The following is a 72,089-nucleotide window of genomic DNA, read 5'->3' as shown; positions in this document are numbered from 1 at the left end:
CAGTGAGCCCAATGCAGGACTCGATCCCAGGACCCTGAGATCAGGACCTGAGCTGAAGGCAGTGGCTTAACCCACTGAGCCACCCAGGTGCCCCACAAAATTGATTTTCCAAAGGAATATCCCAGAACACTGAGGAAAATTTCAAAGAGATGGAAATGAGAAACGAATAAGTAAGATCTGAGGTCAGGTCCAAATCTACCTTGCAAGTGTCCTGAGGACAAAAGGAGAAAATAACAGAAGTTATAACTGAACTAGTGCAGCATTTACTTGAGCTGAAAAACAGTCATGCCTTCAGTTCATAAAGCCTTCAAGTCCCAGGGAGAATTAGCTGAACAGACTCAAACCAAAACAGACATAAACCTATTTGACTTTCAGGGACTAAGAAAAAATTGTCAGAGTTCCAAACAGAAACGGCCAGTTCCTTCTAGAAAATGAGACAGAGTATCATTGAATATTGATTTTAAGCTCTATCCCTCAGAGCTGAAATAACTCTCTTTCTTAGAACTCTTGCTTCCTATCACATTTGTAAGCAGATGTCAGATTGATTAACATTGTAAATTGGTTTAAGTTCTAACTCTACAAACAAAATGATAAAGAATTTGGAGACAATCTAGGGGCATGTAAAAATTTGGGAAGTGGGTAGACTACCTTAGGTAGAGATAAGACCCACAGACCATAGAAGAAATGACATGCCACTTTATTTTAAAAATTTGAAAAAGATTTGTATATCAAAAAATAGAGTAAAGCTGCATGTGGGCAACGGCTGTGAAAAGCATCTGTAACATCAGCTGTTCAAGGAGCTCATGTCTCTGATGTGCCTACAAATTGAGAAGACGACCAACAGTCCGATTGAAAAACAGACCAAATGAGAGGAAGGAGAAGTTCATGGAAAAGGAAACAGAAATCACCCTGGATTTCATAGTGAGCCAGGGAACACCATTAGTTCTGGACCATGTTGAGACACCTTTATTCACTCACTCTGTAGACAAAAACTAAAAATCATGAGGTAGACAAAAATTTGCATGAATTCATATATAAGAAACTCAGTCCCACTCTTTGATAAATTTTACAGTCTATCTTGTGTGATTGTTAAGTCAATTCAAAGCAATCTGTTTAGAGACTCTGACTGTTCCCTACTTGGTTACAAATTTTCAGGGAACCATCACTGTATTTATTGAGAATAAGTTCCTCATTCTTGAAAAATACATTGGAGTGATGAAAAATAACAAGAATAGCGGAATAACCACAAATTCAAGGTTCTAGTTTTTCCCCCGCCCTTAGTTGGAAAGGAAACTTTTCACGCTTTTATCTGGCTTTCTTAGTTTCCGTAAAGTCTGACCTCCTGAATCAGTTTGGATGGTTGTCTCATCCTAACTCAAACTGTCTTAAAGAGTTAAAAAACAAAAACAAAACAAAACAAACAAACAAAAAAAACCTTCAATCTCATGAAGAAGCTCATGGCAGGGTTTGCAGAGAATGTGTTTTATTCACACTGTCTCCATGATTCTCTCCATTTTTCCCTACTCTGCCCTTTCCCTCTGGCCAGTTTGTCTTCCACTCACTCCTGACTGTGTGATGGCTGCCCGCAGTGGGGGTGCTGCTTTCCTTGTTCACATTCAGAGACAACCCAGATATTTCTGTAAAGCCCTTCCCGTTAGTGTGCGTGGGACAACCTAGGTTACTGTCTCTCGTAGAACAGTAACAAGGCACTGACTGTCATGCAGCTGGCTGTGTGAATGGCCCAGGAGGAACATGACTGGCTTCCATGACAGAACCCTTCCCTGTAGTGTGGATGGGGCCAGATTCCTGTGAGTCACCTGGACTGCAGTGGAGGACGCACACAGTGCACTGGGGTTCAGGGAGGGGGAGGGAGGAAGGTTGCTGGCAGTCAACTATCCAGGCCCAGTACTACCACACTCTGAAGATAGTCCTACCTAGAAATGGTCCCTGCCATTGTACAGACTCAGTATGTCTCACAGTGAGCTCTTCTAGTAGTTTTTTAGTGCCACTGTAGCAAATGACAAATTCTCAGTGGCTTGAAACAACACAAATTGATTATCTTGCAGTTCTGGAGGTCATAAGTTCAAAAATCAGTCTCAGTGTGATAAAATCAGGGAGTTAACAGCCTGTGTTCCTACTGGAGGCTCTAGAGGAGAATCCATTTTCTTGCCTTGTCCTGCTTCTAAAGCTGCCTGCATTCCCTGGCTTGTGGCCCTTCATTGCACCACCTTTTATCCCTCTGTTTCCAACTTCACATTGCCTTCTGAGTCTGATCCTCCTGTCTCCTTATGGATCCTCATGATTACATTGGGACCACTGAGGTAATCCAGGATAATCTCTCCCCCCACAAACACACCTTAATTTAATTATGCTTGCTAAATCCCATTTGCCAGGTAAGGTAAAGTACTCAGAGCTTCTTGGGCTCAGGGTATGGTCATCTTTGGGGCAGTCGCTATTCAGCTGCTCAGTTGCCTCCTGTACTCCCTTTTATGCCTCATACCTCATCTCACATGTGTCTGCTGTGTTCCTCTCTTCATCTGCATTGCAAATGAGAAATGCAGCAATTTAAACCATTGAATATTAGATTTTGGAGATAGTCGCGGGAATAAAAGCACATATAATTTTATTTGTGTCCTAAAAGTTTTGTTTGGAATTTTAAATTTTATCTAATTGTCCCTAGGTAAATTAAATATGATTCAATCAGTTGATCTGAAAAATCTTTTCAAAGAGTATACCGCTGTTGTAAGGGCCCTTCTAAACAGTATTTTGAGTGCTGTTTCCAAATGAAGTTTAGACTTTCACCCTTATCACTGTATTAAAGGTCATGTTTGAGGGTTTTGTGTGTGTGTGCTTTTTTCGAAAGTGAACTTGCTTCTCTATCTAAAACTAATACCTCTAACAGTATTTTTCACCAGGGAGGAGAGGAATTAGTGTATCTTCTAGACTAAGTTTTCTTTCCACGTGAAGAATCTGTTAGGACTAATATTCATGGGAGAAGGAAAAGACAGTAGCTCTTACACCCCGTATACTACGTTGACAACAACAGCATAAGCCTGACCAAAGCTGTACATCTCGGTGCATCATTTCAGCTGAAACGTGTTCAGTGAAGTATGATTTATTCCTTAGTAATTCATTTTTTGTGTGAGATAAAAGTACATCAACAGAAATTAGGGAAAGCAGAGTGGTAATTTTAAAATTTCATCAGTGACTGTTTTTTACCAGTTCTATAAGCACATTAATTGAACCCATAAAAGCTCATTTGGGAATGAAAAAGAAAGTTTGAGGTGGCATTGATTTTTTTTAATGATATTTGTGTTTATGTGTATGATTACGCTTAGTTACACTTTGATTGAGTCCGAATGGAATGTGCCCTTCAACAATAATCCATGGGCTCTGGGTTTCCTGAAGTTGCATGTCATGGGGTGAACAGTTAGAAAAAGTGAATCCCACAAATTGACAACCCTATGGGGGTTTATATATTACACAAACACATTTGTTTGTTGACTGCCACTCCAGTACTTTCTGTGTCCTAGAGCTCTACCCACGTGGTGCAGGCTGCCCCATCTGTGCTGGAGAAACATGACGGGGCATTCAGTGGCCTTAGGCATCCCCCCAGAGCTGCAGTTGCATCCTCTCCTTTCCCACCTAGTTTGTGGGCATCCCCCTTTAGCTTGACCCTGACAGTGGACAGGTCTCAGTATGAGCTGTCTGTGTGAAGAAACAAGATGCTGGGGTGCAGCGGTAGTTGTTGATGGGAAGTTTTAAGTGTCAGGTTGTATCTTGCAATTTCCTGAACCCTGGCAGTGCAGGCCTGGGCCAACCTGGTATGTCTGTTTCACCGACCAGATCTTCCTCGTGTGCCCAAGAAGTGAAACCATATTTGCATTTGCCACCAGAATCAACTAATACTAAATAATAGTTGAGAATTCCAGCTTGATTATAGTGAGTGGAAAATGGACCTCTCTCTGTGGTTAATTCTTACATATGATTTTACTGTTCATCTTCATAAAAGGAATAAGAAATGAGGAAACTTGGATTATCAGTTTGTTTTCACTCTCATCACTCACTGCAGTTATAATTGTCAAAATACCAAGATGTTTTTGGAAAGTAGTTTGTTTTTTTGTTTTTTTGTTTTTTTTTTTTTTTTTGTGGAGGGAGTAGGGACTAAGACTAAGGAAAGCATTGTTCTATCAAGAGAAGTCGTTTTCAATTTATGGTATGATGGGAAATCCATCTCGTATGTCCTATTTGGATAACAGAGCTCACTTTTAATTTTTTAAACTTCCTTTGATTTTTTAATTGAAGTATAGCTGACCCACAATGTTGCATTAGTTTCAGATATAAAACATAAGATTTGACAAGTCTGTATGTTATGCTGCACTCGCCGTACTGTACCACCAACCATATTCCCTATGCTGTGCCTTTCATCCTGCAACTTATTAATTTTGTAACTGGAAGCCTGTTACCTCCCACTGTACTTCACGAATTTTGCCTGTCCACCCACTGCCTCCTCTTTGGAAACGATCAATTTGTTCTCTGTATTTATGGGTCTCTTTCTGTTTTTCTGTGTGTTCAGAGAACTTTTTAAGACAACTTGGTGCCTTTAAACATATTCCTTGATTTACATTATTTTGGATACATATTTGCCATGTTACCCAATTAGTTATGTAATGACTTCAAAATTTGGGGGCTTAAAACAACCCTTTTGTCATATTACATATGTTTTGGGGGTCAGAAATTAGGGTAGGATCTCATGGGGCAATTTTTATGCTTAATACGGCATTAACTGAGGTCAGTGGGTGGTGGCCTTCAGCAGGCGGGTGCTTGGTCTAGAGGATTCAGGATGACTTTATGCACATGCCTGTTACTTTCATGGGTACAGTTGGGAGATGAGGCTCAGCTGGCCCTCCACTTCCGTGCAGTCTTTGTAACAAGGTTGTTGGACTTCTTTCCTGTCCACTCAGAGCTCCAATAGCAAATGTTCCAAGAGAGGGGTTCCTTTTGGACTTGGGCCTGAAACTGACACAAGTTTCTCCACTCTCTTCCACTGTTTAACACAGTCATAGAGCCCATGTGATCAAAGGGAATGGGGAGTCATAGGATTTGTGATCATTTTTAACATGCTACATATGTTCATATGTGCATTTTTTCCCGTTTCTCTGACCTGTGGGAAAATGGAAGTTATTGATCAAAGAGTCACAGGTTATCAAGCTGTACGAGAGACATTAGACTTAATCCAACCTCCATACTTTATAGATTAAAGAATATATATGTAGGTGCACATGTACATCTCCATATCAGTTATTATATATACACTTGTATATCACTAAAAATGGTGTCCGTGGATCAGCCAATTCTTCTATTTTCATAGCAATGAAAAGGACTCGTCATTCCCCGGCAAATCTGAAGAAAGAAGCGAGAGCAAGAGTAAGGGAGAAAGAGAGTGAGAGGAGCATCTGATGGGATAGGATTTCTTACAAAAGGACTCTTGAAAAGACCAGAGAAAACAGACCAACAGAAAAGGGCAGACTTTGACCAAGCGGTGCTCAACGACATGAATATCCACATGGAACATAAGAAGTTTTAACACTATTCCATACTGATGTAGCCTACATACTAAAGAGGACATCAGAAGTTTTCTGGAAGATACAATAGAAAACCATTTTGAGGAACTGGGGGAGGTGGCAGAGATGAGTGGAACAGAACACCAAAAACAGGAAGCCCAAGAAAGCTTGGGTGCTGCTTCCAGTCGGCGACGAGAGAAGAAGTAGGCATGAACCAGTCAGCGGCAAAAGACTGGGAGCAGGGGACACCAGTCGAAAAGGATGACTGCCAGGAGCAATTCCACAGTCTCACTTTTATTGGATAGAAAACAATAGCCAATAGAAGGATTGAGGAAGGTCAAATGTTAATCCCGTCTGGCTGAGAAGCAAGAAGGAGGATAAAGTTTATAGTTAAACAAGCACATTGAAAGAACTCTTCTAACTAACAACGGGCACTTCTGGGAAGTGAAAGGCTCGATGACGGATAAGGGAGGCAGGTGGTCTTCATTCCACCCTGAGTTGACCGGGCATTCCCGGGTGCTCCGCTTTCCTGAAGCAGGCGGCATTCCGCCCTGGGCCTTCCAGGCAGCGCAGCTTCTGTGAAGGGGCGGCATTCCGCCATGAGCAAGCGAGGTATCCCCCACTGCCCAGCTTCTGTGAAGGGGCGGCGTTCCTCCCTGAGTGAGCTGAGCATCCTCAGCTACCCAGCTTCACAGTCATATATCATCCTTTTCCCCAAAGACCTGTTGCCAGGATATGTATTTCTAGAGGTCATATGTAAATGTGCTTGGTAACTAGTAAAATTCTCCGGGGGTTACAGTTTAAGTAACAAATTGTTCCGAGGGGCAGCAGCAGTTGGGAAGTTGGACTCTACTCATTCCAAGGTTCCAAACAAAAAATCTAGCCCAACAAATGACAAGACTAAAACTATGAAAGGCTCTGTGGAGATACCAGATAAGGAACTGTATACAACTCTAGATAGGAGAACTGGAATCAAGAAATATAGACAGGTAACTTCAAAACAATTAAAATCCTAGAGTAGAAATATCCCAAGGAGAAAACCATCGGCCAAGAAACATGAAAAGATTCCTGAAATCCTCAGTGATCACAAAACAGCAAAGGAAAACACAATGTGTTAGTGTTAACCCAAGGAGGCGGACCCCAAAGAGTGTTGCTTAATCCAATGGATTGAATTGTGAAAAACGGATTTAATCATGGAATGGGGCACCTGGGTGGCTGCTTTCTGCTGGGGTCCTGATTCCAGTGTCTTGGTCTCCAGACCTCCCTGGGGCTCTGTGCTCAGCAGGAAGCCTGCTTCTCCATCTCCCACTTCCATGGCTTCTACTCCTTCTCAAATTGGGCTCACTGTCTCTGTCTTTCTGTCCAATTTGTCAATCAGTCAAGCAATTCCTTCAACTCAAGAAGTAAAAATCAAATGTTGACGCATGGGGCCCTAAAGAACGACAAGAATATGCAGGGTTGTTTGATGATTTTTTTTTAAGATTTTCTTTCTTCCTTTGACAGACAGAGAGAAGGAGGGAGAGAGACAGGTAGAGAGAGAGGGGTAAACAGGCTCCCTGCTAAGGAAAGAGCCAGATGCAGGGCAGGGTGTGCAGGCTGCTGTCCAGCGTGAAGCCCTGCAGCAGCTCCAGCAGTCCCAAGCGGATCTCTCTGCAGGTCTTGCCTGCTCCTCCCCCGCCGGGGGCACCTGGCTGCCCTCACCTCCTCCCTGGACCGACCTGTGGCCCCGCCCCCCCCAAGGAGCACGCTCAGAGGGAGCTGGAGGCGCTCAAGGAGGCTTGCCCCAAGGCTCCCTGGGCTCAGCTGCTCCCTGCTGCTCCCTGCCACAGCCGCACTTAGGGCAGCGGTGGCGAAGGCGGCATCTGCTGAGGGAGCCCGGCCCTGGGAGGGCGGGCAGCACCTCGGGTACCTGGCGCTCGCCCTTGGGCCTGTCACTTCTCTCCCCACCCCTCCCACTCTCAACCATTGTTCCCTTCTGTGAAGGGTTTTCATACTTAGTTGTAGGGCAAGAGCACAATTGAGTGTGAGGGTGGAAGGGCAGGACCAAAAGAGAGACCCAGTGGACTCTGCCCTGAGCCCAGAGCTTGCCTCAGGGCTCAATCTCAAGAGCCTGAGATCACCACCTGAGCCATAACCAAGACTTGGGCCCTTCCCAGAAGTTGCCGCCCAGTTGCCCCTCAGCTGTTGTTGACCAATTTCTGCAGAGGAGTGCCTGCGTGGCTCTGCTAGTCCAGCAACTGCCTTGGGCTCATGTCATGACCCCGGTCTTGCAGGATCTCCTCCTGCCTCCGGCTCCCAGCTCCTTGGGGAGTTGGCTTCTCCCACTGACCTTCTCCTCTCTCATGCTCTCTCTCACTCATTCTCTCACAAAGAAAGAAAAGCTTTTCCAAAAATGTCTTTAGCCTTGTTTTATGGGCTTCAATATGGTTGATCTCAATGAGTTTTCTCATCGGATGCAGACAACTTGAGGATATCCATGTCTTTCTAAAAGGGTCCTTTTGTGTTCTGAAATGTCTTCTTTCTCTGTTCATTTATCAGTTGTCTCTTCTCAAGACCTAGGAAAAGCAGCCTTTGAGGATTCGTTTGGGTAAGGTCTAGTCCTTTTCATTCTTTTTTCTTTCCACAAAATCTATAGTAGCCTCTTCATCCTTCTAAGTAGAGTTTATTTTTCAGTGACCTATTGAGGTCTTTTCTTTCAATAGAATTTGAGTCGTTCACTCTGAAGGTCATTGTTGAAATGTTGAATTTGAAGTCTACTACCTCGCTAGGCGTATTTTCTTTTTCCTGTCTATTCCTTCTTCCCTTTCCCTTTAGAACTGCCTTCCTTTCGATGACCTGAGTCCTTTGGAGGATAATCTCTGCCTTCTTTGATTGGCTGTCACAGGGGCAGTCAGAGATTAGTAGGTATTTCTGACCCTTTTCTGACCCTACTGTTCTCCCCTTCTTTAGGGAAGCTCTAGAGTCAGCTTTCTTGGAGGGATCATTTCATCCCACTCCTAACTCATGCTCCTTACCGGGTCTCTACTGAATATTGTGACTTAGCCAGAAGAACACTTCCCTCTGGCTGGTTGGAACTCCAATGACCTCTAGCCTTGTAGGAGTCTTGGCAACCATCTGGGTTCCATTGCCTTGACTCTTCGTTAGTATCTGAAGTATTTTCTTAGACACACACTGCTTCCTATGGAGCAAGGACTGAAGAGGACACCAGTGTGTATTTCCAAGAGTTTGATTTATACTTCACTTATTTCTCTCTTGAACCCATGGCCTTTTCATCACTCCAGCCTTCCTGAATCCCAATCTCTCTTTTCTCACAGCAGGGAGACTTCCATCTTGTCCTTGGAATCTCCTCCCTAGGCGCACCATCCAGAACTATTCCAGGTGAAAATTCGAGTGAATCCTGGGGCCCAGTTTTTGTTTGTTTGTTTGTTTGCTTGCTTGCTTTCCTTTTCACACGGTTTTCAAATGTCCATTCGTTTTCAATGTTTTAAAGAGTTATTTATATAGATATAGACATATCTATATAGAGAGATAGATTATTTTTTCTCTTTTCCAATTCCTCATGGGCTTCTGATTGGTTACCTCTAACAGGGTTGTATTAGTTTTCTAGGGGTGCTATTACAAGATACCACAAGCTTAGAGGCTGAAACAACAAAGTGGACAGTATCACAGTTCTAGAGGCTACAGTGCTCATGACCATGCTCATTTTGGAGGTATTATGGGAGGATCTGTTCCAGGCCCCTTTCCCAGCTTAATGGATTTGGACTTTGGACTTCTTCACATGGCTCTCTCCCGCAGTGCATATCTGTGTGTCCACAGTCTCCCTTAGAAGGACACAAGTCCTCCTGAATTAGGGGCCCAGGCTATTCAAATATGATCTCATCCATGCTAGTTACATCTCCAGGGACCCTATTTCCAAATAAGGTCACAAACCCAGGTGCTGGAGTTTAGGACTGGGACAGTATATATGCATACACACACAAACACACACACACGTGTGTGTGTATGTATATATATATATATATGTATATATATATTTATATTTATATATACATATACTTTTTGATTTTTTTTTTGCCTAATAAAACATTTTTGTTCAGAATCTCAGTCTTCCTTCCTTTCAATAGAATATGATTCGCATGCTTTTGGTGCCTCCTGAACAATTCGAACACCTCTACCTCCTCAATTTCCATGAAAGTTATTCTTACCTCAGGTCGTCTGCCATTTATTTTTAAAAACAGTTGGCATCTTTTTGCAGTTTACAGTGTTTTTGGTCTGAGTATATGTTTATAGACTAATGAAGGTGACTTTCGTCCTCCTCTTTCCTTCTGAATTTGTTCCTTTTTGGGAAAGTAAATTTTCTACTCTTTAAAAACAAGGACCTAGAAAAGCAAAACGGTTCTTTTTTGTGAATCTGCATTCCATTTTCTCATTTTGCATGTGCTTTATGTGACCACAGACTTGGGGGTTGACAGCATTTATCAGCATTTAAAAGAAAAAAAATTAAATTTAATTGAAATTAATTTAAATTAAAATATTTAATTAATTTTAAAATTGAAAAAAATTAAAATTTAAAATTAAAATGTAAATTAAATTCATTGGAAGGGGACGTGAAACATGAGAGACTAAGGACTCTGAAAATCAATCTGAGGGATTTGTAGGGGTGAGGGGTGGGAGGTTGGGGGAACCAGGTGGTGGGTATTAGAGAGGGCACAGATTGCTAGGAGCACTGGGTGAGGTGTAAAAACAAGGAATACTGTTATGCTGAAAATAAAAATTAAAAAAAAAACATAAAAATTAAAAAAAACTTAAATAAATACTTTTAAAGAAAAAAAAATTATTTTAAAAAGGGATCTATGACTTTCTCTTTTTTTCTTGTTACTGTCAATGACATGAAGACAAAGTCAGCCTAACCTAGCCCTGTCAGCTATTAGCATGATCACTTATTTCTTTTTTTTTTAAGATTTTATTTATTTATTTGACAGAGAGAAATCACAAGTAGATGGAGAGGCAGGCAGAGAGAGAGAGAGAGAGGGAAGCAGGCTCCCTGCTGAGCAGAGAGCCCGATGCGGGACACGATCCCAGGACCCTGAGATCATGACCTGAGCCGAAGGCAGCGGCTTAACCCACTGAGCCACCCAGGCGCCCCATGATCACTTATTTCAATGTGGAGTTAATTTAAAATGAACACTCTGGGAGAAATAAACTATATAAATCAAATATATAAGCATTATTCTAAAGTTTTGGACTTTGCTTCAAGAGAGTTGGCATATCTTTAGTTTCACTGTGCGAGCAATAACCAGTCACTGGGGTATCTAATAGGATATGTAAACTGGAAGCAAACTGAAATGAATGCTAATATATACATCCATATACATGTATGCATTGTTTATATGGTATAATCATATATTAAATCCCATGGCTTTGGAAGAAAGTTCTGAACAGCTCTAATATAAAATGATAGAGAATATTGCAAAATAGAATATGTAGAATTTCAAATTGGAATTCAAAGTTTTGTGACAATTGTCAATATTTGCCAAACTTTTCAGTAGGTTCTTTGATGCCTGATTCTTTATTTGGGTATCAGAAAATCTTTTTCCCATATGGAAGCTTTACACATATTCCTAAGCCATATGGAATAGACACTTTGACTTATATGCAAAAGATTTGTGGTCTTTGCAGAGTCATTACAATTTTTCTTGTGGTACCAATGAAGCCATAAATAAATATATTTATATTTATTTATAAATAAGTATATTTATACATATACTTTATACTTTATTTATACTTATAAATAAGTATATTTATAAATATACACATATTACATAAATTGTCTCTTATGTTTTTGAGTATCTTACTTGCTCTTACTCATCAGAGGTAAATCACTGCATAGGCTCATACTTAAAGGAAGTGTGCACAGTGGGTTTCATCAAATATAATATTTTTCTTCTCTTTGTACCCTCATCCAATTCCAGTAAGTACTTTACTTACATTAATTCCCGTCAACCTAACCTGTATTGGCTATTCTTGTAAAAAAGAAATGTTAAAGAGTCTCGAAAACATGGTATTTTTTCCTTCTAAAATTTTGTCTTTTTTTTAATGTAAGCTAAAAAGAAAAGATAATCATTCTGTTAGAAACTTAGCCAACTGCATCTTCAGGTCTTCCTCTGTTATAATATATATTTTTAGTATGTCCTTCATACTAAATCTCTACTAGTGTTCATTTCACAGGCTTTTGTGCTCAGAAAGGAAAATAAAGGAGACCTTGAGATTATAATAGCATTGACTAGTATTAAATGTGAGAATTTGATACCCAAAAAGGATAGCATTTGTTCAAGTTTACTTTGGTTTTAAAAATTAATATTTGTTTATTTGAGTAATAAATTCATAAACCTAATTCATTCTTATATTTTTAAGTTCGACAGGAAAAATTTATTACTCCATTTTTAACTCAAAAATATTAACAATCACTTCTAAGGAGACTGAGATTACTTTATAAACACATTAAAAAGTTAGCTTAGGGCACCTGAGTGGCTCAGTCAGTTAAGCATCTGACTCTGGTTTTGGCTCAGGTGGTGATCTCAGGGCTGTGAGAAAGCCCCAAGGTGGGCACTTCACCCAGCATGTCTGCCTGTACCTCTCCCTTTGCCTCTGCCCCTCCCCCTTGCTCTCAGGAACATGCACGCACACACACCATCTCTTTCCCTCTCAAATAAATATATAAATATAAAATCTTATTAAAAATTTTTAAAAGTTAATTTAGATTTCTTTCAATATTTTAATTGCATCTATATATATTTGGATAATTAAATGTCCAATTTACATATTTTCATATATTTAACTCTTCTATACATAATAAATTAAATTTATAGACATGATGGACATCAGGTTCTCTTAAATATTCCAATATTATGTATAATCTTTGACCTTTGACTTTAAAACCACAAGACTAAAATGATTATACAGGCTACACATTTTGAATTAGAATCCTTATCTAATGTTATTTTTAATGAGTGATGGTTGACATGAAGACTAATAACCAATAACCTTCCAGATTCATGGTAAGAATGTGCTTTGAAGATAGGTCGGGCCATGTGATTTGTTTTGGCCAATAAAATAAGAGCAGAAGCAACATGTGTTGCTTTGATGCCAGAAAACTTCAAGAGGCAGTGCTATATTGGCTTCCCCCAGAAACATTGATCAGCATTGCTCCAGATTGTGGTGACTCTGTCAGTGTCAGTCCCTGGTATTTTCCTGTCCTTCCTTTTGTAACAACACAGGTGGAAAATGAGGGCATCATGCCAAGTGAAATTAGTCAGAAAAGAAAAATATCATGTGTTCTTCTTATATTTGGAATCTGAAAAAGGCTTTCTACTTAGAGAGTAGAATGGTGGTTGCAAAGAGTTAGGTGCTGAGGAATATGGAGAGATGTTGGTCAAAGGGTACAAACTTCCAGGTAAAAGAGGAATAGGTTCTGAGGATATAGCCACCCAGGCACCCCTAGAATGATTACTGTTTTAAAGACTGATAATACCAAGAGAAAATGTGGATCTACAGGAAATCTCAAACATTATTGATGGGAATATAAAATTATGTCATTACTTTTGAAAAAAAAAATTATACTTTAAGTTATATGTAACACCTACACATGACCAAGTATTTCCAAAAAAAAAAACTGTATTTCCACCTAACATCTTCTATTTGAATTTTTAAAGAACTTTATTCAGAATAGCCCAAACTAAAAACAACCCAAGTTTTCATTAAATAGTTAATGGATTAACACATTGTGGCATATTCACACAACAAAATACTACTCAATAGCAAAAGAATATGAACATAAGGGAATAATCTCTTATATATACAACATTGCAAATTAATTTTAAAGCATTATGCTAAGTAAAAGAAGCCAGGTACAAACACCAGATGTTGTATGATTCCAAAAACTACAGTGTAATGTGTAAAGAAAAGCAATTATCTAAGGTCACTGAAGACTGAGCAAAGCAGACATATGTTACAGGTAAGTCAACACTTGCTAGAAGAGAAAAATCCTAGGTAAGCTTCCTAGTTTCACCACTCAGAGCCTGAGGACAGACAACACCAACATTAGTGCAATGTTGTGCAACTACAATATGGATGTGATAAAACTTTTTAATAGACTGATGAACCAAGAAGAGCAGAGTCTGGGACAACTACACAGCTGAAAAATTAAGAGGGGGCAGAGTAGAGTGAGGGGAGGATTTCTAAAAAGAGAGATAAGGTAGAAACATCACATTATGCCTAAATATTTGGCGAACTTGCCATGCACCACATGGAAAAAAATGTAGTTTGAGTTCTGTCAAACTGCACACTCAACAACAACAACAACAACATTCTTTGAAAGTATATAACCTAATCCAGAATCTCTACAATGTATAATTCATACCCAGAACACAAATCCAAATTACACAAATTCCAATGAAATGGAAAAATGTCACACTCAAAGAAAAAAACAAAACAATCAGCAAAGACAAAAGTAGAGATGGATCAAGATGTTGGCATCAGAACAGATTTTAAACAAGCTAGTATAATTATCTTCATGGATATGGAAATACATTGACCTTGATAAAGTACCTTGATACATTGATAAAGTAAATGAACTTTAAGACAGATAAATAATAAATTAGATAAGAGAGAATTAAAGACATTAGTTTCTTTCTTTTAAGATTTTATTTGTTTATTTGACAGACAGAGATCACAAGTAGACAGAGAGGCAGGCAAAGAGAGAGAGGGAGGGAAGCAGGCTCCCTGCTGAGCAGAGAGCCCGATGCGGGACTCGATCCCAGGACCCTGAGATCATGACCTGAGCCGAAGGCAGCGGCTTAACCCACTGAGCCACCCAGGCGCCCCCATTAGTTTCTTTTTTTTTTAAGATTTTATTTATTTATTTGACGGACGGAGATCACAAGCAGGCAGAGAGGCAGGCAGAGAGAGAGTAGGAAGCAGGCTCCCTGCTGAGCAGAGAGCCCTATGTGGGGCTCGATCCCAGGACTATGAGGTCATGACCTGAGCTGAAGGCAGTAGCTTAACCCACTGAGCCACCCAGGCGCCCCAGATAAGAGAGAATTAAATGCAAAAAATGAACAGACTCAGAAAAAGTGCAACAATTGAAGATGGCCTAACATATATGCAGTGATTGTACCAGGAGAGGAAAAAAAAATAAAGGGACAGAATAAATGGATGAAGAAATGTGGCCTGTTTCTCAAATTTGGTGAAAAACATAAATGTACAAATTGAAGCTCATTGGAACATAAGCATAGTAAATGTAAGGAAAATAACATCTACACACATACAGTCAAATGTAGGCTTCATTTGAAAGTTTTGAAAGCAGCCAGAGAAAAACAACATATTAAACAACATACAGAAGAACAAAATTTAGTTGAGATCAGTCAAGGTAACTCTTCAATCTCCACGATGTAACACAGAGATGTCAGAAATAGTAGAAATCTTGTAGATATTTACTGAAGAGATAAGATATTTATTGAGATGTCCAAATGAGGCTATTAATTACTTCAGTTGGTGTAGGTAGTGGGAAAAGCACTATATTTGGGGGTAGAAGAGCTCAGTTAAGGTTCACATTGACCATCAAGTAGCTGAGATTCTGAACAAGTTCCTTAGACTCTCTAACTCTCTAAGTCTAATCTGCTTATCTTTAAAATTGAAATAATTGCTCCACAAGGTCCTTGTGAAGATGACCTAAGACAATCCAAATGAAGAGGTGCCTGGGTGACTCACTCTGTTAAAGTGGCTGCATTCATCTCAGGTGGGATTTCAGGGTCCTGGGACCAAGCCCAGAATTTGGATCCCTGCTCAGTGGGGAGTTGACTTGTCCTTCTCCCTCTGCCCCTACCCCTGCTCCACCCCACTTGTGTGCCCACACTCTCTCCCTCTCTATCCCTCTCAAATAAACAAATGAAATCTTGAAAAAAAAGATGATCCATGTGAAAATGTCTGTTTTTAACATATACAAATTATAATATAATATTTAGTTGAATCCAAATGATGTCTCATGTTTGAGTATTTCTTACAAAGATACACTGTTTAATTTCTGCAGAAAGGCCATAATTTTGGTACCATTTTTCTGTATCAGTTGTTTATGGACTAAAAATAATTGTCCAGTATAAAGGCAAATTACCTGTTGACATCTGCAAAATGACTTAAATCTTTAAAATCTTGTCCATATGTCCTCTCACTTCCCAGCATGGTGACAGAATTTTTAATTAATGCTTCTACTTATTGATTTTCTACAACTGACCATGCTCCGAAATTTTCTCACATGCACTTTTAAAAATAATTCTTATATTAAGATTTCTAATAAATTGAAATTAATTTTCCTTAAAATTATTTGAGAATTTTATTTTTTTATTTGCCATTTATTCCATCTCACTAAACATCACTATCTAATATCTACCTCTAAATAGCTACTAGCATTTTTAACATCTATACCACAATAAACTTTGATAGTTTAATAGTTGTCAAAGTATACTGCAATGTTTAGCTATACTGCTATTGCATATTGGTAAAGCATACCAAATATACACAAATGTACATTTTTTATCCAGTAAGATTCAATTTATCTGAGGTAGACTGTTTTATATAGGAATATCTCAAACAAATAGGAATATGTTTTCTTCTTTTATAGATTAATACTTCCAAAAAGAGATAGCTTATTTGACAAAGTTTCTGAAACAAACTATGACCTCCTACAAAACTGAAGTGGTTGAAAAGACAAAACATTACTAAATCACCAACAATACTATGTTTTTATTCACTGGAATCTGGAGATTAAGGAAAAAATACAGTCTACTCAAAGCCATGTTAGGCTGGAATTATTATCCTAATACTGTGAAGAAAATTTTCATTAAGTCATGGATTTTTATGTGTGAAGTACAAGCGGAGAAGTATCTTTAGGAAATGGGAGAAAACTGCAACTACTTTTCAAATGTAACCTTGACATTTTGAAAAATGCAGTCATGGATCTGTCTCCATGGGGACAAATATTTTACCCTTCATTTCTGCACCAAAATTCAGCACATCATAGCCAGATCTGATCTAATCTCCATGGTCTGTCTTAGGGGGGTTATATGCTTATAAAGATATGTCCCAATGAACAGCAAAGATTAACCGAATGTTTCTGTTCCCCACCCTTTCAATTGATACTGACAGTCATCCTTTTTTTTAGCCTCAGGTTTTTCAAGATAAAAATCAGTTTTTATGCAGTAAAATAGATGATTCCAGTCAAAAGAAAAAGTTTGTGAGAACTTCAAAACAACCACAGTCCTTGGGACTAAGAATTAGACCCTATGGCCCCATTCTCCCAGTAGGACACACTTACAGAAATCAACATTGCTTACAAACATCCAGAGTTTGCCTTCATTTAACCCCTTATTAATGATAAATGGAAGGAAGGTTTAGAGTCACTAAAATCCACTGCCACGTAGGTCATTATGTTCTTTTTTTCTCCTCTTTGCATTGAGATAATCTATACAAAAGTGCTTTACCTGGTACCTGAAATAAATCAGCTATCCAGTAATGTGTTCATAGTGGTCTTTTAATTGTTTTGTTTCATCCATTTTTCCCTTTACACCTTGAAAAGATACTAATTAAGAAATTTTCATCAATACAGTCAAACAGCAGACATCCTGTTTATTATCTGCAGACCTTTCTAAATCTCTAGAACAAAAACAAAACTTTTTAATGAATCTCATCATTGGCAAGTTCTTACTGGTAATTTCATACGTGTGACTCATTAAAATTTCGCCTCTGTGTATGCTGAGGAATAGGAGAACTTCAATTTTTGTCACTTTGCCAATGTGCTCGACTTAAGCATGATCTCTTCTTATATTTCAATGTTGCTGTCTATCATGGGGTCTGAGGACCTGGCCTTTGAAAGCACTATAGAACTTGCTTCCAATGCAAACACAGTAATTTCACTTCAACACCATATCACAATATATCTAAACAGCAAAATCACATAGTTAACCCAATATAACTAAATAACTTGTTCATTTCAGGGTTTTATTTTTTCTTAATTGCTTTATATTTGTACTGTTCACATGGAATTTTGCTTTTACGTACCTCCATTTCCATAGTAGGCATATCAAACGTTATGAACACAGTTCACTTACAAAGGCAAAAACTTTATAAAAATTTATTTCACGCATTACTCTTCTTAATCTAATTGATTTTCCTCATGGAAAATTTTAACACATAAAATTACGTAGTGCCTTTATTTGTTTACTTACCTGCAATCTCTCTTCTACACTAGAATATCAAGTTTAAGAGGGCAGGAACTGTATTTCTTCGCTGCTATATCCTCATTGAATACAGTACCTAGCACACATCAGATATACAATAAAGATTTGTTAGATGAATGAGCAAATAAAAGCACAGTAAAGGTCTGTCTGTACTTGTTCAATCTTATGGAGGGTCAAAACCTTACACCATTAGGTGGGACAATATGGCTCCAATGGAATGGAATTGAGTATTTTGCTCTTCTTAGGTCACTTAGGCTCTTTCAAAGGACCAGAAGGCTAGGTGTGGTTAAATCCCCTAAATAAGAAATATATTAAGAACTGACATTATTATTTGTAATCCCAAGGACTCCAAATTCTGTTTTTTTTTCTTCCATTTGTATCTTCCTTTCCCCAAATTATTTTATAGAGAACTGTCTGATCTATTGATCAGAGATTAACACTCTAGGTCAGAAATGGCCTAATAGAATCTGTATTCTTAATATTTCTAATAATGTTCTAAAAATAAAACCAAAACCAATGTACTCATAAACATCATTTGAGAATCATAAATTTATGACATTTCTCTGTTTACATAATATGTGCACATACATGTATACTATATACCCATATTCTTATAAAAACAAGAATATAAAATGCATACACAAATTGAGAAATAAGCCAGGAAAATAGTTTATAAAGAAGGAATGGTTCATATCAATTAAAATTGTACAGGTTTTCATAAATTTCTAGTTGGCCTATTAGCAAATTGGAGGTTTATTGGAATGGCCAATTATCTCCTTAGGAAGTATGTATCTTCTAGCCTCCAAAGGTGACAGACAGGGCCAAAACAGGAAATATTATTATTTGAATGGTATTAACAAGTTCTGAGTTCCAAGGTTGGAAATTAAAGTAGAGAGCTCCAAATGTGGAATTCCTGAAAAGTCAGAGAAATAAGTTCAACAAAAGAGCAACTGGCAAGGGATGGGATGTCTTAAAATTTGTTCATTGCATATATGATGTCTTTAAATATGCAGTTTTTGTTGTGCTAAAAAAAGTTCCCTTTTATGCCTAGTGTTTTAAAATTTTGTAATCATTGAAAATACTGTACTTTATAAAATGTTGTTATGGGGCCTATGGGTGCCTTGGTAGGTTAAGTATCTACCTGCCTTTGGCTCAGGTCATGATATGGAAGTCTTGGGATGGATCCCCATGTAGGGCTGCCTGCTCAAGGAGTCTGCTTCTCCTTCTCCTCTGCCCCTCTCCTCACTTGTGCTTTCTTTCTCTCTCTCAAATAAAATCTTTTTAAATATGTTATGACATCTACCAAGGTACATATTTTTTTAGCACAGTGACACATTGCCTGATACTCAAATGATAAATCATCCTTGAATATTTGGATTAGATTATTTCTTTAATGTAATGGAATGTAATGTGTTACCATATTTTACATAGTAAACATACTATTGAATTTATATTATTTTACTGACTTTTTCCTTTATTACAAGTTTTTGGATTACCTTTACAATGTTGGACTGATTTCATTGTATAGGTTATCTCAAATCATTTTTCGGATCAGGTGGGGTAAAATAATCACCCATTTATGGCACAAGAAGGGTAAACAGAAGAACAACTTGACTCTCATGCCTCCATCAATGAGAAAATAGTTATATTTCTATATATACATAAATATACATATTTATGTCATTATGTACATATTTGTACCCATATGAGATGTTACAATCAGTGTATTGAGCAGTGATTCTTTTTTTTAAAGGTTTTATTTATTTATTTGACAGAGATCACAAGTAGGCAGAGAGGCAGGCAGAGAGAGGGGGGGAAGCAGGCTCCCCGCTGAGCAGAGAGCCCGATGCGGGGCTCGATCCCAGGACCCTGAGATCATTACCTGAGCTGAAGGCAAAGGCTTAACCCACTGTGCCACCCAGGCACCCTGAGTTTAGTATAATTTCTAGTTCAAATTTAATTTCTAACTCTATCTTTATTAAAATATCAATCAGGGTAACACAAGAAGTAAAAATAGTACAGTTTTCCTGGCTATATTTTAACCTCTCTATACATATATATTTCTGCTGTTAAAGGCTCTATACTCTATTGCTTCAGTATATAGACAAAGAGAGAGACCCAGCCCTAGAAATAGTAGTTGTAACATCAGAATCATACAGTAGCAAAGCTTTTCAGAAAAGCGTAGAGAAATAATCCTAACTGAGAATAACTTCTACCCTTCTATTGGCAGAAGGTCTCAACTATTACCCTAGAATATTATGCAGTAGAACACCTGGTACACAAGGTTAAATAACATTACTGATTATATATATAATCAGTATATATATATATATATATATATATATATATATATATATATATGACTCCAATCAGGAAAATACTTCTCAGTCTATCTGTACATTTTAACACATATTCAATCCCCAATTTGGGGATGAGATAAATGACTGACCCATCTGACTCAAAAGTAGTATCCATTTCTATCACAGTAATTATAAACTATGTGAGTATAGGGGAGGCTATCCATTTAAATTACTTCATATTCTTTGTTCTAACTGAATTCTGTCCCCTATACTCTACAAAAAATATGTTAGAATCATAATCTCCAGCACCTCAGAAAGTGATTCTGTTTTGGAAATGGGATCTTTATAGAGTTAAGTTAAACCGAGGCCATTTGGGTGGCCCCTAATCCAAAAGAACTGTTATCCTGATAAAAAATGGGACATTTAGATAGAGAGACAGAGACACGTAGAGGGAAGATGATATGAAGAGACATAGGGAGAAGACAGCAACTGACAAGCCAAGAAGAGAGGCCTAGAACAGCCTCTTACTCCATAACCCTCAGAAGGAATCAATCCTGCCAACAACTTCATTTTAGACTACCAGCTTGAACTCTGAAATAGTATGTTTCTTTGGTCTAAGACATGAAACTTGTAGCACTTTGTTATGGCATCCCTAGCAAGGAATTCACCATTGTATTGATACCAAATGAGATTATTAGACAGTACAGGAAATCCAAAGTGAATTCATCCAGTCTTTCCTATACCCTTTTGATACCAGGAAAACTTACACTCATGACCCTTGATATGACAATGTGATGGCTTTCAGTGCGGTGGTAGGATCTATGAAATTTTGTCATGTGGATGCTCCCTGTCACAAATGTACCTTGCCTATAGAATTCTTAATTACCTAAATACTTCTCAATAAAACAGTCTGTGCCAAGGTGTAGGTGTCCTAGATCAAAGTGTCCGTGTATTCCTTTCAAAGTCAGTATTTCTATTGACTATTTCTATTGCCAAGTCTGAATAGTAAATCCAGAAAGCAAATTACTGAGTATAGGCAGCCCCCAAAGTTATGCAGATATCTGTGATGGGTGGTGATGGGAATTGGGCAGCAACAGTAAGTGGTTGCAGAGAGACTGATCCATCTTGTCTCCCTGGGTGAATTTTGATTATAAAATACATCTTTGTGTTAACATATGAAAAGCATATGCAAGATTAGATATCCTGCACTCAATAAAACAGTAGAGAAGCACAAAGATAAAATTAAATCTCTTACAAAGAACATCAAAATGCGAATTGAGAGGCTTCATATTAGAGTTTATGTGACTTGGGACTGCCAATGTAAGGGTCATCCAGGGCCAGGCCTACAAGTAATGAAAAACATTCCATCGTAGTCCATCATCAAGAAGAGTAGCACTGCTACCCCTGAAAGTAATAATACATTATATGCAAACTAAACAGTATTTAAATAAAAGAAAAAGAGAAAACTTCTATTCGTGGAAGATGTTAGTTGAAAAATGCTTTCAAAGAAGGAAGGAAGGGAGGGAGGAAGGAAGGTAGGGAGGGAGGAAGGAAGGGAGGGAAAAGGGGAGGAAGGAAAAGTAAAGGAAAGAAAAGAAAAAAGAAAGAGAAGCACTGAAAGATGCTATTAAATCATATTCAGGCTTAGGGCTCTAAGTGATCTTTTTTGCAGGTAATGCCAGCCAGAAGACTCTTGTATGTAAAAGTATTGGGAAAGGCATCTATGACTCCTGATCATATTAACTCATCAGTTTCTTTAAATGTTATGACATTTCAAGTCTGAAGATTCCATAAAAGCCTAAGAAACTGCACCAACCATTCTAGATCACCAGAACCCACTGAATAAGACACAGAGAAGTTCGAGTCTTGAGGCTGTTAAAGAACTCCCTCACGCCCTCTGAAAGTTTTTTGTCTGAGATAGCACACTTGACTTGCAGAATCTCATGACTCATATTTTTGTTAAATTTTTATCCAATAGTTCAAGTTATTTGTGAACTACTTTGAAATGTCAGAATATAAATGTGCAGAAGACAGTGTGATGGAGGTTAATGGCCTAAACTTTCTTCCATTTCTGCAGTTTTCTACATAATATCAGAAGCGATTATGAGATGTAAAAGGACCGTAGCAATCATAAGACTATAGAACCAGATGTTTACTTGAGGTTGAATAGCAGATAAAAGATTTTAAACAGGACCAAGGTTGTTTGGGAGTGAGAATAAACAGCAGGTACAGTGAAACGGAGGCAAGTCCAGGGATTGGCTAAAATCAACCAGGAATATCCATCCCTTACTTTTCTACTTCACTGATTGCTAAAATAGATGGGGTCCACTTAGACAAATTAAAGAACAGACATTTAAATGGGATAAGATTCTATTATATGCAGCTTTTCTTACATTCCAGCTACTGTGTTTGTATGAGAATATATTTAGATTTGATGCTTCTCTAAAGCGAAGTAGGTTCTGAGTACCTGGGTGACTCAGTGGGTTAAGCATGTACCTTTGGCTCAGGTCATGATCTCAGGGTCCTAGGATCAACTTCTGTATTGGGCTCCCTGCTCATCACACAGCCTTTTTCCTCCTTTCTCTCTTTCCTGCCTCTCTGCCTACTTGTGATCTCTCTCTGTCAAATAAATAAAACCTTTAAAAGAGAGAGATTAGTAGGTTCTGGTGGGGGAGGGTAGTTAAAAAATACACTCATCCATGCATATAACACCAGAATTAAGTACATCATAATTCTGTGAAAGACAGAGTACAGTATGGGATGTAGTCTTCCAGAGTTGAGATTACTGGTTCAATCTGGCTGTCCTAGTGAAATTGATGGACAGATGTTGGAAGAAGACAGATAGGAAAGATTTTTGTTTAATGTTCTTCAGAATCAGGATATGAATTCAGCATGCTTTCAGACACTTAATGTAGTGAAGGCTAAAGCTCAGGATGGGAGCAAGACTGTCTGGGTTTGAATCCTCACTGTGTAACTCATTACAGAAGCAATAATGTAAATTTTTAAAAAAGAATCATTGTATCCTGTTGAGTGACTATAACACTACATATTTATCTATTCCATATCTATTCCATGAGCAGAGTTGGTTCCAGCTTTTGCAGAGTATTGATAAGAACAGTAATATATACATGGACATATGGACACTTTTTGTTTTGTGTTTAGAAGAGCAATTCTCTTAACTACAGAGAACAGAGAATATAAAGGAGAGTAGTTAGCAGAGGGGAGGTTGGTGGGGAGATGGCTAAAAGAGGTGATGGGGATGAAAGAGCATACTTCTCATACTCATCACGATGGAACACTGAGTAACATATAGAATGTTCAATCACCATGTCATACACCAGAAAGGAATACAACACTATATGTTACCTGTACTGCAATTAAAATTTTTTAAAAAATTAAAAAGAAGAGGAATTCTGTGATAAGAGTGTATGTATAATTGATGGACATAACTGCAGTGCAGGATTGAAGAATTACTTCAGTAAACTATGACATTGGGTTGCAACATCCTAGCTCTGTTACTTCTTTACATAGTTTTTCTAATTCTCAATCCATAGCTATGGACTTCCCTATCATTCTTTCTTTCCTTAATAATTATCTCTTTCCAAACATGCAAATACTAATGACAAGATCATTGACTATGATCTTCTATTGCTCATCTAATCAAGTCCTACTTAAGTTTCAATTTTTTAAATGCCAGACTCTGATGCAGTTAATTATAAGAAGTCACTACTCCCAACTGTTCCTTGCATCCATTTTCCTGTGGCCACCTCATATGTGTCTCCTCATTTTATTATGGTTTGGTGTTGTTGCTATTGTTTTTACCTGGGTCCTGGCCAGCATCTGAGGATCTCAACTCCAGGACCATAACTAATATATTTTAATATTCCAGCACCAACTAGGCAGAATGTACAACACATGGAAGATATAAATACCCGTCACAAATACATAAATATTTAAGCGCATATCTCAATTTGTATTAACTGGGTTTGTTGTTTAAAAGATTTTATTTATATATTTGACACAGAGAGAGAGAGATTCTAAGTAGGCAGAGAAACAGGCAGGGGGGTGGGGGAAGCAGGTTCCTTACTGAGCAGAGAGCCTAATGCAGGGCTTGATCCCAGTACCCCAGGATCATAACCTGAGCCAGAATCAGAAGCTTTAACCCACTGAGCCACCCAGGAACCCCAGATAGGATTTGCTGTTTAAGCATGCAGTTTCCTCTTTTTGTCTACTATAATCAAACTAATCTTTTTGTGTTTGCCTCCTATACTTTCCTGCTATACACACGGCCCACAATTTTGTCATTTTTTTTTAAAAGATCTTATTCTGTTGACTAGTTACTGAAATACATGTATAGATGAGGAGGCATTGGTAGTAAGGGTATATATTTCTTTTAGAGAAACTTACAAGGGATAAAGCAGTTCTTCCAGCTTCATAGTGTATTACTTAAGCTAAGTTTTATTGCACCTAAGTTTTATTGCACACTCAAATGTTACTTTTTAGTTAGTTGGTTTATTACTATTGTGAAAGCCCTTTTTATTGTATATGATACCAAGACTTATGTATCTCTGATTTCAAAACAAGGAAGATATCAACATCAATTTCAATCAAATTCATCCATATATTTAATTTAGTTAAGACCTGTAGTAATTGCATGTTATCAGGGATAGATCTGAAATTGAAACTGACAGGAGTATAACATTCTCCCACCTTTTCAGAATCCCAAGTTGGAGCAAAAAACAAAGGCTCAAATTAACTAAACATGTATAGAGAAGTAACACAAAGTCTATAAAGAACTTATCAAACTCAGCACCCCAGAACCGAAAAATTAAGTCAAGAAATGGGAAGAGGACATGGACAGACATTTCTGCAAAGAAGACATCCAAATGGCCAACAGACACATGAAAACCTGCTCAATATCACTTGGCATCAGGGAAATACAAATCAAAACCACAATGAGATACCACCTCATACCAGTCGGAATGACTAAAATTAACAACTCCAGAAACAATAGGCATTGGCAAGGATGCAGAGTGTAAGAGGAACCCTCTTACACAGTTGGTGGGAATGCAAACTGGTGCAGCCACCCTGGAAAGCAATATAGAGGTTCTTCAAAAGGTTAAAATAGAGCTACCCTATAACCCAGCAATTGCACTACTAAGTATTTATCCAAAGGAAACAAGCATAGGGATACAAAGGGGCACATGCATCCCAAAATTTATAGCAGCAACACCCACAATAGCTGAACTACAGAAAGAGCCCAGATGTCCATCAGCAGATGAATTAATAAAGAAGATGTGGTATATACATGTACACACGCATCACAGAATATTACTCAGCCATCAAAAAGAATGAAATCCTGTCATTTGCAATGATGTGGATGGAACTAGATGGTATTATGCTAAGCGAAGTAAGTAAGACAGAACTGGTATTTACCAGTTTAGGGTAAAAGAATATCCTGGGGCACCTGGGTGGCTCAGTGGGTTAAAGCCTCTGCCTTTGGCTCAGGTCATGATCCCAGGGTCCTGGTATCGAGCCCCAGATGGGGCTCTCTGCTCAGCGGGGAGCCTGCTTCCTCCTCTCTCTCTCTCTCTGCCTGCTTGTGATCTCTGTCTGCCAAATAAATAAATAAAATCTTTAAAAAAAGAGAGAGAGAATATCCTAAGATCAAGCTTTCCGTAAAGAACTTAAATACATTAACTGAGAAATCATGTATTTAACATTTGTTATTTTTTCTAAGTGTGACAATATATTTAATTTTTGTCCCTAAAAGACACATTTATGAACTAATATCATTTTATATTAATTTGAAGTTTAGTGAAAACTTATTTTCTCTGCTTGATGGTTGTTTTTATTGCTTCAATTATTATTTTGACAAATATAAGTGCCAAAGATTTTGAGAAAAGCACTTTTGCACAATTTGTTAGGAAAAAAAATAGATCCACTAACACATAAAGCACATTCTAAACGTTGTGTTTTCAAGTATCTCCACAGATGTGTGCCTTGATTTTTGCTTTCCTATTCAGAATATTGATAATGATCTCTGCCTGCCATCCTCATGAAACTATTCTAAGACTCAGTTGAGAGGGGTAGAAAACAATTTGAAAAATCTAAGAGTTCTGAAGTTAAGAACTTTCATACTGAAGAGTACTCTATTTGTCTCTTGAGAGTTTTTTTTAAGATTTTATTTATTTATTTGACAGAAATCACAAGTAGACAGAGAGGCAGGCAGAGAGAGGTGGGGAGGCTGGCTCCCTGCCAAGCAGAGAGCCTGATGCCTTGCGATGCAGGGCTCGATCCCAAGACCCTGGGATCAAGACCTGAGCTGGAGACAGAGGCTTTAACCCACTGAGCCACCCAGGCACCCCAAGAGCTTACATAATTAAACCAAGTGCTTAGTTTTCTAAGTTATGGAAATACTCACTGGAGATTAAGCACAATGGGTAACTTCTAGTGCTGAGTTCCTACAGGGAGACTAGAATTAGAAGTGGCCATTTTGTAGGATACTCTAAATGCTTCCATTTCATTCTAACTGGTGTGTTAAAACAATTTGATAACCATATGTCATGTTTCACCTGGGTCTATTCTTGGATTTCATTGGTGTGGGGAAGTTTCTGTCTTGTCAGTCAGTAGCAAATTGTTTTTATAATTTGTGAAATGCCTCTCAATAAACCTTGGGAATACTTTAGGAAGCAAATATGTTTTTCCTTGATCAATTATAATCCACTTATTAAGTAATACCAGCTTTTAAAAGTGCACTTTGATTAAATCACATGTATCTCAAAACTTTAAATCCACAAAGAAAGTATTTAAGAACTACTGTTCTAAGAGTCAGAATGCTAATTCAGGCAATATTCATTAAAAACACATCAGGCATAAAAACATATATCTTTACATACCATGTGGATAGATAAATAGGTACCAATCATGCACATATGTGTCCATAGACAAATATGTACATGCATGAACACTTAGATGTCTGAGAAATAGTTTTAAATTTGCCCAGCTGAAATGTATTGTTAAAACTACATTGAGGGGCATCTGCTTGGCTCAGTAGGTTAAGACTCTGCCTTCAGCTCAGGTCATGATCCCAGGGTCCTGGAATCGAGCCCTGTATTGGGCTCTCTGCTCAGCGGGGAACTGCCTTCACGTCTCTCTCTGCCTACTTGTGATCTCTGTCTGTCAAATAAATAAATAAAATCTTAAAAAAAAAGCAACTGGGGGGACAAGATGGCGGGGTACTAGGAAGAGGCGTCTTTTCAGCTGGTACCCCCAAAGTGAGCTGATTACCTACCAAAGAACTCTGATCACCCATGAAATCAGCCTGAGATCAGAATTATACACGTCTGGATCTCTACAGGGGCAGAAGACGCCAATGAGCAGGTAAAGCGGCATGGGATCGGTGGACTGATATCGGAAGATAAACAAAAGGGGGAGGGAGCCACCAGTGGCGACCGGTGGGAAAGTAATACCCCAATACGAGCGAGAGTGCCCTCCTGCGTCTGGGGACCAGCATTAACTTGGAGACTGGTTGAAAGCACTCCAAAAGAGCAAAGGATCACGGGGGGAAATTGTGGGAATCGGGGCGGCTAGGGACAGGGGCTTAAGTCCCCGGTCCCAGACGGCCTCCCTGGTGCAGAGGCAGAGAGAGTGCGGCGGTGAAACCAGCTGCTGGTCTTTAAGCCACCAGCGCGCCCCAGAGCGCGTGGGTTCCGGCTCCTGTGAGGGGATGGGAGCTGCGCCGATCTGCAGAACGCGCGCTAGCCCTACCACAAAGCTATAGATGCCCGCACACGTCCCTCGAGCTCTCCTGGGTTACTAAGGGGCCGGGGGCGCTCGTTGACCCGCGCCATTGTTTCAAAGCCTAAGCCGCGGGCGCGCGAAACTCTTCCCCGGACAGAGGCCCGCAAAAGCCCAGCCTGCGGCTTACGGACCAGCGCCCCGTTCTCAGTGCCCCAGACGCGCGCCTGACACACAGCCACCACTGAAAGAGGTGCGCGCAAGCCGGGAACTCCCAGCCCAGGCCGGTGGCAAAATCTCAGTGTGCGATCGCTGCTTGGAACCTCTCTGGCGGTCGGGAGCTCCCAGACAGCAGCCACTGCCATGGCTTTGGGGATGAGCAAAAGATCCTGCGCCCCCAGGGTCTGCAACTTGGAACCTGCGCTGCCAGCGGCCAAGGGGGAATTTATTCAGCTTCTGCACCCAGACTGAGGCTTCTCTCTGAGAGGGAGATCAGGGTGCGGTTTGATTTCTTCTAATACTACAAAAACCATCAAAGGCGGTCAAGGTGAAAGGGAAAAAAGTGAACAAGCAAAAAAAACCGCCAGAAAACAAAAGCCTGAAAAAAACCGGTTTCCCCAGAGCCCACCCCCTTGAGGGGGGCGGGGGGAACTCAACTCAGGAAACATCATTGACTGACAACCCACGTGGCAGGCCCCTCCCCCAGAAAACAAACCAAGAAAGAAAAAAAAAAGGACTAAAAGAGAACCACCACTACTTCATAGGAAAACTTGTATTATTCAATCGTTTCCACTATTCCGGTTCATATATATATATATATATATATATATATATATATTTTTTTTTTTTTACACATAGGTAATTTTTTTAACCTATTTACCAGCACAGCGAGCTGCACAGTACATCAAATTCCATAATACCTTTATAACCTGAACTTTTTGATACATACACCTATGTTTTTCTTTTGCATTTTTATTTGTTGAATTCCTCTTTTTAAAATTTTAGTTTAGTTTAGTCTAGTATACTTCTTTTTATTTTTATCCTCTAATATTCATATAGAGTTAACTTCAAAGTAATCCCCTTTCCCCAATCAATACTACCCCTATAGGTAAACCAATTTTTAATCCCATTTATCTTAGGAAAGTTGAGTCCTTTAACAAAGATATCAAGATACATCCAGGAAGAATCAAAACAACCTTCCTCGCACACACTGAGAATTTATAAGAACTCTCCCATCTTCTTCCACCAGTGTTTCTCTGTTTTTTGATTTTGCCCTGATAGCATATAAATTTTACACTTGTGGTTTTTTTTGACGAGGTTCTTTCTTTATTTGCATATATATATTTTTTTTCTTCTTTCTCTTGCCATATAATTGTATCAGTCTTTCTATCTCTTTTTGTTGGTCTACTTCATAAATCTTACCTTGGGGCACATCTGGGCTGAAACTTCTCTTTCATCTTCCCTTTCTTTCCTATCTCTCTCTCTCTCTTTTATCTTTTTTTCTTCTTCTTTTTCTTCTTTTCCTTTTATTCTTTTTTTTTTCTTTTCTTTTGTCTCTCGTTTGGGTCGGGAATCCTAATTGCTCAGTAGTGTTCCAGGGTGCACCTTGACTGCACCAGAGTTGATACATCCAGCTACATCTGTTCAGTCTTCTCCCACCAAAATGACTAGGAGGAGGAATGCCCAACAGAAGAAAAATACAGAGGATGGACCTTCTGCAACAGAGCTAACGGCTATCAACATAGACAATATGTCGGAAAGAGAATTCAGGCTAACAATTAACTAGGCAATAGCTAGGTTGGAGAAAGCCATGGATGACCAAACAGAATTGATTAGGGCCGAACTGAAAGCGACCAGACAGGATGTTCACAATATTAGGGCGGAGCTTAAAGCTACCAGGGAGGAGGTCCACAATGCTCTCAATGAGTTCCAATCTAATCTAAACTCTCTCAAAGCTAGGGTAACTGAGACAGAAGATAGAATTAGTGATCTGGAAGACAAACAGATAGAGAGAAAGGATCAGGAGGAAGCCTGGAACAAACAGCTTAGATCCCATGAAAGCAGAATCAGGGAAATAAATGATGCCATGAAGCATTCCAAAGTCAGAATTATTGGAATTCCTGAAGGGGAGGAGAAAGAAAGAAATCTAGAAGATATCATGGAACAAGTCCTTTATGAAAATTTTCCGAATCAATAAAGAAACAAGAGCATTGGATGACACATTGGACCAGGCTGACCTCATAGATATATACAGAACATTCCACCCTAAAACAGCAGAATACTCATTCTTCTCAAGTGCACACAGAACCTTCTCCAGAATAGTCTACATACTCGGTCACAAATCAGGACTCAACTGATACCAAAAGACTGAGATGATTCCCTGCATATTCTCAGATCACAATGCTTTGAAACTGGAGCTCAATCACAAGGAAAAGTTCCGAAGGAACTCAAACACCTGGAAGCTAAAGACCACCTTGGTTAAGAATGCTTGTATAAACCAGGAGATCAAAGAAGAACTGAAACAATTCATGGAAACCAATGAGAGTGAAGACATTTCGGTCCAAAACCTATGGGATACAGCAAAGGCGGTCCTAAGGGGAAAATATATAGCCATCCAAGCCTTGCTCAATATCCAGAATACACCAGCTGAATCTACACCTTAAAGAACTGGAGGATCAACAACAAATCAAACCAACTCCACACCTAAGAAGGGAAATCATCAAGATTAGAGCTGAGATCAATGAGGGAGAAACAAGAGATACAGTAGAACGTATCAATGAAAATAGAAGCTGGTTTTTTGAAAGAATCAATAAGATCAATAAGCCACTGGCTACACTAATCCAAAAGAAAAGAGAGAAATCCCAAATTCATAAAATTATGAATGAAAAGGGAGAGATCACAACTAATGCCAAAGAAGGAGAAACAATCATCAGAAGTTATTACGAACAGTTATATGCCAATAAGCTTAGCAGCCTAGATGAAATGGATGGATCCATGGAAAATTATAAACTACCAAAATTGAACCAGGAAGAAATTGACAACCTGAATAGACCGATATCTATTAACGAGATTAAAGCAGTGATCAAAAACCTCCCAAAAAACAAGAGCCCAGGACCTGACGGATTCCCTGGGGAATTCTACCAAACCTTCAAAGAAGAAATAACACCTATTCTCCTGAAGCTGTTTCAAAAAATTGAAGCAGAAGGAAAACTTCCAGACTCTTTCTATGAAGCCAGCATTACCCTGATCCCCAAACCAGCAAGGACTCTACCAAAAAGGAGATTTTTAGACCAATATCACTGATGAATATGGATGCTAAGATTCTCAACAAGATCCTAGCCAACAGGATCCAACAGCACATTCAAAAGATTATCCACCATGATCAGGTGGGATTCATCCCTGGGGTACAGGGATGGTTCAACATTAGCAAATCAATCAATGTGATACAACAACTTAATATGAGAAGAGAGAAGAACCACATGGTCCTCTCAATTGATGCAGAAAAAGCATTTGACAAAATCCAACATCCGTTCCTGATTAAAACGCTTCAAAGTATAGGGACAGAGGGAACATTCCTGAACCTCCTCAAATCTATCTATGAAAGACCCACAGCAAATATCATTCTCAATGGGAAAAAGCTTGCAGCCTTCCCACTGAGATCAGGAACAAGACAAGGATGCCCACTTTCACCACTCTTGTTCAACATAGTGTTAGAAGTCCTAGCAACAGCAATCAGACAACAGAGAGAAATAAAAGGTATCCAAATTGGTAATGAAGAAGTCAATCTCTCTCTCTTCGCAGATGACATGATTTTTTATATGGAAAACCCAAAAGACTCCACCCCCAAACTACTAGAACTCATACAGCAATTCAGCAACGTGGCAGGATACAAAGTCAATGTGCAGAAATCAGTGGCTTTCCTACACACTAACAATGAAAATACAGAAAGGGAAATTAGAGAATCGATTCCATTTACTATAGCACCAAGAACCATAAGGTACCTGGGAATAAACCTAACTAAAGAGGTAAAGTATCTGTACTTGAGGAACTACAGAACACTCATGAAACTAATTGAAGAAGACACAAATAGATGGAAGACCATTCCATGCTCTTGGATTGGAAGAATAAACATTGTTAAAATGTCTATACTGCCTAGAGCAATCTATACTTTTAATGCCATTCCGATCAAAATTCCACCGGCATTCTTCAAAGAGCTGGTGCAAATAATCCTAAAATTTGTATGGAATCAGAAGAGACGCTGAATCGCTAAGGAAATGTTGAAAAACAAAAATAAAGCTGGCGGCATCAACTTACCTGATTTCAAGCTTTATTACAAAGCTGTGATCACAAAGACAGCATGGTACTAGCATAAAAACAGACACATAGACCAGTAGAACAGAGTAGAGAGCCCAGATATGGACCCTCAACTCTATGGTCAATTAATCTTTGACAAAACAAGAAAAAATATACAGTGGAAAAAGATAGTCTCTTCAAAAAATGGTGCTGGGAAAACTGGACAGCTATATGTAGAAGAATGAAACTCGACCATTCTCTTACATCGTAAACAAAGATCAACTCAAAATGGATAAAAGACCTCAACGTGAGACGGGAATCCATCAGAATCTTAGAGGAGAACATAGGCAGTAATCTCTTTGATATCAGCCACAGCAACTTCTTTCAAGATACGTCTCCAAAGGCAAAGGAAACAAAAGCGAAAATAAACTTCTGGGACTTCATCAAAATGAAAATCTTCTGCACAGTAAAGGAAACAGTCAAAAAAACAAAGAGGCAATCCACAGAATGGGAGAAGATATTTGCAAATGACAGTACAGAGAAAAGGTTGATATCCAGGATCTATAATTAACTTCTCAAACTCAACACACACGAAACAGGCTAACACATCAAAAAATGGGCAGAAGATATGAACAGACACTTCTCCAATCACGACATACAAATGGCTATCAGACACATGAAAAAATGCTCATCATCATTAGCCCTCAGGGAGATTCAAATCAAAACCACATTGAGATATCACCTTACACCAGTTAGAATGGCCAAAATTAACAAAACAGGAAACAACATGTGTTGGAGAGGATGTGGAGAAAGGGGAACCCTCTTTCTTACACTGTTGGTGGGAATGCAAGTTGGTGCAGCCTCTTTGGAGAACAGTGTGGAGATTCTTCAAGAAATTAAAAATAGAGTTTCCCTATGACCCTGCAATTGCACTCCTGGGTATTTACCCCAAAGATACAGATGTCGTGAGAAGAAGGGCCATCTGTACCCCAATGTTTATAGCAGCAATGGGCACGGTCGCCAAACTATGGAATGAACCAAGATGCCCTTCAACGGATGAATGGATAAGGAAGATGTGGTCCATATACACTATGGAGTATTATGCCTCCATCAGAAAGGATGAATACCCAACTTTTGTAGCAACATGGACGGGACTGGAAGAGATTATGCTGAGTGAAATCAGTCAAGCAGAGAGAGTCAATTATCATATGGTTTCACTTATTTGTGGAGCATAACAAAGCATGGAGGACAAGGGGCGTTAGAGAGGTGTAGGGAATTTGGGTAACATGGAAGGGGAGGTGAACCATGAGAGACTATGGACTCTGAAAAACAATCTGAGGGGTTTGAAGTCGTGGGGGGGTGGGAGGTTTGGGTACCAGGTGGTGGGTATTATAGAGTGTACAGCTTGTATGGAGCACTGGGTGTGATGAAAAAATAATGAATAATGTTTTTCTGAAAATAAATAAATTGAAAAAAAATATATGCTATATCTTTGTTTAAAAAAATTAAATGTAATAAAATAATAAATAAATAAATAAACAACTAAATAAAATATGGATCAAAAAGGGATGAAGCAAGCAAATGCAAGACAATGGTCAACAATTGAGGGGCTCAGTCATTTCATGAATTGTCAATGGTGTCTATACTGGGTCAGAAATCAGGACTCAACCTATACCAAAAGACTGAGATTATTCCCTGCATATTCTCAGATCACAATGCTTTGAAACTGGAGCTCAACCACAAGGGAAAGTTCCGAAGGAACTCAAACACCTGGAACCTAAAGACCACCTTGCTTAAGAATGCTTGGATCAACCAGAAGATCAAAGAAGTACTCAAACAATTTATGGAAACCAATGAGAATGAAGACACTTCAGTCCAAAACCTATGGGATACAGCAAATGGGGCTCTAAGGGGAAAATATATAGCCATCCAAGCCTCCCTCAAAAAAATTGAAAAATCCAGAACACACCATCTGTCTCTACACCTTAAAGAATTGGAGAATCAGGGTGCCTGGGTGGCTCAGTGGGTTAAGCTGCTGCCTTCAGCTCAGGTCATTATCTCAGGGTCCTGGGACCGAGTCGCGCATCGGGCTCTCTGCTCAGCAGGGAGCCTGCTTCCTCCTCTCTCTCTCTGCCTGCCTCTCTGCCTACTTGTGATCACTCTCTGTCAAATAAATAAATAAAATCTTTAAAAAAAAAGAACTGGAGAATCAACAACAAATCAAACCAACTCCACACATAAGAAGGGAAATCATCAAGATTAGAGTTGAGATCAATGAGGGAGAAACCAGAGATACAGTAGAATGTATCAATGAAACTAGAAGCTGGTTTTTTGAAAGAATCAATAAGATCGATAAGCCATTGACCACACTAATCCAAAAGAAAAGAGAGAAAGCCCAAATTCATAAAACTATGAATGAAAAGGGAGAGATCACAACTAACACCAAGGAAGTAGAAACAATCATCAGAAGTTATTATCAACAGTTATATGCCAATAAGCTTAGCAACCTAGATGAAATGGATGCATTCCTGGAAAATTATAAACTACCAAAATTGAACCAGGAAGAAATCGACAACCTGAATAGACTGATATCTAATAACGAGATTGAAGCAGTGATCAAAAACCTCCCAAAAAACAAGAGCCCAGGACCTGACGGATTCCCTGGGGAATTCTACCAAACCTTCAAAGAAGAAATATCACCTATTCTCCTGAAGCTGTTTCAAAAAATTGAAGCAGAAGGAAAACTTCCAGACTCTTTCTATGAAGCCAGCATTACCCTGATCCCCAAACCAGGCAAGGACCCTACCAAAAAGGAGAATTTCAGACCAATATCACTGATGAATATGGATGCTAAGATTCTCAACAAGATCCTAGCCAACAGGATCCAACAGCACATTCAAAAGATTATCCACCATGATCAGGTGGGATTCATCCCTGGGGTACAGGGATGGTTCAACATTCGCAAATCAATCAATGTGATACAACAACTTAATATGAGAAGAGAGAAGAACCACATGGTCCTCACAATTGATGCAGAAAAAGCTTTTGACAAAATCCAGCATCCGTTCCTGATTAAAACGCTTCAAATAGCTGGGTCATAGGGCAGTTCTATTTTCAACCTTTTGAGGAACCTCCATGCTGTTTTCCAGAGTGGTTGCACCAGCTTTCATCCCACCAACAGTGTAGGAGGGTTCCCCTTTCTCTGCATCCTCGCCAGCATCTGTCATTTCCTGACTTGTTGATTTTAGCCATTCTGACTGGTGTGAGTTGATATCTCATTGTGGTTTTGTTTTGTATTTCCCTGATGCCGAGTGATATGGAGCATTTTTCATGTGTCTGTTGGCCATCTGGATGGCTTCTTTGCAGAAACGTCTGTTCATGTCCTCTGCTCATTTCTTGATTGGATTATTTGTTCTTCAGGTGTTGAGTTTGTTAAGTTCTTTATAGATTTTGGACACTAGTCCTTTATCTGATATGTCATTTGCAAATATCTTCTCCCATTCTGTCAGTTGTCTTTTGATTTTGTTTACTGTTTCCTTTACTGTGCAAAAGCTTTTGATCTTGATGAAATCCCAATAGTTCATTTTTGCCCTTGCTTCCCTTGCCTTTTGCGATGTTCCTAGGAAGATGTTGCTGCAGCTGAGGTCGAAGAGGTTGCTGCCTGTGTTCTCCTCAAGGGTTTTGATGGATTCCTTTCTCACATTGAGGTCCTTCATCCATTTTGAGTCTATTTTTGTGTGTGGTGTAAGGAAATGGTCCAATTTCATTTTTCTGCACGTGAATGTTTATAGCAGCAATGTCCACAATAGCCAAACTATGGAAAGAACCTAGATGTCCATCAACAGAGGAATGGATAAAGAAGATGTGGTATATATACACAATGGAATACTATGCAGCCATCAAAAGAAACGAAATCTTGCCATTTGCGACAACATGGATGGAACTAGAGCATATCATGCTTAGCGAAATAAGTCAAGCGTAGAAAAACAACTATCATATGATCTCCCTGATATGAGGAAGTGGTGATGCAACATGGGGGCTTAAGTGGGTAGGAGAAGAATCCATGAAACAAGATGGGATAGGGAGGGAGACAAACCATAAGTGACTCTTAATCTCACGAAACAAACTGTGGATTGCTGGGGGGAGGGGGGTTGGGAGAAGGGGGTTAGGGTTATAGACATTGGGGAGGGTATGTGCTTTTGGGTAAATTGGAAGGGGAGGTGAACCATGAGAGACTATGGACTCTGAAAAACAATCTGAGGGGTTTGAAGTGGCGGGGGGGTGGGAGGTTGGGGTACCAGGTGGTGGGTATTATAGAGGGCACGGCTTGCATGGAGCACTGGGTGTGGTGAAAAAATAATGAATACTGTTTTTCTGAAAATAAAGAAATTGGAAAAAAAAAAAACGCTTCAAATAACTTTGAACCAAAAAATAACTTCTTCAATCTAAGAAAAAAATTCAAGAGTCTTATTTACCTTCTAGTAAAGCAGTCATTTAGCATGAACTGTTCAGTGATAAAATAAGATATTTTATAGAAAGTACAGATGGATGAATGATAAGTACTAGCATGAATGAAAAACATCTCAAGGCAAAAATGCAGAAGCCATACATAATAGAAAAAGATGTTTATGGAACACAATCAATGACCTTGTCTTGAATTCTGTGTCTGAAAGAGAAATGTTCTTAGTAGAGACTTCAACTAGAGACCCTATTTTGTCTGCCGTCACTGCTCAACTTTCCATGGATGAGGAGTCAGATTTAAATTTGAGTAAATCAGATTTCACCCCTTAGTTAATTCTGATCAATACAGTATCATAAATGCAAAGCTTTCAAGTTCTAAGAATACTCTTTGACTATTACTTTTTAATTTTAACTTATCCCAAGTTTATTATTTTCTGTGTCTCAATATGACCACACGCATGTAGATCAGAGTTGCCCTTTCCATGTATATGTATGGACATATGTATATGCTATCATACATAACACAGATCATTAATTTACTATACTGTGTAATGCACTACAATGGTTCTTGCTTTAAGGAATAGCAAAGTAACCCAGCATACCTCAAAAGAAGAAATTGAAAGAAAGAAAGAAAGAAAGCTAAACAGCAATCCCCACCTTGAAAAATAAAAAGATTAAGCAATGGACTGTGTATTTGGAAAAACAAAGGCCATTTAGGAGTATTTTTTACACCTCAAAATTACAGATAGAGCAAAAACACTCAGGATTAAATCCTAATGATAGCCATCCTCCATACCGTGTGTTATGCTCAAGTATCATACGTATGATTCTTTTGTTCCCAGCATAAAACTGCCTTTTGACTGAGCTGTCCAATCGGTGTGGGTATGAAATATGTATCCCAGATTTGATATACACCATCCTTAGTATAGCCATAAGAAGGGTCTTTTCAGGGGCGCCTGGGTGGCTCAGTGGGTTAAAGCCTCTGCCTTCGGTTCAGGTCATGATCCCGGGGTCCTGGAATCGAGCCCCGCGTTGGGATCTCTGATCCGCGGGGAGCCTGCTTCCCCTCCTTCTCTCTCTGACTGCCTCTCTGCCTACTTGTGATCTCTGTCTGTCGAAATAAATAAATAAATAAATCTTAAAAAAAAAAGAAGGGTCTTTTCACTTAGGCCCATATTTGATTGGGGAGTTATGGCTTGATACCAATCCCCTTTCCTTCCAAAGAGCTCCATGGGCATGTAGTACCAAGAAAGCATATTTGGAGTCAGTGTTAATGTTTATTCTTAGGCTTTGGCAATTGAAAGTGCTAGTGAACACTACACTATACCTAGCTTTTCTTATTTTTTTTTCTATGAAAACTACTGTCATCAGTAAACTGTCATTCACATTTTTAACAGAGGCATCTTAAATCTGGCCAAATAGAGTAAGCAATATCAATAACCTCTGAACACTTTTGCTCTACAGAGAAAGAAGTACAGTGGTCAGGTTCAGGCATACAGGTAACTAGGTTTAAAGTTTGACAAGTTTTAAGTATTATTTCTGGCATATCTGTTAGTGTAGACCAGTATTTAATTAGTCGTCCTCCATCATTCATTGGTGGCCTTTGAATTCTAAGACAAATCTGGACCTGATGTGAACTCATTAGTTAGGGGCTGTTCCATAGTAAGCTCTGAGGCTCTTTTTTATAGGAGGGCTGTCCTAGGTTTCGCTAAAGCATGTGTTTGCAATTGCACCTCAACAGAGGTGGCCTCTAGGATAAATATGACTAAGGGATGAAACCAATAGAAGACCTTTGAGTGGTCCAGTCTTAACAATATCCTGATTACAGAGGATCACTGGCAAGTGAGAAAACTTGTCGAGAGATAAGGGGAGTCCCCCATGCATCACCCGATCCAATCATAAAGAAAGTGAGGTCATCCGTTATCTCCACAAGTCCATAGTTAATCCTATGGAGTGTGATAGGCTGGCTTTTAGGCAATTTCATTATCCCAGCCACAAACTAGGTGTTAGTTAATGTAGTGAGTGTGAACCTTTAATAAATAAATGCAATAAATAAATAAATAAAACGGAGTAAGACTCCCCTACTCCAACTAAACATAAACAAGTAAAAAACATTCATAGTAGATAAACAAGCATAGCAAGTAAGCCTAGACCAATGTGTGTATAGTGATAAGACTAATGTGTGTGTAGTGAAAAAGATGAACGTAGAGCAGTAAGCTGCAAATATTTTGACCAGTGAAATGATATTGCAAAAATGTTGCAAAAACATGTTTTCGTGTTTGTGTGTGTTTTGATGTATAAGCATGAGAAAAACAAGTGATGTAATATGTTTATGAAGGAGACTTAGCACAGTACATAAAAAGAGGCATCGGGCTGGACTGAGTGAAGCGAGTTCCCTCTCGGGAGAACATCATCGCCGGTGTTACCGACGCCCCGACAGTCTCATTGCCAACCACTCACTGGTTCCCAGTCTCAACTTCTGCGGTGACCTCTCTGTCTAGATTGTGAGGAGACGTCTCCTTATCGTGACAACTTGAAGAGCTGCCAAACCGTGACGATTGTGGTGCAGACCTCGTCCCAATAAAGATAAAGTGAGTTACATCGCATCTGTCTCTCTCTCGCTCCCTCTCTTTCATTTATGTTGCGATCCCCTGGCGGGATGCAGGGGATTTACTAGCATCAGTTAAGTTATACAATTGTAGGGGAATCAATCCCATTTTCCAGTTGTTTAATCATGTGCCGTGGGGTCTTGCTAATATACCCACAAAATAGTAAGATCGACTAAAGAAGCTACTGTGTAACTTCTCTGAAGTTTACCTCAAATTGTTTAGCTTAGGTAAACACTTAAAGACAATCAAATCTAGAATTTAACATCCATAATGGTGTGTTACTAAAACAGAATTTTTCTCTCTAAAATAACCCTCATTTACAAAGATAGCCAAATCAGGACTAAATCACTTGTGAAACAAGTCCAGTTTTAGCAAACTTGGCCCACTATTTACATAAGCTCAGCAAGAACAGTTGAGTGTGATCGATCATATCGATCTTTTAGAATCTGCTTTGCTGGAACTTCTTATAAGGTATCTCTAGGTTGAACTTTTAGTAGCCTCTCTGGGCCAGAAGCCAAGCCCTGTACTTGCCATTAAGCATGCCTGCAATACCCTTGGGCAAATTCCTCTTCCTGAGGCTGCACCTACCAAGGAGTGACATTCTTTACTCACCTGGTGAGGCTGCTGGGAATTCTGTAAGCAAGGTATCAGGCCAACAGTCCCAAGGGGCTTTATGGCTCCAGGTTTCAGAAAGCCAGCCTTAGTTCCTTAAAGCTGTCTGGTCATATCTGAGTCTATGCATGTCTTTCTCAAATATGACATTCCAGTCAAAGCCTTGGTAAAATAACCAGTTTCCAATGCTGTCCTGTTACAAGGAGAACAGATTCTTATTGAACTTATGCAAATGACTGACTGCCATGGAAGAAAGAATACTTACTGAGACATTTTGGTTTCAGAGGGTTCAGATAGAGAGAAAAGTTGAATGATTTGATTTGTTTGCAAATATTTTACATCTCTGTAAGTTACAGATAACTTAAGAAAAAGTATCCCTATTCTGAAAGAGCAAACACTAGAGAACCAGTAATGTTTAAAGACAAAACATTAAGAGACACAACACTATAATCTTTTAGTTCATTTAGTCCCATGTTACTAAATCTGGTGAATGCAGCTTTAGTTATTAGTTTTGGAAATTCTTACCCATTTGAGTTTTAGGATTTTCAAGTGTATCAAATATCTGTATTTGTCCTGAAAGTCCTTTGTATGAATCTCTTTGAAGATAAAACTCATTTTACAAAAGAATTAAAACAATTATAAGTGACAAAAACTCGGAATGTATATGGTTAGAGCTGAAGAGACGGGAGTTTACAATTTAGCTGCAAGGAAATCAGGTTACTTCTGTGACACATAACATTTCCATAATTACAATATCAAACGATGATCTCTTACAACATTAAAACTTTAGGAAGTGCATAGAATCTCTAGAATAGTTATAGCATTTTCCCAAATGTAACCCAATGTTTTTCACTGGTTCAGTAGTACTTCATGAGCAACTTCGCATATCAAGGAAAAGCCGGAGTTGAAGAGATTTACAACTTAAATCTTGTCAACATTTGCTAAAATCTTATCAAGTTTTAAAGCACCTGCCTAAATATAATTAGGGATGTTAAACACGTGATAAAACAAAACACAGAAACTGGGTTTTATGGGCTGGCAAAGAGAAAACCATTTACATTATCTTAACAGATCAATTAATCTAAGAAAACTTTGTCCTTTTGAACAGAGACAATTTCAGCCTTGTACCAATGTACCTTTAAAACCCATTAATTCCAATCTTAGTCCATCTTGACCATAGCTAAAATTCCTTTTCTGAAGATTTCCCTTCACAAACCTTCTACAACTTTCCTCTGCATTCAGGATTTTTCTCAAGCCATTTCCTTCCAAACAACCATCTCATTTAGGACCAAATTACCTTTTATCTTTAATAAAATGCATTTCCCTTCTTTAAATCGTTCTTACATATCATCTACTTTCCTGCAGAGTTTCCCTTATTTCCATCAGTCTTAGTTACACTAAGCCGAATTTGATACTCTTAGAAACCCCTTAATCTCTATTGAAGACTAAGTATTAACCAATTGTGAACTGTTAGAACAGAAATCTTCAGATGTCAAATTTATGAAACAGTTAAGTGCAAAACACGTTTACCAACAGATTTAAATACTCTTAGTTTCTTTGCAGTTAAGAAGTCAAAAGCACAAACCTACATCCAGTAATTAATGACTTAGCATTTTATCTTTTAAGACCTAGATGTCCACAATTTAATTCCATTTGTCACCCAAGCAAAACTTTAAAACTTTCAGGTTACCAAAGACTTTGAAAGCTACTTCAGCAATTACCCATTAAAACTTTGAGACAGACAATTAACCATCAGTTTAGTCATCTCTTTGCTAACAAATTTTAACAAATAACATGAGCTTATTTGACCTTCAGTAAACTTCGAAGTTTCACATTTACTGCTGATAACTTAAAAGACACATCTTATCTTAAACCTACAAACTTAACTTCATTCCAATACTGATTTACATTTCACCTGGACCCACTCCACTTTGAATGTTTACCTGAGACACAAGTGGGAAGATCTGGAGTGGGGTGTTAGGTCCAGGGGGTGCTCTTCTTACTCCTTAACAGAGAAGAGAGAAGGAGCCGTGGTGCATGATCTAGAGGCTAGTCATGCAGGCTGCACCCACGTTGGTACACAGAAACAGGATAAAAGGGGGAAACAGAGGAAACAAAGTGCTACCAGGAGGCAGAGAAAGGATTCCCGGTTTTGGAGCTCATAAACCCCAACAAAGGAGCAGACGCCAAGCTTTCCCACCAGCAAGGGGGAGGGGTTAAGCAGTCGATGTCGGGCCAGAGAGGACAAGGAAACTTCCCCGAACAAAGGGAGTTTCGGCAGCTGCTCGGGAATATTCCTTGCGGTCTCTGTCTCGAGTTAGACTAACCCCAGTTGGCTCCAGTTACAGCCATTAACACGGGAAGTGAGTGAGGGAGAAGCCCCCACATCTATTAGGAGAAACAGAGAGACAATCAGAGTCTCTTTTGCTAAGGATATCCCAACAACCCGGGTTTACTAACTGACTCATTTGGACAAACACATTCCGCAAAAGCCCCTTAGTTCAGGGTGCTTGTGCAGAGCAATCAAGGCCTAGGTATGAGCAATGAAGGTATCCTAGGTCCATTTGTCTGTTTCCTGCAGAGGAGATCTAACTGATAGATCCCACTGAGGCCATGCAGTGTTACAGGAGCTCAGTCCTTTCCTAAGTTTTGCAATCCAAATTATTTCCAGTGGGTTAAAAGGCACCCCAAGGTAGAGTCTTTGGGAACTAAAGAAGCCTACTGAGGCCATGCTCCCAGAAATGTAAAGAAGGTCCATTACCAAATCTCCCCTGACTCCTGGGTGGCGTCCCACACAGGATATGTCAGAGGTTCCTGTGTGTCAAAAGCGACCAGAGGCGTCCCTCAAGATATCGCTATTGATCACCATCCTGCCTTCCCCGGGAAGGCATCCCTGCCATAAAAGGCCCTGGAGGGGTGCCAGCGTCCCTCCACGTCCCCATCGCATCCTAGGCTACAGATGGGTGCCTGGTGAGTGGACTAGGAAACTGTGCTATGCCATGCCATTGTCTGTCCTGAAGACTGCATACTGTTTTGCCATTTTAACCCATGGAAATACTAGAAAAATTTGGCAAAGGAGAAATTACCCACTTTCATAGCTATAAGTAGTCTGTAGAAGACATTGACAAGAAACAGTAAAGACTGAAATCCATCATGGTCTATGCGACATTCCAACACATGTGGTCCTTGCAGCCAACGTCCCTAGGAAATGTTCACCAGTTGCGTTTTAATTCAATCAGGTACTGGTTTCAGCCGGCTCCCAGTGGAGGTCCCTCGGCCAGAAGTGGCTAGACCAGGGATGTGGAGGGGATCACATTAGATCAATCAGGAGGAAACCTCACACGGGAGTCTTAAGATTGGTGGCCGTCCTGGTGACTTGGGTGGCTGTCCCGTGCCCAAGAGAGACAACTCTATATAAGAACAGGAATAAAGAGAAGGTATCAAGTTTCTGGGTCTATTGCCATTCCCGCCAGGGTACTAACTTACAGCCAAGAGACAGACGTTCTCCTCCCCATAGAGTAGCCACAGGCTAGAGGATTGCAGCCTGAGCAACTGACATGCAAGTGTTCCAATAAGACCTAACCTTGAAAAGCCCTGAAATCAGAGTGAAGGAAAAGGAGAGAAAGTACTCACCAATTTTGCACCGAAGCTCAGAATCCAAATGTAAAGACTCACAGCCCCATGTTCGGGCGCCATATGATGAAGTTCTAGAACCTAGGTGAGGTTCGGTGGACTGAAATCCGGAGCCGATGACCAAGAAAGAATTCTTGTGATATCCTTGGTGCAAAATGGTAGTTTATTAAAGCACGGGGACAGGACCCGTGGGCCGGAAGAGCTGCTTCCCCGGGTTGTGAGGGTAGGCATCTTATATACCTTGAGGTTGGGGGAAGGTGAGGGGAAGGGAGGTTCAGAAGGGCTATTGGGGTAAAGAAGACTACCAGGATATTGAAGTCCTGCTTACTATCAAGCCAAGGCCACTTTCCCTCTAATGAGGCACTAACATAAATACAGTTGGGAGTCTCCTAGTGGAATGTGACATTCCTGCTATCAAGTGTTCTTGTTAATGAGATTTAGGTTTAGAAGAAATTTAACTTTATTTACTTTTCATTCTCCCTCCGCCTCCTTTGGTTTTTTATGGAGGGGAGGGTGACGTTAGGGCTTGAGGAACTGAGTTATGTGTCTTTGGAAATTGGGCTATTGATAAGGTAACTTCTTTGTTGTAAATCTCAAGGACATTTGCAAACCAAGGAGACTCCTGCCTTGCAGGACTGTGATCTCTGCAAGTTAACTATTTGTTTTCCTTCTAGGATAGTCAGGGGTGCCTGAGGAATGTGACAAGTATTACTGAGGGGAGCGGGTGGCGAGGGGGTGCAAGGCGCCAGCCCCTGCTCAGTCCTCAGCCAGCCTCCTGCTCCCTCATCAACAATATATGTATATTTTATTAACTAGGTGTTGAAAATATTAAACATTTAAGAAATGAGATAGAGGGCACCTGGGTGGCTCAGTCACTAAGCAGCTGCCTTTGGCTCAGGTCATGATCCCAAGGGCCTGGAATGAAGGCCCACATTCCTGCTCAGCAGGAAGCCTGCTTCTCCCTGCCCTGCTCCCCCTACTTGTGTTTTCTGTGTGTGTGTGTGTGTGTGTGTGTGTGTGTGTATTTGTCTCTCTCTCTCTCTCTCTACCAAATAAATAAATAAATCTTTAAAAAGAAAATGAGATAGGAAATGTTCGACTTCATTGGAATAACATTTGCCTGCTACAAGTTGATTTTTTTTAAAGCAGAACAGTCTCATTTTCTGTTATTTTATTTCCCAAACCACACTGAAATGGAAAGAAACCATTAAAATCCTTACTTGTGCTTCTTCGTATTATGTCCCTAAAAATATGTAGTTTAATTTAAATATGAAGGAATGAGTGTCACTAACCCAAACTGATTGTTATTCTGATTTCAGAGCACTTCCAACATCTGCCCAAATTCCCTTTCTGATGTTAACCATCACCCTTAATAAGGAGAGGAAGCCCTAAAGGCAGAGCCCCAGGACTGCCCACAGAAGGGCATTATTTGAAACAAAACTGGTATTTCAACTTTGGTGTCAGCCCAAGTCCTACACTCTAATAAGATCTGAGAGGAGCATCTTGATCTTCCAGGAAGGAGAGGAGTATCCTGATATCAGAAACAAGAATGGGCATATCGCCTATCCTACCCAGCACACATGGAGTTTGGATCTGGAAATGGACTCCCTTAAAATGATCTGCACATAAGGATTCTTTATAGAGATTTTTCAACTACCCTTGGGGACATGGTACCCTACACCCACAGGTGTAGACAAATATTTTACAAGCTATGCTGTGAATGAGGTGGGGAGAGAAATATGGAGGTTGTTATAGGAAGATAGAAGGTAAAAGGAAGTCTTTGTTTTGTTTTTTTTTTCCTTTTGTTTTTAAGAAAAAGGTCATTTGTCTTCTGACTGGAAGGATCCATTGGAACGAGAACTTGATATTGACCCTGGGAGTAGAGTCCTGGAGAGGGCTGGAGAGAAAAAAATCCCAGGCACAAGGAAGAACAAACCCCAGCTGGGGATGTCTGCTCTTCCCAATAAACCTGCTCTGTTTTCAACTCTTTCTGTGTTTCTTGTACATTTCTCTAATTACCATGTAAATTCCATGATGCCAGGAACTTTTCTGTGTCGTTCGCCACAGATTTACAAACACTCAGGGCAGTGTGTAGCACACAGTAGGTACTGACTAAATATTTGTTGAGTAAATGTCTAAAAACAAATTAAAAATGGATACAAATGTAGGTATAGATTTGATTGGGTGGTGGTAAGATAAGGGGCTTTTATTTTCTTGAAGTGTGACACTGATGAGGGAGCAGCAGGCTGGCTGAGGAGGGAGCAGGGGCTGGCGCCTTGCACCCCCTCTCCATCCACTCCCCTTGGTAATATGTATGACATTTCACGGGCACCCCTGACTGCCCTAAGGAAGAGCAAATGGTTATCTTGCAGAGATCACAGTCCTGCCAGGCAGGAGTCTCTCTTGGTTTACAAATTGTCCTTGAGATTTACAACAAAGAAGTTACCTTATCAATAGCCCAATTTCCAAAGACACATAACTCAGTTCCTCAAGCCCTAACGTCACCCTCCCCTCCATAAAAAATCGAAGGAGATGGAGGTAGAAGGAAAAGTAAATAAAGTTAAATTTCTTTCAAAACCTAAATCTCACTAACAAGGACGTTTGATAGCAGGAATGTAACATTCCACCAGGAGACTCCCAACTGTCTTTATGTTAGTGCCTCATTAGAGGGAAAGTGGCCTTGGCTTGATAGTAACCAGGCCTTCAATATCCTGACAGTCTTCTTTGTCCCAATAGCCCTTCTGAACACCCTTTGTCCTCACCTACCCAGCTCCTGTGTATATAACCAGACACTCCTCACAGGCCCAGGGCAGCCGCATCTCTGCCTGCCCACGGGTCCTGTCCCCGTGCTCTAATAAACCACCTTTTTGCACCAGAGACGTCTTAAGAATTCTTTCTTTAGCCGTCGGCTCCGAACCTCACCCCACTGAACCTCACCTAGGTTCGAGAACTTCATCAACACTAGTGATGAAGTTTTGGAACATAGGTGAGGTTTGGTGGGGTGAGGTCCAGAGCCGATGATCAAGAAAGGATTCTTGAGACGTCTTAGGTGCAAATGGTGATTTTATTAAAACACAGGGACAGGACCCAGGGGCAGAAAGAGCTGCTCAGACAGAAGCGTGGTTGACTGGGAGCTGAGGAAGGTGAGGACAAAGGGGGTGTCCAGAAGGACTGTCATATGCTAAAGAAGAATTTCAGGATAAGGGAGACCTGGTTATTGTCAAGTCAAGGCTGTTTTTGCCTCTAATGAGGGAAAGCATGAAGACAGTTGGGAGTTTCCTGGAGATATGTTACATTCCTCCTATCACACATCCTTGTCAGTGGGCTTTGGGCTTAGAAGAAATTCAGTGTTATTACACTTTCCTCGCCCTTAGCCTCCTTCAATTTTATGGAGGGGAGGGTGATGCTAGGGCTTCCGGAAACTGAGGTATGGGTCTCTGGAAGTCAGGTTATTGATGAGAAAGCTTCTTCCTTCCTTGTAAGTCGCTAGGACATTTGTAGATGGAGGGAGACTCCTGTCCTGCAGGACTGGGATCTCTATCAGTTAAGCATTGTTTTTCCTTTAGGGCAGCCGGGAGTGCATGAGGAATGTTACACATATGGCATGGGGAGAGGGTGTAGGGCACCAGCTTCTGCTTTGTCCTCAGCTTGCCTTCTGCTCCCTCATCCCTAGGACAGGAGCTGGGAGTGAGGTGACATAGTTCAGAAGAGGTGGGAGTAGGGATTGTTGAGGCAAGTCTTGAAGGTGTGAAACGGTCATCCATTAGAGGGAAAGCAAACTCACCGGAGAGACAAGGGAGTTTGAAGCCAAGGTTGAGTATCCACTGGAGAATTGTGGTCAAGTGTTTTAAAGTACAGCAGGTAGGCTCAGCTGTATGATTGCTTCCTGGTTTCTGTTGCATGCCGCTGGCATTGGTGGAATCATTTCTAAAGAAACAAAACAAAGGAGGATAAGCCGTTCTTTCAGAAACGATGATGAATCAAGTTTTTTTTTTTAAAGATTTTATTTATTTATTTGACAGAGAGAGATCACAAGTAGGCAGAGAGGCAGGCACAGAGAGAGAGAGAGAGGAGGAAGCAGGCTCCCTGCTGAGCAGAGAGCCCGATGCGGGACTCGATCCCAGGACCCTGAGATCATGACCTGAGCCAAAGGCAGCGGCTTAATCCACTGAGCCACGCAGGCGCCCGATGATGAATCAAGTTTTGAACATGCTGGGTTTTGATGCACAGGTGGGACATCACAGTGAAATAGCACAAGTAGGTAGTCAGTTACACGGGCCTGGTGGGTAGGAAAGAAACAGATGGTCATGTATCAGTGGGAGAGATGTTGGCTAGGGAATGGGAGCTGAAACCAAGGGCACAGTTGATATCACTACAAGAGAGGGTAGCTTGGAAGAGAAAGGTTAACTGAACCCCCGGGGAAACCCTGATGGAAAAGTCACATGCATTTCTCAGGCATGACAATGTTGACACAGATTATTGTAACACCTGGGGGCCAGAAGCCATGTCTTCGAGCTTCATTCATACTCTGCCTCTGGCATGGCGTGGGCCACATTGAAGGTAATTCTAAAATTCGTTCCAATTTGATTTCATTGCACTTTTCATTTACCAGAATCTTGTCATGGTTTGCTAGTGTATCATTTTCTCGAAAAGATTAAATAAGGACCATTTTACAAATATGAGATGAACGCCTGAAGGGATTTTGTTTAATTCATTCATTAGCTTGGGAACCACTAAGATGTTACCACCACTTCAAGCAAGAATCTCAAGGTAGACACATATACAATCAGTAATACTTCAACGAATTTGCTTTGATAGTTGCAAATAGATATGCAAATAGAATGCAAATGGATGCAAAACTGCCTTCTACCAAAGGAAAGGGGGTCAACTGTACTTCCAGTGGACAAAATTCATTTACATATCGCTAGACAAGATCATCTGCATCCACATCAATTATGTACAATCTATAGAGTTTCAAAATAGCTCAAAGACAAGAAAGGCACAGAATATCCCATAGAATTGGTCAGCCCAGAAGGATACATGAGACAACACCTGTTTTCCCTTGGAAGACACTATAATCTTTTAGGTTCATTTCAATGTCTTTTGTGATTTTGCCTATGCTTTAAAAAAAATAGTTACCCTTATCATTCTTATTAGTTTGAAAAAAAAACTAATAAAATACTAGTCTGTTATAAAATACTCATGGAAGAAGGTTCTGGCACTATCATACCCAATTTAGGGTACTAACTGATTAGGAAGATGAGGCAGAATTTGGGAGCCCCTAGGATGAGTCTGTTTCCGGTTGGAATGGGAAATATTTAAGAATCAAACTAAATGATCTCAGATCCACTCTGGAATGAAACAGGGTATAAGGAAAATACGGAAGATGTTGAAATGGACCTGTTGGCTCACTGTGAGCTTTCCTAGTCGAGTGGAGACCTCTACTATGATGCTTGTCCTCCATGTCCCACCCACCCCATACCTGCTATCCTGGCACCAAAGGGCCACCAGACTTTAAGCTCAGTCTTCAGTTCCAAATGGAAACCCTCTGTTCCCACAGCAGTGGACAGGATGACTCTGGTTGCTGGTGGAAGCGTCAGCTGCTTTAGTCCAACAGTTCAAGAGAGGATCAGAAAAGCATAAGGACTATATTGGAAAAAAAATGCTCATACGAATTTCCAGAACACAATATTTCACTTTGCAATTTTTGAGTGTTCTGTAGCTAACCTGCCAAAAAATGTCAAAACTATAAATAGAGAAGAGTGGGAAGGAGAAATGAGGACCTGTCACAGTGCCAGTGAAAATAGGGAACTGAGAATTTTCCAGAGAGTCAGAGTCAAAGGGGGTTAATATTTACTTAGAAAAGAAGTCATTGGGCACAAGCTCTAGGAGGAAATGAAGGCAAGAGAGGCAAGTTAGGGAATAGAGAGAGAGAGAGACTTGAAGATAAAAAAAAAGTCAACTTAAAGTCTCATTCCTCATTAAGGAAAGTAGAGATCAGAGAAGAGGGGAGAGACTGGGATATAGTTGATCGCTGATTGTGTCTGGCTCTGATTAGAAGCTTTGTATCCACTTTTTAATTTCATCTTCCAGCCTGTTTCCTGGATTCCTGCTTCTATTTCCTATGAAATAAGTACCATCACAAAGACGAGAATCAAACATGTAACAGTAGGCAAATCTTCAACAGCGCAGACAACTAACTAACCAAAAGATGGCCCGGGGACCCCTGCAGAGTCAAGTGTTACACTCCCAGTGCCTGGATCCCGAGGCCATGGTAGGGATCTTGGGAAGGGTTCAGGGTAGGGAGACACACAGCAGGTTCTGGCCAGAGGCTAGTCACCAAACTTTGTGTGGCTGAAGGGGTGTGTACCAGCTGAATGTCAGCTCCCAGATGAAACTGAGGGCAATGTCCTTTGGGAAGGTTTCCGCTGAGTCTCTGCCTTTCCTTCGTCCTCCCCAGGGTGTTCCATTAGCATCTGGGGTCTGGGGTCTTGCCTGTTGCTCCTGGCTTTGGTGGAGCCACGCCACTGCCACAGCCAGGCTCCAAGTGGCAGCGCACTGTATGGGGTATTGACTGTTCCCTCCTGACTCTTGGAAGGAGAACAGGCAGCAGGGATTTTCATTCTTTGTTGGCACCTACTCTCTTCAGCATCCCCAAGATCAGTACCCTAGGCTGCACAAGCTCAGGTTCATGTCTTTACCAAAGGCTGGCAATCATTTCAGAAAGGAATGACAATGAAGGTAAAAAACAGTTCAACTACTTGCTCATCTGGACTTCTAGGGCAGGTGGGGTTCCCAGACAACTTTGTTCCATCGGTCTGGCACCCTTGCCCCCCTCTCAGTGCCTTGGTGATGAGTGTGGGCCTTGCTGTTTGCGCTGCCTGAATTTGCCCTTGTCGCTTATTAGCACTGTGGCCCTGGGCTAAAAGTCATGCCTCTTAGAGCCAGTCGGAATAGCTTATTAGACATATTGATTCTGGCACTGCGGGCCTGTGCAGAAATCTCTCTTCTTCATCCCTTCTCCTTCTCAGTCTTCTCCTCTTCCTCCTCTTCTTCCTCCTCCTTCTTTGATGTGTAAACCAAGGTATTTGGGGAGCAGGGAATGATGTGATGTTTGGGATTTACTTTAAAATATATTCCAGACCTCCCCCCTCCCGCCCCCAAAAAAAATACAGGCACTTCGGGGGCAGTAGGAGGAGGAGGGCCTATGAAACAGTTGGGGAAGCAGAGTGATAAGTACTCGGAAGGGCCAGGATCCTTCTGCTCTACACACTTTGGTGTATGTTTGAGAATTTTCATAATAAGAGTAAACAAACAAAGACCAAATAACAAGGCTTTCATTCCCTATATCCAAATGACCACAACAGGGCATAGAATGCACTTTCATAGTTGCTCCCCTGGCAATTTATTCTGATTCTCCAGATAAGGCTCCAGCTCTCATCCTACCTCTCATAGTCTCTGGGTATTGACTGGGAACGTTTTCCTCAACAAGGCCTTGCCAGGCCCACTGCTAGGGAATGTATTGTTTCAGATACTGTACTCATGTTTTTAAAAAAAGTGACCAGTTTCCTGTTTGGAGTGACTCGAATGCAAGACTTACTGTAAGCCGTTGTCTTGCTGTGTCCCATCCCTTTCTAAGGACTGCTCGTACGGGGCACCTGGGTGGCTCAGCGGTTAAGGACTGCTCGTGCTATCTCTGGGAGATCACAGCATTGGGAGGGGCAGCCCAGGCCTGGGCCATTACAGCAAAGCTGCAGCGTGAAGGGCACGCGTGAGATCTGTGGTTTAAGCTGTCAGAGTCTCACGGAGAAAAAAAAAGAAATGGATCATCATTTGACCATGGCATTCCCATTAAAGGGGAGGACAGTGGGAGAGAGAGCAAGGGAAGAGGAAAGAAAAATCTCAAAATAAATGTGGGGTGGATGGCAGGAGGAGGAGGGGATCTCGGAAATTGGGGGCAGGTGTGGCGATCGAACCAACGCTAGCCACAAACACACGGTTCCGCCCATTCTAGAGCGGACTGGACATAAACATGCTCGCACATCTACTTCGGTTGTGTTTTGTCGGCCGGTAGCGAGGTGATTCTTTAAGAGCTCTGAGAACCCAAACTTGTGGTCGCCCCGCAGCTGAGCCGAAGTGGAACCGGGAGCTGCCTAGACGACCGGAGGCTGCCAGCTGACCACCTTCCTCCCTACAGATCGCTGGAGCCAAGCTCGGCGGCGGGGGAGAAGCCACGCTCGCCGGTGGGCGCCGGGGCTGAGGGCGGAAGCCCGGCTCCCACAGAGGCCTCCTCGCCCAGGCGGCTGCAGCGGCGGCGCACAGGGACTGGAGGCCTGAAACGGGGACGGGCCCCCCACTCTGGATAACCGGCCGCAGAAGTAAGGGGCCAGCATCCCGCCACGGCTATGCTTCCCGCGGGACAATCTCGGGAGAAGGTCCTGGAAGAGGCTCGCAGGCCGATTTTCCGAGGGAAACGGCGAGGTGGGGAAGGAGCGCCCCTGACCCTCCCTGGCCTCCCCTCTCCCGCTCACCCGGCATCACCAGCGGCGGGGCTGCCCTGCAGAAACGTACGGGAGGTTGTAGTGTCGCCTTCCGCCGCCCGGGGGCAGCATCACCTGCTGGCTCGGCGGAGGCGGTCCGGGCTCCTCTCTTGGCGGAGGCAGGCGGAGGCGGGCCCCCGGCATCCTCTTTCATTGGCCGAAGCGCGGGCGCTGCCATCTTGGCAGAAGCGGTGCCTTCTGTGCGGTGGAAACGCAGTCGCTGCACCCGCAGTGTCAGGGAGCGTAGCCTTCTACCTTTCCTCCTCGCTGGAGTGTTGGTGCTGAGAGGCGGTGGCCGGCGGGATGGAGAGAAGGAGGATGAACCTGCCCAAGGGGCTGGACACGCTCTGCTTCGACAAGGACGAGTTCATGAAGGTGCGCGCCGGGGCTCTGCTCCCCGGAGCCCGGCGGTGTGTGGCCTGTCCTCCTTGGCCCTCTGGGGCCTCTCCTCGGGCTTCTCCTGTGGGCTTCCTGGGCCGTGCCCGCCCCGGACGGGTCCTCGGCGGGGACCTCGCTGCACTTCGCAGTGAGTCTCTTGGCCTTGGGTTGGCTAGGTGCAGCCTGGAGAAAGCACTCCTGTGAAATCGTGCACATTGAATGAAAAGGCCTGAAAGTTCAGGGCAAGTGGTATTGAGCTAAACGTAAAAGCACCGGACCCGTAGGACCCGCCTCTGCTACCGTGCGGCACAGTCAGACCGCCGCTCCCCCGGCCTGACAGAAGCCTCCCAGTGCCTTGTGCCTAGAAGCTCACCGACTGTGCGTTGAACACATCTCTGATCGCACGTACTTCCCAGGAATCGGGTCAAAAAGGCACTTAACCTAACGTTTATGCCTGACTTTCGTCTAAAGCTCCCGGAATGAGAAATCTGAAAGACTGTACTTACTGATTCTGGTCCAGTACTACAAAGCATACCAAGCTCCTTTTCTAAAGTTGCCCTACCTCTCTTGGTGAGGTCAGCCTGAAGCTGGCAGCAGATAACTGTAGGACATAAACTTACATAATAGAAATTGAAACTGAAAAGACTTTACTGACAGGAAAGGTTCATCAGACATAGCCTTGAAAATGTCCCAAGGTTTGAATCAGAGCCAGGAGGAGCTTTATCTGTTTTCTTTATCCCTCTGGGTCTGTACTTAAACTATCAAAACGTATATGTTTAATTTCTAAGGATTGGGATTTAGTAGCTGGTTTCAGTGTTAAAATGTTTTGGCTCTGTAGGTACCTAAAATTCTGAAAAGAGTTTGAATTTCTGGGACCCTGGGTGGCTCAGTTGGTTAAGCAGCTGCCTTCGGCTCAGGTCATGATCCCAGCGTCCTGGGATCGAGTCCCACATCGGGCTCCTTGCTCGGCAGGGAGCCTGCTTCTCCCTCTGCCTTTGCCTGCAATTCTGTCTGCCTGTGCTCGGTCTCTCTCCCTCGCTCTCTCTGATAAATAAATAAAATCTTTAAAAAAAAAAGAGTTTGAATTTCTTACTTTTTTATGGCTTCAAGTCATATTGTGTTTTTTTTTTTTTTTCTTTTTTGGGTTAACCAGCTAGTTCCTTTTTGATACTTGCATTCAGATCACATCTCCCAAACTCTGGCTTTAAAAGTGCTTATGTCTGGATCCTCTGCGGTGTGGCCATATCATTTTTAATATGCAGGGATGTCTAGACGAAGGTATATTGTACTCTTGTTCTTGTATGGTGATGTTAAGCCACTGTAATAGAAGGTGTAAATTGAATGGAGTGTCTGAAGGATAGCACAGAGTGAATTCTCTGATCCAGAAACCTTTTGTTAACGAAGGACACATGATGAGGAGAGAGGTCATTGGAAGAAGAAAAGGCACACACACAGACTTAAAGAATCTCAAAGCACGGAAGTCTCTTTAGCTTGTCAGTCTTTGGACTTCGTCAGGCTTCCTTTGGGCCTAACACTAGCATTTTCTCACACTTCCTAGCCCCGCCATCTTTCTCACTCTGAGCTGACAGAATGCCTTTGGTCAAAGCAGCTTCAGAAAATAGAAATCTCAAAATAGCAGTTCTAAAGTAGGACTTAGAGGTAGGGAGAGAGCAAACTGGGAAAATGGGTAGAATGCCAGCAATCCCATATTCTTTCAAGGCTCTGAAACTTCTGAATGTAATGTACAATTTGTAGTGTTAATGAACGTGACCCCTTCATACATAGAAGGAAAATACATGGAACAGCTGTTCTGTGTAAAGTGGTATTGATCTTCTAGGTGGGAGCTGGAGATAAAGGTTATTTGCAATTTGTGTTTCCGTCAGAGAGATGTTTTGTAAGTTACAGTTCCGAGGCAGAAATGAGTGGAGAGTTTGCTGTCGGGGTTGTATTTCTACATAGGTGTCTTGTTTGGCACATTTTGGAATGAGACTGGGATGGTAGAAAGGGAGATGGGGTGGGGCTGCGGGTTGCACCTTGGACACTGCATACATTGAGGGGTCCACGTTGATGCAGTCTTCACGGTAGAGCTGCAGTCAGGTTTACAGCAAGAAGTTGCATGGTCATATCTGTTGAGTTGGAGCTGACAGGTGGCAGGAGACTACTTAAAAAGTCATGTTTATTAGATCTAATGAGAAATAGAAGGGGAAAGGTATGCAAAAGAGGTAGGTGATCAAAGTGCAGGAATGGCAGATGGGGAAGGGTCTCCTGGGGCAGAGGCACTGGCAACATCATACTTTGTCGGCTTAGAAATACGAAAATCCTTTGGGCTGACAGCCAACTAATAGATGAGAAGGACATAAGGTATTGGTAGTAGGGAGAGAAAGTGGCATAACAGATAAATTAGACCATTTACATGGGTGTGCTATTGACATCACACGTAGCCTTCCTCTTCCATTTCAACATATGACTTCCATCTCCAGTCGTACAGAAAAATTAGCAGCCATTCCACGGTACCTCCTCCATCCTGCTGATCACGATCCCATTCTTGTATTTGTCCCCTTCTCCTCCTCGCCTGGTACGGGGAGGGGCTCTCCTTCCTCCTCGGGTTCATTATTCACTCTGGCTCGGAGTCCATGCCCTCCCGCCCTTCCAGGAGCCTGCGAGGATCCTCTCCCCTGCACTCCTTCCCATCACGCGCTCCTGTTTGATCCTCTCCCACTTGACTGCCCCATCTCTAGGTATTGCCCTGTAGCTGTTGCACATCGCAGCCAGTGCTCAGGGGTTGACTTGATTTTCTCACCTTCCACCCTTCAGGCCCTGTCGTTCCACTAACGAGTTCTTACCAAAACTGTTTGTAAGTCAGCACACCTGACCTTTCTCTGTCTCCTTATTCGACATCGCAGTAGACCAAATGATGTGCATTGCTTCCTGTCTTTCTTCTACCTCTCTGATGTGTCTCCTGTGCAAAGTCATGCTCCTGGTAGCCACTGAATGCTGATTATGGGCTCAGCCCCGTGTTCCTTTCTTTCCCTAGATGACCTTTCGTGCAGCTTCATGACCACCTATCGGCAGGTAAGGCAGATTCCTGTCTCTGTCTCCCATGCCTCCTGAGCACCAGTTCTGTGTATCGGACTTGCTGACCTTCTCGGATGTGTCTGTGGCCCCTCAGACTCATCAGGTTCAAGACGGAATTCGTGAGCACCTCCTCCACTGAAAACCACCTTTCTTATTCTATTGCCTCTCTCAGTAAATACTTCATCGGTTTAACTGGGAGTCGGGAAACCAGAAGTCAACTCCTACTCTGTCACCTTTCCAAAATCTAGTCTGTCACACCAAGTCCTGTGGATTTCGCTTCCTAAACCTCTTGACTCCATATACTTCTCTCCATCTCTTCTCGTCCCTTTGCAGTGCGCCCTCGCCATCACACCGTAGAAGCTTTTCACCCAGTCTCCTTGTGCCTTCCTTGTCTTTCTGGCCCCTGGTCTACACTGCAGGCAAGCCACTCTTGTCAGAATGCGGATGTGATCTTGTATGTACCAGGTGACTGGTCAGTCCACCAGCTCTTGAAAAACCATTTTCCCACACACTTGAACGTATTTCAAAGAGAATCAGTCCCCCGTGGGGTAGTTTTCCTTGGTAGACAGTTTGTTTCTGTGCTGAGCCAGTCTGCCTCCTTCGAAGTTCTCTGTCTCAGTTCCTCTCTGGAACCTGTGGCTTCGTTGGCACCCCGGGTAGGCGCATGATGACCTTTTCCATGAGAAGTGAAGGCAGGAGCCCTCTGGACGGTGAATGTATGTACCCTCGTGTTTCATAAGTAAAAGAACCATGTGTGTGTGTGGGGGGTAAGTCCTTGAGGCTCCTCCCTGTTCTAATTGGGTGAACTGGGAATTTTGAGATAGGAAGCAGGTCCTGTGTGTCCTTGTTTGCAGGGAGCATGCATTCTGATGGCAAAATGGAAAAGGGGAAGAACGAGCATCTGCTCAGATCTGTTTGTACTGTGCTGGCTGATTAGCTGTGACCTGCAGATGTGGGTCCCATCCTCGGCTCTGCTCTCTGCCTGCTTATGTCTGACTTGGGGCAAATCACTCGCCTCCGGCCTTCTGTTTGCTTGTTAGTATAATGAGATGGTGCTTATCTATGTGATCTTTGCCAGCTCCTCTGAAAAGACTCTAGTCCATCCTGGCTTGCAGATAAGGAAACTGAGGCCTGAGGTGTGAAGACTTCCTTTAAAGCCACACAGCTAGTTGGGGCCAATCACAGGCCAGATCTCCTGACCCCCATGCATCAGTCCTTGGAAATCCTACTGTAATATGTTCCTTTCCAGAGGCCACAGGTGGGGAACTGAGGGAAGTGGGACAATCAGAACATTAAGAATAGCACAGAAGATGGCACAATGTCCACACGCCTTGGCGCCTGCATTTCACCAATAGGGCCACCTCTTACCTTAGAAGAAGTTCCCACAGGGCTGGTGATCTGGATGCCTGGCCTGGAACTTAGCTACGGTAAACGGGACCAGAGGGAAGTGATGGCTGTTTGAGGTGGACTTTGTTGACGGCAGCTGGAGATAGCAGCTGACAGAGGAGGAAGAGGGAAGAGTGACAGATGGCAGATAGCCGCAGGCCCGCAGGTCAGCCACTGTTGCCCAGGGTCCCCCATCCCCAGGAGCCGTCTTCGTGTCACAGGAGCTGAATGCTTAACCTGTGGGTTCTTAGTTCGATGTCACGTCTTGATGACAAGATTCCATTCTCCTCCGCATCAGTTTGAGACAGACCTCATAATAAAATTCTAATTAGCCAAATATGGAATGTAAGCCAGGAACTCATTTTATAGAGAAGTTGCCTTATGTGAACTACTTTCCCTAATGATAGAGGAGATGTGACGATGTAACATCAGATAAAGTTTATCTGATTGGCACTTGGTAAGAAGGGTTCCTGGCAAAAAAGAAGTGTTTTTTTGTTGTTGTTGTTGTCCTCCCTTTTGATCTTTCCTTTCCTTTCCATTTCTTTTTTTTCTTTTTTGTCTTTTGTGAGCGGTCGTCTGATTTATAAAAAGATGCAACAAAAAGTAAAATGGTACAAGATAATCAGTTTCAAAACATAAAAAATAAGTGTCTTTAGCCATAGCTCAGAGGAACTGGGTAAGGAGAATTGCTTGTATGAACTGGCAACAGGAAAAGTTGGTAAAGCAGGGCTGAGGAACTCTCTTAAGAAATAGGAGTGAGGGGCTCTGTCATCTGGCATTCGCTCAGTGTCGTCTCTATGGTTAGAATTGTCCATGATGGGAACTCCAGCAATCTTCTGGGTCTGGGTCCGCTGATGCCACAGTATAACACTCTGAATTACTTCCGTAATGAGCAGTCATCTGTGTAGCTTTTCTTGTTTGTACATGGTAATCGTTTGAATCTTGGCTCTTTCGCAATCCTTAGTGCCTCTTGATACTTTCACCCTGGTTTCTCAGTTTCAGCCAGTACACAGTCAGTTGTACAACTGATACACTTGGCACACAGCCCGTCCATCATTGACTGTACCCGGTCAAGTTTGGCCTAAATAGAAAAGTTGATAAAGTCGGTACCAACCAGGATGGTAAGGCGGCCCAGCTGTGTGTTTATATTGGAAAAAGCAGGAGGGATGTTGGGGGACTTCTCTTTCCTTGAGTGCACGGGATCCTTCTTTTCTTTCTTTTTAGGTTTTAATCTGTCCTTCTCTCGGAGAAGGATCTCGGAGCTAAGCATTCGCTTCCCCGTCACATACTTTCTTGCTTTCTCTTGCTTCCCCATGTTCACACCATGCCCATTTCTCCTTGCTTTTGATTTTCTAGTTCACTCTTTGTAGTGCCATAAAACTTATTTAAATAAAATGTTGGCCTACTAAGTTATTGATTATTAGTAAGTTCTTTGTTCAAAATTTGAGAGCAAGAAGTATTATGTAAATATATCTTTTTGTTATTTAACTAGTCTTACAACATTTAGCATCAAATTTATTTAAACATTTAAACAAATTAATCACAAACTGGGGCTTGGGCTTTTTCTTTTTCTTTTTTTTTTTTTTTTAAGTAATCTCTATACCAACATGGGACTTGAACTCACAACCCTGAGATCAAGACCTGCATGCTCCAGTGACTGAACCTGCCAGGTGCCCTTTGGGCTTTTTGTTTTTAAGTTCCTCAGGTGAGGGGGAGCCTTAGTGGCTCAGAGGGTTAAGCTTCTGCCTTCAGCTCAGGTTATGGTCTCAGGGTCCTGGGATCGAGCCCTGCATGGGACACTGCTCAGCATGGAGCATGATTCCCTCCCCCTCTGCCTACTTGTGATCTCTCTCTCTCTGTGTCAAATAAATAAACAAAATCTTTTAAAAAAAGTTTCTTAAGTGATTCTAATGTGTGACCAATCTTGAGAACTAGCACTGGATAAGTCCTTTAAATAGCTCAAGAAATTAAGTTTGAAAAGTGAACTAAAAGCCTACATAGATCATTATTGGTGTTAAATTGAGGGGAAAAAGGAGATAAAGAGAAGAAATCAGCTGGAACAGAGTGTAATTAGGTACTCAAATATTTGTTAGATGGATAAATACATTTACGGAACGTAGGTTTTTTTTTTTGTCTCTTCATAAATATGTCAAATGCATATATAAATTCAACAAAGGAGTTTGATATAAAATTGATTAAAATGTTAGAACAGAAGTTCCTTAGAATTTCGGTGTTACTGTTTCATGATGCTTTTAAGATGATCTCTCTGTAGATGGTGGGAAGATCTTGTTAGCATATGTTTTTAATTTTTCAAGCTTGAATAATTTAGCCACTGAACAAAGATTTAGAATGAGTTTTGGGAGACACAAGTCCTAGATTATGTCCCCACCTAGCTGGGTCAGAGATTTGAGAGCAGGGTCTGGAGGGAAGAGCTCAAAGGACATTTTTGTACACATGCTGATACCTTGGGCGGGAACACTCTTCCCACACTTCCTGTGGCTAGCTCCTTTGTGTCATTTGGATCTCAACTCATTGTTCTATATTTCCTGGTTCATCCAAGTTAAAATACATCCCATTTGTCAGTCAGACCTTTACGGTGTCCTGTTTTCTTTTTAGCTGTAATCACTATTCATTAATCACTATTTGATTACTGTTCATTAATATAATGTTTGTTTATTTACATATTTATTTTCTCATTTCTGCAGTGGAATATCTGCTCCTTAAAAGCAGAGACCTTGTCTTTTCTTTTCATGACTGTGTCCCCAGGCCCTCGAGCAGAGCTGGAGTTGCATGATAAATATTTGAGGAATATTTATGGGATATACAGGGACATTTATTCATCTCTGTTGTCCATTGTTTTCAAGAATGGTTGGAAACACACACATACGTGAGCTCACACAAACTTTCTATGTCTTTCAACCCCTATGTAGTGTGCAGATTAGTTCTTAACTATTTTGGTTTTTGTCTCGATGAAATGGGACATGTTTCAGGGCAGAGCTCATAAATTTCATATGCCCTCTTTGTACTTCTCATCATTACAGAGTGATGGTTCTGGGGGATTCTGCTTCTCGTGGAGATAGTATATAGTGATTTTATAAGTCCATGTATCTGGGAAGGAGTGTTTTACTTCTTGGGAGCTTAGAGAACTTCAATCTTTCCAAATTCCATGTAATTTTCATAGCATTAAAGCTACTAATTTCGGATTATTGGTAAGTTTTAAATGATTAATTCCCAGGTTACTTTGAATTAGTCTTTGTTTGCCATCCCTGATTGCAGCTAGTTAGTAAAGTAGCTAAACTTTTAAACTCTACTTGGTTTTAATTTTGAGTGATGTCACTGCTTCTCTCAATGTTAATGGTTCTTAATTACCTGCAGCTTGTCTGGTTTGCTCATTTATTTTCCTGTGTTCCAGCACCTCTTGTGATCTCCCAACTTCTGGCCTTTTGGGGGATTTGTACTTTAACTGGGTTCATATAGGAAATACCCCTGAGTACAAAAAGAAGCTATTTTTCTTCTAACTTCACTATCTCCTATTATTAATGTACTACATTGTTGTGGTACACGTGTTACAACTGATGAACCAGCATTGATACAGTATTAATTAAAGTCCATGGTTTACATTAGGGTTCACCCCTCTTTCTATAGTTCTGTGGGTTTTGACAAATGTATAATGTTATTTGCCTACTGTTGGTATCTTACAGCCTAGTTTCATTGCCTTGGAAACCCCTGTACCTCATCTATTTGTTTCTTCTCCTCTGTCTGCACCCTCCTCCCTCACCCCTCAGCCCAGGATCTTTTTACTGTCTAGAGTTTTACCTTTTCAGATGCACCTGGTTGGCTTAGTTGCTAGGACATCTGACTCTTGATCTCGGGGTTGTGAGTTCGAGCCAACACATTGGGTATAGGGATGACATAAAAAATAAATTAAAATAAAAATGTTGGTTAATTTTTACCTTTTCCAGAATGTCATAGAGTTGGAATCATATAGTATTTAGCCTTTGAGACTGGTCTTTCACTTATCAATACGCATTTAAGGTTCTTCGAAGTCTTGTGGCTTAATAATTCATCTTTTAATTGCCGAATAATCCGTTGTGTGGGTGTGGTACAGTGTACCTCTTCACCTACTGAAGGAGATTTGGATTGCTTCCAAGTTTTGGCACTTCAGAGAATAAAGCTGCTGTAAACATCCTGTAAACATTTGTGTGGACACTAGTTTTAAGTTCTTTTGGGTAAATACGAAGGAGCACAATTACTGATCTTATAGTGAGAGTGTGGTTAGTTCTGTGAGAAACTGCCAAGCTGTCTCACACAGTGTCTCTCATTTTGCATTCTGACCAAACAATGAATGAGAGTTCGGTTGTCCCACATCCTTGCTAGCATTTGGTATTACTAGTGCTTTGGATTTTTTGTATTCTACGTGATATGTAATTGTACCTTGTTTAAAATTGCAATTTCCTAATGACATACAAAGTTGAGCATCTTTTCAGATCCTTTTTTTTTTTTGCTTTTTTAAAGATTATATTTATTTATTAACAGCACAAGCACACGAAGAGGTAGCAGCAGGCAGCGGGAGAGGGGAAAGCAGGCTCCTCGCTGAGCCGGGGGCCTAGTGTGGGGTTCAGTCCCAGGACCTGAGCTAAAGGCAGATGCTTAACTGACTGGGTTTCCCAGCCACTGCTCTTTTCACATTTTTAAATTAGGTTTGATTTCTTACTGCTACTAAGGCATCTTTATATTATATTTCTTATTTTAAGTCCTTTACCATGGATGTGTTTTGCAGTTTTCTCTACTCTGTGACTGGTCTTTTCATTCTCTTAACAGTGTCTTTTACAGAGAACTTTAATTTTAACAAAGTTCCTCTCATCAATTTTTTCTTTTGTAGATCATGCTTTTGGTTTTATATCTGAAAAGTCATTGCCAAATCCAAGGATCCCTACATTTCTTCTTATGTCATCTTTAAGAAGTTTTGCATTTTACATTTAGGTTTTGTGAAAGGTGTGAAAGTTTGTTTTTATTCTTTTCATTTGTTTGTTTTTTCTTATCAATGTCCCATTGTTCAGTTCCTTTTGTTGAAGACTGTCCTTGCCATTGAGTTGCCTTTGCCTGTGTGTGTGGATGTTTTTCTGGGCTCTCCACTCTGTTCCAAGCACATGTCTCTTTTGCCAGGCACCTATAGTCTTAATCACTATAGCTTTAATAGTAAGTCTTGAGATTGGGTTGTGGCAATCCTCAATTTCCTTTTTTCCCACTCTTTAATATTTTGTTGACTACTCTGGGACTCTTGGTTTTCCATCCAAATTTTAGAGTCAACATGTTGGTATCCACTGAATAACTTCCTGGCATTTTGATTGGGATTGCATTGAGTCTGTCGATCAGTTTGGGAAGAAATGACCTCTTAACAGTATTGAGTGTTCTTACCCAAGATTATGGACTTTCTTTCCACTTCACATCTTACCTTGCTTGTTATCTTTCATCAGAATTTTATACTTTTTCTCACATAGATCTTGTGCATATTTCGTTAGATTTGCACCTAAGTATTAATTTTTTTTGGTCTGCTAATGTAAATGGTCTTGTGTTTTTAACTTCAAATTCCACCTGCACGTTGCTGGTATGTACAAAAGCAATTGACTTTTAAAATTTTTTAATTTAAATTCAATCTCGTTAACATATAGTGTACTTTTAGTTTCATGGTTAGAATTTCGTGATTCATTGGTTGCATACAACACCCAGAGCGCATCCCAACAAGTGCCCTCCTTAATACCCCTCACCCAGTTATCCCAACTTTCCCCTCTGCAGTAAACCTCGGGTTGTTTCCTGTAGTTAAGAGTCTCTTGTGATTTGCCTCCCTGTCTGTTTCTGCATGCAATTGCTTAGATAAACGTGTTCCCCACTTAATTGCTTGGGCATTGAACATTTCGCCCTTAACCTGTGGCTTGAGCAGTTAGGAGGAGACAATCTGGAGGTGAATCAGAAGATGGCTGAATCCACATGGTGGTGGGCTGGGTTTGGGAGATTTTCCTGGAGATTCAAAAGAAAGTTCTAAATTCTTCCAGTGGGGAGTGGTAAACATTTTATCGATGGGAGATGGAAAATAAATTGTCTGGTTAACGTTTCCCTCCCCCCCAAAACCCATTATTTGAAAAAACAAAAAGGGAAGTGAAGGGAGAAATCCTCCCACTCCCATCCCCACTCAACTCCATAGCCACCTCCTCTTCCAAGAAACTAACAGACAAGGTGCCAAGAAGTGTTAGGTACCAGCAGTGGTCTCAGATCTCATTCAAGGATCATGGTGAAAGGCGTGGGGGCACAGGGATCCAATTAACGGGGACAAGTTTAAGGTTTGCCTGGTCCCCTAAAAATTAATGGCACTAGAGAAGATGAGCTTTGGGAACTATAGCTAAATGGATACAACGTGTAAAAAGCTTCAGTGCGTCATGGTGGGAAGAGGCCATGAGGGCAGCAAATACAGTCTTAGATGATGTTATTAATAGCGCGACAGGCTCTAGATTTCCTGTGGTGGTGTTCTTGGCAAGACCAGCCCGGCCAAAGTGGATACTCACAACCTGGAACAGAGGGTCTTGGAGATGCCAGCATGTGAGGTATGATGAGAGGGTAAAATGATAGGAGGTGTCCTTTGGAAGGACTGTCTCCTTGACTTTAAAAGAGAGAACCCAAATCTGTAGGTGAAATCTTTTTGGCTACAAAGAGGGCCGAGGCCTCCTAATGTCAAGGTCTCCTCGTCACTTGCAAAGATGTTGAAGAACATATTCAGACATTTCAAAGATGTCCTCATGTCCATCCGTTCCCACTCTGGAATTCTATCAATAAGATGAGAGTTCCTCTAGTTGAAAAAAAGATCGAAAATGACTTCCCCTTCTCATGTAATTTCTGTAACCTCCAGGACACACCCACCTACCCCTTCCAGCGCTGTAATGAAGCCACAGCTGGTGCCAATTTGTGGAACTCCTTAAAGGCTATTTTCCCTTATATACCCCCGGACCAAGTTCCCATGCTCCCTCACCTGATTTCCTGCACTCCCCTCCCACCTGGTGTGTTCACACCTGCACGTGCCTTTTACCAACCCCTTTGCCAAAAGGCAGCCAGAGTGACCTTTCAAAGACCTATCAGTTCCTGGCATTTGTCTCCATAGAAATCTGCACTGATCTTCTAACAAATTCTCATTCCTCCAAAGGCATCCATAATCTTCCCATCCGTCTCTTCCTACCCCTCCAACTGACTGATGCCTGTTCTGCCCCGTCTCTCTGCCCTTCAACCCTGCTGCCTCCCTCTTCCTTCGGAGACCCCTCATGGCGCCTGCCTCCAAGCACAGGTGATTCCCATTGATGGGAAGAACCTCTTCCTCTCCCCCTTCTCCCCACTCCAGTTACTCCCACTTATTCGTGAGCTCACAAGCCCCATGGTACACACTCTCCATGCAGCCTGCTCTCTCTTTTCTAGCACTGGCCTCCGTTTCTAGCTGTGGTTGTGTCACGGATGTGCCTCCCCAGCCAGCCTCCAAGCTCTCTGTCCGTTTAGCTCCAACACCTGACACAGTGCCTGGCATGTAGTAAGCCCTGGCAAGCTTCAAAGAGCCTCACTGAGGGACTGAAAGACTTTTAAAAATGTCACCACGTAGGCTTCAAACTGTAGGCAGAAAAAGCTTTGCCTGGATTGACATTTTATTTTTTTTTTTTGGATTGACATTTTAGAGACATATTCATCAAGTTAGATGTGTTCACTGACTTCACCTTGTAAAATTTAAAAAAAAAAAGGACCTCTGTATCGCTTCGCATCTAAGGAAGGCACATGTATACTATTAGACCACGTTATGAGCTTAATGGAAGGAGACAAGATTTTTTCGCTAAGAAAATGTATAAGACTGTTGAGGTCACGTGGGAGGAAATAGTCCCTTTGTTGGAACATTGCTATCCTACTCTATCACAGCCACTAATAAAAATCTAACACGAGATGAGTCAGAATTGTCTGTCGGAGATGAGTTAGATATGGCTCATGTTCATACAGACAAGAAAGCCAGGAAAGAAGAAAGAGACTTTGAAAGCCTGTGTAGAGGAGGCGGTGTGGTTCACTGCGATGAGCTAAGTGCCCAGGGCCACCGGCAGACATGCGGATCTGTGTCCTTCCTTTGTTCTGGGGTCCCTCTTGAACCACGTGGTGAGGCTGGCGCCTGGGAGCAGCTCAGGACAGGACCTGGTGGTATCTTACCTCTCCTACCCTCCTGTGGGGTCCAGTGGGCTCCAGTGGGTCCCAGGGGAAAGCCTGACTTACTTGCAAAGCCCAGTAGCACTGGGAGCAGAAACTGGGACCAAAGAGTGAGCACCCTGTTTGACAAGCTGGGCCAGCCACCTCTTCTTCAGATGCAGGGGGAGCCCTGGCATGCTGACTCCTCCCTTCTCCCTTTCCCTTTTCCTCTCTTCCTCCCTCTTCCCTTCCCCTCTCTCCTTCCCTGGTGGTGCCCTTTCCCAATGCCCAGTTCATCCCTTTTCCTTTCTTACATGTCTGTCTTCTAGATTTTCTTCTCTTTCCTCCCAATTACTTCCCTTCGTCTGAATCTCCTCTTTGGTGCCTTTGTCCCCGCACTCTGCTCCTCCTCCCCTTCCCTGGCCCCTATTCAGCTCCATCCAGGCTGCAGGCAGAGCTGGAATAACACACTCACGCTCACTCGCTAGCTCAGCCACCCTCCAGAGAAGTCACTCTTCAGTGGCCACCTTCCTGACCCCTGGTCCTTTCTCCACTTGTTCAGCTATTGCTCTGAAGTCTGAGGAGGACAGAGCGGGACTGCCACAGAATCAGGCCAGAGGAGAAACCAAACCATGTGTCCACACTGTCCCCCAGCACTGCTGCTCTGAGAGTTTTCGGAGTCCTCAACAGGGTTAGGATTTAGGGGCTTCTTCAGAACCGGGAGTGAAAACAGCCATAGGTCAAAAGAAAAGCTATGGCCCCCACACAAAATAATAAGCACAAATGAAAACTAAGTTAACTCTGAAGTCCCAAAGTCAAAGAATTGCCTTGAATCTGTCACTAGAAAGCACCCAAGGCCTCACTCTCTGGGTTCTGGGTGCCCTGGGAATGGCAGGAGGCTCTGACCCCCTTCCCTCTTTATTCACTCCCAAAGAATGTCCTCTGAGGTGTTCTTCAAACTTCCTCTGAGAAACTGTCTCTGGGAACTGTAGGCCCTCGGCTGCTGGGACTAATGAGGGTGATGTCAGGACCTGATGGGCAGCTTTACCAGGAGATTGTGGCTTCTGGATGCAGTCCTCAGGTCCCATGGTCTGGGTGAGATCTGGGTCTTTGAGTGGAGGAGGACAGATGAGATTTCAGATTTTGAGTTGATTCTGGAATGATTAGTGCTTTGGGGGGCATTGGGTGAAGGTATTTTGCACATGGGAAGGACACGAATTTGGGGGGCCAGAGAGTGGACTGTTCAGAGCTGACCTGCATTTCCCCCAGAAACCTTGCTGCTGTCCTTATTTCTGGTACCACAGAACGGGACCTTATTTGGAACTAGAGTCCTTACAGATGCAATCACATTACAATGAGGTCCTTAGAGTGGGGCCTTATCTCCTGTAACTGACCTCCTTATGTAAAGGGAAAATCTGGACAGAGAGATGCCCCTACTGTCAGTGGTGGGCAGTGCATGAACTTCTAGAACCCTGACAGTAGTGGAAAACAGACACAGGCTGGGCACTAGTGAAATGGGAGCTCTAGCGGAATTTCAGATGAAGATGCTGTGGACCTCGGCTTCCCATGTCATAGTGACGTTAGCCTGAAGATGCTCTTTTGACCCTGCGACCCCCGCTTTTCACTGACTTTTAAAGCTGGAAGGACACGTGGAGGCTCTCTGTTCACCCCTGAATATTACAGATTCGGAATCAAGAAGGATAGGTAGGTAACTATCAAATGGTATTTTCAACTAGGTAACTTCAAAACAATAAAAATCCTTGAACAGAAATATCCCAAGGAGAAAACCATCAGACTAGAAACACATGAACAGATTCCTAAAATCCTCAGTGATCACAAAAGTGCCAAGGAAAACACAATGTGTTAGTGTTAACCCAGAGGAGAAGGACCCCAAAGAGTGCTGCTTATTCCAACGGATTGAATCCTGAAAAATGGATGTAATCATGGAGTGGGGCACCCGGGTGCGGCGCGGCATCTGGGGTGGTCCCGGTGGCCCGGGGGTCGCGGGAGGCTGGGTCCCGACACCCCCGCGAGCTCGCGGCCCGCTTCCCGCTCCGGGTGAGGGCGCAGCGCGGTGTCCCTTTACCTGCGCAGAGGGTCGTCGGAGAAGCCATGGGGCGGGGAGGGGCAGCTGGCCGCGGGAGCGGAAGGTCGCGGCCTAGGGGGCTGGGCTTGAGCGCGGGAGCACACGGGCGGCGAGTCCCAGGGGTCCTGCAGTCCGGACTCAGCCGCAGTACAGCACCGCCCCGCTGCGCGCCCCTCCTCCGCCAGACACTCCAGCTCCTCCCAGACTCTCTGCCGCGTCCTCTGCGAGCTCACTTCCCGCTGTGGCAATTAGCAAAGCCCCTTCTCCGCGTCGCCCCCACCCTCCACCCTCCTCCCTCCTGAGGCGCGGGGCCAAGCCCCGGGGGGCGTCTCCAGCGCCCGCACTGGGCGGCCTCCTAGCCTGGCTTCCCGAGCAGGTGTCCGCCCAAGGCCTGGCTGCGAAGAGATCATCAGCCACAAACCCCCGCCGCATTCTCGGGTCACTTCGCTGGCTTCCTGATTGCGCCTGAAGCCGGGAACCAGCTTCCCCAGCACAGGCCTGGGCTGAGATGCCTGCCCATGATCTATTTGAGCATTCTCCTCTCCAGGCAGGGTCCGCAGTTGCATGATGGCATGCGCAAATAACTTCGACCTGGATGTTTGGGTTTTTTGTTTGTTTTTTGGTCATTGGTTATTACATGACCTCCAGGGTAGGTGCTCCACAAAGGGAGTTAAAAGAGGACGCCTGATATATAGGCATACGGCCATTCTAGAAAAATAGCTTGGGGTTCTCTCGGAAATGCAGCATTGGTCCTTGCACTACGGTTTAATAGAAAAGGGATTATGCACCAAGTTACTTAACTGAGCATAGGTTGACATCATTTACCGAGAATAAATATTTAAAATAGTTATATTTTAACTAAATCTATCATCAATCATAAATCTATTGCACGAAGGTTACAGGCAATTTAAATGCAATAGCACTCTCTTCAGGGTTTTAAATAATCCGTATCTGTCTTGGCACATGAGAATGCAAAGATAGGAAATGGTTTGTAAAAGATCATATAATAGCTTTTATTATACGGTATCAGCAATTTATCATAAAGGAGTGGCCTCCAGCTAAAAACTCAGCTTTGAAAAATGCAGAAAAGCAGCAAACATCTACATACCCTCTTGGTGACCAGAGGCGTGCTTTGTGCCCCTCATCATCTCTTTCGTGGTTCTGAGGCCCATGGCGCTCAGTAGTTTAGTGTCTTATTCTCTGGAATAGGCCATTGAAGAAATACCAGGCCCAGAGAAGAAGGTCCTGCTGGGTGTCTGAAGAAAGTACAACCTTTTAGATGAAGCTTTCTGGGGAATTTGTTAGTGGGAGGATACACTTCTCTTTGGTCTGCTCCTGATAGGAAGGGAAAATTTTTTTTTAAGATTTTATTTATTTGACAGACAGAGATCCCAAGTAGGCAGAGAGCAGGCAGAGAGAGAGGTGGAAGCAGGCTCCCCGCTGAGCAGAGAGCTCGACATGGGGCTCAATCCCAGGACCCTAGGATCATGACCTGAGCCAAACGCAGGGGCTTTAACTCACTGAGCCACTCGGGAGCCCCAGGAAGGGAAATTTTTTTAAGAGTATTTTCTCTTTGAATCTATTTTGAGGTTTGGTTAGTGGTGCTTTCTGACTTCTCATGAAGATGTAATTATTTCTGAGGTTGGTTGTCAGGAACCACATATCAAATCGAGCTATCTCGTTAGCAAAATAAATAAATTAATTAATAAATAAAAGCTCAAGTGTTGGTATAAAGCTATTATGCTTTTCAAAACCCCAAACTATAATTCATGTATCGTCGTCATTCTTTATCATATAAAACAGGAGAGAGGTGGCAGAAACGCACTTTCAGGTTAACTTTTTTACAAGGAAGATTGACTTACGAACCTACTTTGTTATTACCATTCACTCAATTTCCCCGTACCTCCTTTTCTATGAATTGTAACGGTAACCCATCATTATTTTTATTGATGCCACGTGCTTTGTGAACCATAAAGTTTATGCTATAAATGGGAGTGCTTTTCTTTTTTTGCAGTTTACGAAAAACTAATTTTTTTAATTTATTTTTTATTTATTTTCAGCATAACAGTATGCATTCTTTTTGCACCACACGCAGTGCTCCATGCAAGCAGTGCCCTCTATGATACCCACCACCTGGTACCCCAACCTCCCAACCCCCCGCCCCTTCAAAACCCTCAGAATGTTTTTCAGAGTCCATAGTCTCTCATGGTTCACCTCCCCTTCCAATTTCTCCCACCTCCCTTTTCCTCTCTAACTCCCCATGTCCACGAAAAACTAATTTAAAAACATTCATCCACCAGAGTACCCAAAGGGCTCCCATATAAACTATCTGTCGTTACATTATGTCATTCTGATTTCGCTTCTATTGCTGTCCAAACAATGTTTTAAAACATTCTTTAAAATGGGCCTCTTTAACAAGATTTTTATTCATTTTTCAGAGAGATAGCACAAGCAGAGGGAGAGGCAGGCAGAGTGGGAAGCAGACTCCTGGTAAGCAAGAAGCCTGATGGAGGACTCGATCCCAGGATGCTGGGATTATGACCTGAGCTGGAGGTAGACAATTAACCAACTGAGCCATCCATGTGTCCCTGAAATGGGCATTTTTGACATTTCCTGATAGAACCTACACACTCATGAATCTCAGACTCATGATATATGGGGCTAGTGGACTTGATAATCATGGAGTCAAGCATGCTGGATTTGACTCACGGGCCTGTCACTGTGAATTTGGGTGGCTTACTAAACTTGCTACATATAAACCCAAGCATGTAAGAATTTGCAGGATTGGGACAGTTCAGTGGTATGACGTATACAAAAAAAAAAAAAAAAGTACAAAATCTCAAACGCAGAAGCTAATCTAACACCTAAAGAACCTGGAGAAAACAGTAAATAAAGCCTAACCAACTAGAAGAAATAATAAAAGAAGAGAAGAGAAGAGAAGAGACAAGAAGAGAAGAGAAGAGGAGAGAAGAGAGATCATAAAGATTAGTGCAGAAATCAATTTAATAGAAATTAGAACAGTAAAAGAGATCAACAAAATTAGAAGCTGGATTTTGAAAAAATTAATAAGGTCAGTAAACCCCTGGCTAGACTTATCCAAAAGAAAATAGAATGGAACCAGCCCAATAGTGGCAAGAGTGGGCATCCAGGGCCAGATGGTTATCCAGGGGAATTCTGAAATACATTCTAAGAGGAAATAATGCATTTTCTTTTTTTTTTTTTAAGATTTTATTTATTTATTTGACAGAGAGAGATCACAAGTAGGCAGAGAGGCAGGCGGGGGGGTGGGGGAGCAGGCTCCCTGCTGAGCAGAGAGCCCGATGCGGGACTCGATCCCAGGACCCTGAGATCATGACCTGAGCCAAAGGCAGCGGCTTAACCCACTGAGCCACCCAGGCGCCCCAATAATACATTTTCTACCAAAGTTGTTTCAAAAAGAAATGGAGGGAAAACTTCCAAACTTATCCTGTGAGATCAGCATTACCTTGATCCCAACCATACAAAGACCAGGCAAAAGGAGAATTACAGACCAATATACCTGATGAACATGGATGTCAAAATACTCACCAAGATCTTAGTCAAAAGGGTTCAACAGCACCTTAAAAGGATTATTCACCATGGCCAGATAGAATTTACTCCTGGAATGCGAGGGTGGTTCAACATTCACAGATAAATGTGATAAGACTCATTAATAAAACAAAAGACAAGAACCATATCATCCTCTCAACTGATGCGCAAAAAAGCATTTGACAAAAGCAGCATCCTTTCTTAATTAAAACTCCTCATACCTCAAAGGTATGAGGGAACATACCTCAGTATAAAAGCCATATATGAAAAGCTCACAGTGAATATCATTCTCAATGGAGAAAAACTGAGAGCTTTTCCTTTAAGGTCAGGCACATTACTCTCACCACTCTTGTTAAACATAATACCAGAAGTCCTAGCCTCAGCAATCAGACAACAAAAATAAATGAAAGGCATTCAAATTGGCAAAAAAGCCAAACTCTCTCTCTTCACAGAAGACACAAAACTTTATGTGGAAAACCCGAAAGACTTTATCCCAAAATTGCTAGAATCCATATAGCAATTAGCATCATGGCAGGATAGAAAATCAAAGCACAGTAATCAGTTGCATTTTTATACACTGATAACGTGAAGAAAGAGAAATTAAGGAATCCGTCCTATTTACAATTGCACCAAAACTGGTAAGATTCTTAGGAGGACATGTAACCAAAGAGATAAAGGATCTGTACTCTAGAAAGTATGGAACACTTATGATAGAAATTGAGGAAAATGCAAAGACATGGAAAAAACATTCACCCTTATGGATTGGAAGAATAGACATTGTTAAAATATCTATGCAGCCCACAGCAATCTACACATTTAGTGAAATTCCTATGAAAATACCATTGACATTTTTCACACAGTTGGCACAAAAAATCATAGAATTTGTATGGAGCCAGAAAAGATCCCCAATAGCCAGAGGCATGTTGAAAAAGAAAATCAAGGCTGAGGACATCACGTTGCCTAAGAATAATAAGGTATATTAAAAACCTGTGATCATCAAGATAGCATTGTGTTGGCACAAAAACAGACACATCAGTGGAACATACATACATCATACATGAAGAGAACAGAATAAAGAGACCAGATATGGACTCTCACCTCTATGGTCAAAAAAATATTTGACAAATCAGGAAAAGATATCCAATGGGGGGATAAAAGACAGTCTCTTCAATAAGTGGTGCTGGGAAAATTGGACAGCCACATACTGAAGAATGAAACTAGACCATTCTCTTACACCATACATAAGATAGTTTCAAAATGGATGAAAGACCTCATTGTGAGACAGGAATCCTTCACAATTCTAGAGGAGAATATAGGTAGAAACCTCTTTGACATCAGCTACAGCAAATTCTTCCA

General features: G+C 41.6%; 1 pseudogene; it reads right to left on the bottom strand.

The window, feature by feature from the left end:
- Nucleotides 1–54,496: 54,496 nt before the first annotated feature.
- On the bottom strand, nt 54,497–58,229 carry LOC122912898 (annotated as a pseudogene).
- Between the last annotated feature and the right edge of the window lie 13,860 nt (nt 58,230–72,089).

This window comes from Neovison vison, chromosome 1 (genome assembly GCF_020171115.1).
Source record: "Neovison vison isolate M4711 chromosome 1, ASM_NN_V1, whole genome shotgun sequence".
Taxonomy (NCBI): Eukaryota; Metazoa; Chordata; class Mammalia; order Carnivora; family Mustelidae; genus Neogale; species Neogale vison.
This window is presented reverse-complemented; position numbering and strand designations above follow the sequence as displayed.